The 72,089-nt window shown below is 43.3% G+C and overlaps 5 protein-coding genes and 1 pseudogene across 6 annotated transcripts; all 6 read right to left on the bottom strand.

The window, feature by feature from the left end:
• Positions 1-23,170: 23,170 nt before the first annotated feature.
• On the bottom strand, positions 23,171-24,130 carry LOC310864546 (malate dehydrogenase, mitochondrial-like; annotated as a pseudogene). Its single transcript has one exon. The product of its transcript is annotated as a malate dehydrogenase, mitochondrial-like (transcript).
• A 3,362-nt stretch (positions 24,131-27,492) lies between these two features.
• LOC310864203 (electron transfer flavoprotein subunit beta-like) lies at positions 27,493-28,257 on the bottom strand (the record flags this gene model as incomplete). The annotated part of the gene is made up of 1 exon (XM_083772792.1): positions 27,493-28,257. The coding sequence occupies one exon, from the start codon at positions 28,255-28,257 to the stop codon at positions 27,493-27,495; it is 765 nt and encodes a 254-aa protein (XP_083628918.1).
• Positions 28,258-28,566: 309 nt separating this feature from the next.
• LOC310864545 (serine/threonine-protein kinase VRK1-like) lies at positions 28,567-30,992 on the bottom strand (the record flags this gene model as incomplete). The annotated part of the gene is made up of 2 exons (XM_083773234.1): positions 28,567-28,605; positions 29,745-30,992. 2 exons carry the CDS (start codon positions 30,990-30,992, stop codon positions 28,567-28,569), a joined length of 1,287 nt encoding a protein of 428 aa, XP_083629360.1.
• Positions 30,993-34,947: 3,955 nt separating this feature from the next.
• Positions 34,948-36,120, bottom strand: LOC310864202 (pyruvate dehydrogenase E1 component subunit alpha, mitochondrial-like; the record flags this gene model as incomplete). The annotated part of the gene is made up of 1 exon (XM_083772791.1): positions 34,948-36,120. One exon carries the CDS (start codon positions 36,118-36,120, stop codon positions 34,948-34,950), a length of 1,173 nt encoding a protein of 390 aa, XP_083628917.1.
• A 3,218-nt stretch (positions 36,121-39,338) lies between these two features.
• Positions 39,339-39,758, bottom strand: LOC310864544 (profilin-2-like; the record flags this gene model as incomplete). Its single annotated transcript, XM_083773233.1, has 1 exon — positions 39,339-39,758. The coding sequence occupies one exon, from the start codon at positions 39,756-39,758 to the stop codon at positions 39,339-39,341; it is 420 nt and encodes a 139-aa protein (XP_083629359.1).
• A 5,244-nt stretch (positions 39,759-45,002) lies between these two features.
• LOC310864204 (proteasome subunit alpha type-5-like) lies at positions 45,003-45,728 on the bottom strand (the record flags this gene model as incomplete). The annotated part of the gene is made up of 1 exon (XM_083772793.1): positions 45,003-45,728. The coding sequence occupies one exon, from the start codon at positions 45,726-45,728 to the stop codon at positions 45,003-45,005; it is 726 nt and encodes a 241-aa protein (XP_083628919.1).
• Positions 45,729-72,089: the final 26,361 nt, after the last annotated feature.

Below are 72,089 nucleotides of genomic sequence, written 5' to 3'. Positions count from 1 at the left end.
TTTCCATCCTAATTGGCTAACATTGGCTTTCAAAGTTTGCAGGATTGGCCCGTTTTGAACAAAAAGCCTCAAATCATGAACGCAGCGTGCAATTTACGTGAAATCTTTCACAGACTTTTTTACTAGGCTGAGGAATATGGATTTTGCAAAACACATTTTTTGAACAAAAATCTAAATGCCTCAAATCATCCAATTGCCATCTAAGGCGTAAGAAGAAATGGCACCCTTTTCACATTGGCCTATTATAACGCCACCAGGAGACCACAACCTGACCTGCCCTGGTGGAGACCTGTGCCCCGAGAGGCACTTTATCTAGTTCCCCTTTGTTTTTACCATCATGTTTTAAAATGTGCAAATAAACTAAACTAAATGTTGCAATTCCCTCAACTTCCCTCCACGGTTCATTATGCATAGCCTATGCCTTTTGTATCAACTTTTGTCATGTATGAGAAACTATCCATCAATAAACTCTGTGAAGTTTGATTTATTTCTGTTTTAGACCTGTATTTGCACATAACGCAACACTTGTGAGATTGAAGAACCCATGACATTCAATGTAGGCTATTACTGAAACCTTTTACTCAAAGGCAAACAGTAGTAAGAAGGCAACTGTGCACATTAATTGTGTCAATGTGCGTAGCTGTCTGCATGTGTCTGTGACTGTGTGCTCCCAGTGGCTCTGTCACTGGGAGTAGTGGGTTGGAACTGTCATCAACTGCCACAGCAGCTGTGATGCCGTACTTACTAATGAACCCACAGGAGGTAGCATGTCATTATGCTACAAATAAACACATCAACAAAGGCATGTGCATGCAGTGTCATGCACGCACGCACGCACACACACACACACACGCACACGCACACGCACACGCACACGCACACGTGCGCGCGTGCAGGCATATAGAAGAAAGTGAATGTTTGGAACATACAGTAACTGTGTAAGTTGTGTGTGAGGCTTCATTTTTTGTACCATGTTTCCTACAGCCTGTATTTCTTATCATTTGCATATCTATACTGTATTTGGAATGCATAGGATCACTCAACAACACAAAGGACCTGACATTATATTTAAACAGTCACAGTGAGGCTGAAGATTAATTAAAGTGCAATGTTCCATCAGTATACCATTGGATGAATTCAAAACAACACTAAAACCCTGTAGACCCAGGGGCCTATTTCACGAAACTTGGATTAGAGATTAAGCTGGGCTTTAACACATATCCTGGTTTAATATATCCTGGATCAGTGCTTAACCGGTTTCATGAAAGCTGGTTGATCTTGCCAGATTAACTTAACCAGTTAACCTGGATATGTTGAGGCTTGATTCGGTTTCATGAAAGTGATGCTACATAAGTTACCATGGAAACTAATGCTTTGGACTTAGCCTGCTCCGGACCAGGCTAACAGCCAGGTTTAACCTAATCCTGATGTCTTTACTGTTCATTAAGCAGTCAAACTGATCACAAACCAATTATGTTTTCCAGATTTATTCAATTATTATGGGTTTATGTTGCCTTATTTGTATCGGTCTGCATTAAAGGACTAATTTAAGCACTATATAAAATCAAATAACCAAAATATATAGGCTGCACAACATCATGACAGCTTGTGAGCTTGCAGATCAGCTGCTTTGAATGTTCCCCATGAATAGGTTTGCTGTCGTGCAAGTGCACGGTTAAGAAGAATTATTATATTATATTATTTTTTATTATTTTTGTAAAAGTGAAAACCACTAAATATTACCATTACTCATTGTTTTACAACATATTACCATTGTAACGTTTCACCCACTACTAGTCCTACATACTTACACCTAGAAACCCCATTCAAACCTATTTAGGTTCATCCTACGGTGGACATGTGTGCCTGAAAAGGAATCTTTGAAATGTTTCATAACTTTAGAAATATAGTGCTTTCAAATTTGAGACATTTATAGGCAGATAGTGGCACTTCAAAAAATCACTTTCACCTAGAAACTCCATTCACACTTTGTAAAATTCAGCTTACTGTGGAGACACATGCTGGAACCTTTTACTTTGAAATGTTTTGTAGTTTCTGAGTTATTTAACTTAAACGCCCAATGCATTCTCAATGGCAATAGCACAAACTTTGGCATGCTACATGAACCCATGACCCGGCCCTGTCTGGGCAACAACCCCCTTCCTCAGAGGAGGGAGTTATGGCCAAATATCACAATGCGACAATATCATTATGCTTACAATATTAAGAATTCTGTTTTAAGTTAATAGTAGTGGTAAAATGTAAACTATATTTTTGGGGTAGTTAATGTTCTCTCTTTAATTACAGCAGCAATATTTATTTTAGAAGCTTAAGTCCTTGTATCAGTAAGTCTTGAATAGATTAGTAAAGATAATGAGATATACAGAAGGGGGCTGTAATGCAACTATTAAGGATGCAAACTGCCTTAATACCCCATGAAGAAGAAGGATCAGTAAATCTGTGATCCACATAAGGGGTCTAGAGACAAAAAGCCAGACTGTCTATTAAGCCAGGCTTGCTGATCCCGGCTCGCCAAATCCACCAATTCTGAGCCTCGCTTGGCTTTAGTGGAACGGAAAAAACCAGGCTGTAAAGATCAGGATTTAAAAAGCCTGGCTTTGGCCTAAATCCTGGATTAGTTAATCCAAGTTTCGTGAAACAGGCCCCAGGTTAGTTCACATTCACCTGGTGTCTCAGGTGTAAATTAGTCCATGATTAGACAGAATGATTGATTTTAGCGCTACTCAACCCGCGGCCCGTGGGCCCACCGGCCTGTCATGGTCATACTAATACAAAATATGTTTGTTCTGCTTTCAGTGAAGAAAGGTCATTTCTAGCGTTTGTAACCACACGATGCGATCATGCGCTACTGAGCTGTTTGTTCTTCCTGCTGACAAAAAGTGGCTGTGTTGTTGTTGTCGATTTACAAGCACTGCTGCAGCATGTATCCACGACGCGTTGTGCAGTTGTATATCGGCTCGCGTTCGGTAAACAACACCGACCGTCATGAGGAAGTGCAAACAAGTTACGGGCGCGGACAGAAAGCAGCATGTTTTGTGCTTGTGCAAAGAACATCCTCCTGGCTTGTTTCGGATCTGTGAAAGTGCAATGGGAATTATCAAGTAAAAACAGCGCAACGCTTTCATTGACGAGACCCATGCATGCATGCATGACTGTCGGAGGCGTGGGGAAAATGCAGACTTAAGTGTCACATTAAGTAAGAAATCTCTCACTCTCACTCTCTCCCTCTCCTTCTATCTCTCCCCCTTCCCATCTCTCTCTCTCTCCTTCTATCTCTCCCCCTTCCCATCTCTCTCTCTCTCTCTCCCTCTCATTCTATCTCTCCCCCTTGGCCCCTTCCTTCCCCCTCTCTCTCTCTCTCTCTCTCTCTCTCTCTCTCTCTCTCTCTCGTCACATAGTTGTGGCGTTTACTGTTTACCGTCCCCGATGTACAGTATATGTCGTCTCTCTCCTGCCTCCTCTTTAACAGATGTCGCCCAAATCAAACCTGATTTATGAAACTATTCGTTTTAATTTGTAGGCAGTAATTAGTAAAGAAAAGTGTGAATGAATGTCACTGGAAGATATTCATGATTCTCTGTTGTGTTTGTCAGCCACTGACTGAAGCCAATCAGCCAATGACTTATTGTACTTATTACATTGTTGCACTGTTACTAATTCACATTTGGTGAATGAAGCCTGATTCTTGATTTGGAATCAAGTATGTCCAGAGAGCCTTATCATTATATCCAGAGAGCCTGAACCCATTAAGTAGGAAACATATGTTTGTTTCCAAAACTGTAATTTATAGGTATGTTATTATTTGTACCAGTCCATGAGACTGTGATATGGCTTTTTCAGTAGTATTGGCCTCTTTGTTATCTCTGATATTTGATTTATATGCAACAGTAGTCTGTTCATGTTCTCATCACATTTTGTGAATAAAAGCCAAATTTTGTAACTTAATTTGATTAATAATCATTCCATGTCATGACAATATATTTTTTCAATGAGGTTTGGCCTTTCCTAGATGGAAATGTCGTCCGTTTTCTGTGTGTTTCCTCAATTTTTAGACAACTCATAATGTGTTAGAAAATCACGGACAAAAATATAGGACCGACATTATTTGGACTTGCGGCCCTTGGACTTTTGGTATTTTGAGTGGCCCCTGAGCCATCAAAGGTTGAGTAGCCCTCATTAAACCAATCCTTCCCACACCAACCTCACTCTTTCTGCATCTCTAGATTGTGAAGCTTGACCTGAGCCAAAACTTTACTTTATCTTCAAGGCAGCCTACTGAATTCATGATTATCTTCAGTTTAAGATCGCTATACCGTCTATCAGCATATCTCTGTTGCTAGGAGATAAACCGGAAGTGGTCCATCCGTCGACCGTTGACTTGAACAATAGCCAAAATCTTAAAACGCTTTTGTATTAGATTATGTTTCCCATATTGAGTTAATGAGTAGAGTGAATATAAATAAGGTCAATGCCATGGAGAAAAAATGCACAACCTACTGTACATGGTAGAACAAAAATGTGTTGATGTAAGCAATGTTTTTAGACAGAAATCAGTCTAATAGACCGGGGCTTTTCAAAGTGGGTGCCTAGGCACTTTAGGGTGTTTGACGCAAGTCCAGGGGTGCCTCAGAATACGATACGATCAATGTCACCACTTATATCCTCTCCACTTAGTAAAATTGAGCCGAGTTAAACTATAGGCCTACTTGGTGTGTTACACCAAGTCTTCTCGCCAAAAATAGAAAATCTACAAACTCACAATGCTTCACAAAAATATAGAAGACCTAGAGATCGGCTATTTTTGGTGAATGTTCCCCCAGAATAGGAATGCTGAGGTTTAAGTGGTTAAACCTCAGGTGGTACTACCTGTGAGTGGGGATTGTTGGCTGATGAATGAATATCAACATCCTAATACTTTCTAATACTGGGGGGTCAAATTATGACAGGTAAATATGACCCCCCAGTCAAAAAACACTTTGTTTGAAATAGACACTTGTGCTTTCTAAGGTGTGATTTGGGGTCCTAAGGATGAATACAAAATGAATATCAACATCTTAAAACCAAAATATTGAATTGTGGGTTTGAGCTCACATGCCCTTTTGATGTAAACCAAAAGGGGGGGTAACTACCTGTCAGTGGGGAGTGTTGGCTGGGAGGAAAGGTAGGACTAAGGCCCTGGGGGGGGGGGGGGGGGGGGGGTACTACCTGTCAGTGGGGAGTGTTGGCTGATGAATGAATATCAACATTCTAATACTGGGGGGTCAAATTATAACAGGCAATTCCTGCTGTCAAAATATGACCCCCCAGTCAAAAGACTTTGTTTGAAATAGACACTCATGGTTTCCAAGGTGTGATTTGGGGTCCTAAGGATGAATACAAAATGAATATCAAAATCTTAAAACCAAAATGTTGAATTGTGGGTTTGAGCTCACATGCCCTTTTGATGTAAATCAAAAGGGGGGGTAACTACGTACCAGTCCGGGCACCTACTGTAGGCTGGTAATCCAGCCCGAGTCCCGATCCCGACGACCTTTGCTGTGTGTTTCCCCCCCCCCATCTCTCTCCGTGTTTCCTGTCAACCTACAATAATCTATCAATAAAGGCAAAAATATGTTAAACTAGAACTGCACTGTGTCGAGTGCATACTTGCTTGTTGCACACTAGTAGGCCAGAAATGGCCAACTAGTGCGCAAGCAGAGCGCGCAAGTACTTCCGACCGCTGTAAACTGTTAAATCTCAGTATCTCTGTGAAGGAACGTTTGAAATGTATAATCATTAGGTGTAACTATTTGCTACCTACCTACTTTATGCATATAAACACCTAGTATTATTAAGTATGGTTCAAGTTTCTATCTATATAAGAAATACAGTTTTATCGATGTAGATATATTCTGGATCCCTTTTTAGTTTTTTAATGAAAAATAAATCATTGATATGTATGAAAAGAAAAAGGTATATAAACTGAATTAAAATATGTTATACAGTATAATTATTCTGTAAAAGGAATCTCAATATCTCTGTGAAGGAAAGTTTGAAATGTCTAATTATTAGGTGTAACTATTTGCTACCTATCTACTTTATGCATGTAAACACCTAGTATTATTAAGTATGGTTCAAGTTTCTATCTATATAAGAAATACAGTTTCTTCATTGAAATCTCCTATTATCCTAATTGCAGAAGTCGGAGATGATAGATACTTTACCATGTTTTTTGTTTTACCACAATTTGCTATTTTATTTTTACTGGTTATGTATATAGTATACGTATGACTAGCTCTAAATGATGACGTAAGACATAAGTATACATATACTATATAGATTATGTAGTTGTAAGTTGATTAGCGGTATACTGTGGTTACTTTGCGCCAAAAACCGTGACAGCCAACCCGCCATTTTATGCTTATGCAAGAAAAACAGCAAATCTGTGCCTGGTTTGCTGGGACCAGATTACACAAATGACCATATTTCATCATTGAGAGCTAGTCATACATATACACACCACGTACTCTGGTCCCAGCAGATCAGGCACAATTTGCTATTTTATTTTTACTGATTATGTATATAGTATACGTGGTATAAGCGGTTAGGGTCCATTTGGTTCCATTTCTACACTCTAAAGTTAAATTATCATTGATGTTACAATATGAATATTGGGGGTCCCAGAGATATAAATGCCATTAAATGGGGGTCCATACTCCATAGACTAATGCATGTCAAACTGGGGGTCCTTGAAATTAAACGGGTTGAAAGTCACTGCTATAGCTGTAAAAACCTTCTCTTATGGGGGTCCCTGGCATATCTTTTCAAATGGGGGTCCCTGGCATATCTTTTCAAATGGGGGTCCCTGGCATATCTCTTCAAATGGGGGGTCCCTGGCATATCTCTTCAAATGGGGGGTCCCTGGCATATCTCTTCAAATGGGGGTCCCTGGCATATCTCTTCAAATGGGGGGGTCCCTGGCATATCTCTTCAAATGGGGGGGTCCCTGGCATATCTCTCTTTCATTTTTATCATGTCATATTCTATATGCGGAAAACACAACAAGCTTTGTGCTTAAGATCCTTAAAGCGTAAACACCATGTTATTTATTTGCGTGTTCGGGTGTTGTGATGAACTAGGCTCGCGTAGCCAGCCAGCCTTCATGCATATCCCACGCAGTGATATTATTATGACTATGCGAGGCTAAGGATGGACAGAACCAGGGTTCCGAGGTAGAATATGAACCAAGAAAAGACCCATGTAGATAATAAAACATTGTGGGAACGTGGATATTATTACAAAAACACAGTGACTGTCTGTCTGCAATGCATAAAGTTCATGATGACATTAACATTAACATGACGAAACAAACTGTAGGTCTTGCATATTACAGTTTAATGAGGTACTGGATAAGCCCAAAATATGTATCAATTTGTTTATACAGTACTGTGCGACGGTGTAACCAGTTCACTCAAAGCAACTTAATTCACGTCTGTCGTCTGCATGATAGAGAGTAGATAGATATTATCTACTTTCTAATTTCTTCTAATTATTACAAATACGCTTCCTTCCTACAAAAGAGCAATGTCACAGACCGGGGACATTACATCCTCTCTAGCCTAAGAATACTTAAATATTATGGTTTCATTTCACGCTCTAAAGAGTTAAAGGGATTGTGACATTAAAAAAAAGGTTTTGGAATTGTTCTTGTTTTTTTTAGGTTTTCTAATCTCAATTGCACCCAAAAAACATGAACTTTTAACATTCAGTAGATTTTCTGTGATCTGGGGTTTTCTGGCTCAAACAGGTGCTCTGATTTGCCGGCAGTAAGTGACATCACTTACTGCAAATCCCATATATGTCAATGGGATTTGCCAGCAGATGTCACTGTTTCACTGTGTTGCCTGTTTTCATTGTAGCTCAAAAGGCCCAAAAAACCCCAAAGAAAACTTCAGACCACAGAAAATCCACTGAATGTTCAAAGTTCAGGTTTTTTGGGTGTAATTGAGGTCATAAAACCTAAAAGAAAAAAGAAAAAGAAAAATAAATGAAAATGAATGTCATAAAACCTTTAAAGATCCATAAGTGTCCATGTGGTTACCAATTCTCCATCATTTAATTTAAACTGGGGACAACCTGGAACCCCCTCAAGGACCTACTGGTTGAGAACATAGAGTTATAAAGGATAAAGGGCGGTCCCATTCATTTCAATTTGATCAGTGGCGTTTTGAAGCACCCGGAAAAGTCATGGAAGGGGAACATTTCTGACACAAAATTGGTCAGAAAGACCTCACAGACACTCTAATGTTAAATAACCACATTGGGGACACAGAACCAAGCCTATGAGCTTTACATGGCATGGGAATATTTGTGACTAATGTTATTGGTTTATGGTCATTTTACCATTAGTTTGATGTGTGTAATTTGGAGGGAAACTGTGACATTTGGTGGTAGCTGAGTTGGTTTAGTGTTGTGTGTGTGAGAAAGAGTATTCCTATCAACATAAGTTTAAAAAGTGCTTCATTTCCATCAGTCTTTACAACAGGGAGGGAGAGGACACTGAGACCTTTCGATTGGTTTCTCGTCTTCGATTAAGTACTTTGTGTCCGACAATAAATCGCCATGCCATAATTACAAACACGACAACCAATAAAGTAACCACATGACACCTCCGATATATCTCCCTCTCCCCCTCTCCCCCTCTCTCTCTCTCTCTCTCTCTCTCTATCTCTCTCTCTATCTCGCTTCTCTCTTAGCTTCTGAAGGAGGCGGTCACACTTTCTCCTCTCTCCCCAACCCTATCTCTCTCCCTCACCGCGTGCCCCTCTGCACTGCCTCTCGTCTGATCTCTGACCAAACATGGAACTTATTAGCTGGTCCTTGAGCGCTTTCGACAAAATTCTTTCGGACAGGCACTCCGGTGCTGGGGAGCCAACATGCCCACCGGGTTCGTACCCTGCTGGTTATGTCAGAGACAATTACCGGGAGAATTGGAACATCCTCTGTCTCACCGTGCTAACGGTGGTGGACATAGAGGACATCTGGATCATTGGACTAATGGTGGTGAAGCTGCTGCTATCTGGACCGGAAAATTGCCCAAATTTCGAAGGGAGCAGTCGACAACGTCGGTGAGACTCCGAAGCCGCTCACCGCGATAGATGACCTTGGGAAGTTGACGGGGAACATGTACATGGCATTGACTGAGCTAACTAGGAAATTGGATACCAACTTGCAAAGACTATCTGATAGACTCACAGCCATGGAGCAGAGATTGGAGGTCTGCCTTGAACGGCAGGCTGCGATACAAGGAACTCTAATGCGGGCAAATTTCGACAAAGATGACAGAGAAAATAAAAATGTCTCTCTCGACATAATCTGAAACTCGGCTCAAGATGAAGGACAACGGAAAGGAAGCATGTGCCCCCCGCGCACCCCCCCTCCACCCTTCCTCTCCCAAAATCCACTGTGGAGTTTTCGCCTGAGAACCAAGGCCGCAACGTCTGCACAGCTTTGCTGTTATTCCTTTCACTATCTGGACCCTGAGACAGCGCGACCCTAGGGCCCCAGATACGAGAGCAGCCCAGGAAACGCTTACATAAACAAGAACTCTTACAGACAATGAACTCCATACACACACCTACACACACACACACCGCCTCCACCCACATCATGATTGATTGATTGAAGTCACAACAACAAATCCCATTAAATTAATAATACCTTGCTCAGTCACAACACACATTCACACTCGCACAGATGAGCTGATAACACACACACACAAACAAGCAGACATACACACAAACAAACAAACAATTATTATGATGCATGGCATTAGAGGAGCTGAATGTCAATTGATCGAAATGTTAATATTTGTAAATTGTGCCCACAAGAGAACCAATTCAATCTCTCTCTCTCCCTCTCTAGCTCTAGCTCTCTCCCACTCTCTCTTTCTCTCCCCCCTCCTCTCTCCACTATACATCCCACACGTCTTTTCACTCAAACCATTATTTCTTATTGCTTGCATTCCTCACTCCCTCACTAGTCTATATTGATTCACAAATGTCTTGCCGTCCCACCCTACTTTTGCCTAACATCTTTCACTCCTCTCATCATTCACACCTTTACTTCACAAAACAAAGCAGATTTACAAGCTCACGACGCGTTGCACCGCAATTTGTTTGTATGGTAGTAGATAGGCTATTTCACACATCAATCAATCAATCAATCTTTATTCACATTACACAGCAGGGCTCGAAATTAACTTTTTTACTTGGTAGCGCTTGTGCTACCAATTTCAAAATGAAGGAGCACCAGAAAAAAATTAGGAGCACCCACCAAAATCTAAGGAGCACCAATATGTAATCGATTTTTTACATTCATAAAAACAATAATATAACGTGTGGTTTACAAATAACATGAAATGACCAAAGTATAAAAATGCATGCCTATAAAAATGCATGCCAGAATTTAAAATGTAGTGTCCAGATTTCTGTCCCTCATCCATCCATCTCTTCAAAGAGACAGAGGCATCAAACATCTCCAGATGAGGACCCTCTATACTGATTCCGGCCAGTCACATCACCTGTTTTGTATTAAGTAAAAGTATCAATACTGCTGCTATGTAGAAACACTTACAAGTCTGCTATTCTCTCTCCCTCCCTCTCTCTCTCATTCCCTCTCTCTCTTGCATTATGTGCGGCTGTGCGCGCACACACGCATGCACACACACACACACACACACACACACACACACACACACACGGTCCGCCTCCGGAGCTAGAGGCTCCGGTCTTTTCTGAATCTGAACGCTTGAAATAATGTACTTTTAGACACATGGTGAAGTTGCGAGCCGAGGCGCTCTGGAATGTGAGCGATGCAGCGCTCAACGTTGTCCAGTACCGTTGTGTCAAAGAGTAGTTAACTATACACACTTCACACGTTGGTTTGTTAGCATCAAGTGCTAGTGCAGCTAGCAGACAGGAGCAGTGCAGTGGATGTCAGAGAGTGGCTCATCAGAGCGCCCGTTTTTCTACAATCGATCGTTGTAGCCAGGCGCACCACAGTAATTATTTGTAGTGGCACTGGTGCTCCCAAATATATTTTTAGGTCGCAAAGATTAAAATTCAGGCGCATTTGCGACCAAAATGGTCCTGCGCAGCCCTGCACAGTTAGTGACAATACTACACAGAGTGAGTGGGTAGAATTCTTCTTTGTGCAAACTCTGAACATTGCAGGTAATGGAAGAGCTTAAAAAGGAGAGAATAGAATATAGAGGTATACTTACTTACTTAGGCCCGTCGCTCCCAGTGGAGCATAGGCCATCAACGACTCTTCTCCATCCAACACGGTTTTGGGCTTTCCTTTCCGCCTCTCCCCAGCTGATTCCCTGTCTCTTCAGCTCCGCCTCAGTGTCCCGCCTCCAGGTGTTCTTAGGCCGCCCTCTCTTCCGCTTCCCCTGGGGGTTCCAAGTCAGTGCCTGGCGTGTTGTACTAGCTGCCGGCTTCCTCAGGGTGTGGCCAATCCATCCCCACTTTCTCCTTAGGATCTGTTTCTCCACTGGTTCCTGACTCCCTTTCCGCCAGAGTTCTTCACTTCTGATTTTGTTTGGCCACCAGATCTTGAAAATGCGCTACAGACAGCTGTTAATAAATGTCTGGATCCTTTGCAAGGTCCTCTTAGTCGTCCTCCACGTCTCTGAACCGTAGAGCAGTATGGATTTGACGTTGGAATTGAAGATCCGCACTTTGGTTGCCAAGGCTATCTGTTTAGAGGACCAGATGTTCTTCAGGATGATGAAGGCTGCTCTATAGCTTTACCTATTCTAGCTGTGACATCGCTCTCTGTTCCGCCCTGCATATCTAAAATACTGCCGAGGTAGGTGAAGGAGTCGACTGCCTGAAGTGGTTTGTCGCCTACTGTAATTGCCTACTGTAATTGGGTTATTGTATAGAGGTATATGAGGTACCATATAGAGGTATAAGAACACAAAATATTAGGGGCATTCCATGAAACTGTGATTAGTGTTAATCACAGTTTCATGATAAAATCATAGTTTCCATATGCATTGTTCACGAATCACTAAGGACCACAAGAGCAGCATTCAAAAGCTGTCCTAGTAGCAAATAAACATGGTTGTATGTAGGCCTATAGCATTTTAGCTGTCCTAAGAGCAGCATTCAAAGGCACGCACACACACACACACACACACACACACACACGTGAATCTCTGTTGTAGGCTACTACACATTTTACTAGGTCAGTGAAGAGAGACAGGAAACCAAAGATGTAGAGAGAGGAGAGTTTATAACTTTATACTGTACGAGACAAAAGATAGGTGTCGTATTTGATTGGAACCCAGGTCACTAGACTCACTACGAGCTGCAACTTTTGCAGGAGAGGACAAACACTATGACACTCCAAAAGCCAATATATTAAAAACCAATATATTTACCATATTATATATGGTAAATATATATATATATAAATAAATAAAAACAAACCAATATGAAAACAATACATACAATATGAAGAGGTTTTGTCCATGATGATACCACAGGGGACAATGGTTAAACTCACCACTTAGGTGGTTGTTAAATTAAAGTGCATTAACTCTTTCAGCGCCACCTGGTGGCCACCAGTTTAGGCTCTGAGTGCCAATTCTCCCATTATAAAGAAAGAAAGAATTTGTAATTCTATTATGTAATGTAATGTGCATGTCATCACCTGTACACCAGATTAGAGGAATTTTCAAAATATGTTTTTGAATTCCCAAGGGAGAGACGTCTTAACGCCCGTGGCATCCATTACAAAGACGGCAATAAGACGGGATAACGTCCCTGGCACTTAAACTTCAACCCCATGCTCAACTATACAAATCTATTCTACAAAATTCCCACCAAAATTTGCACACAAGATGATCTACTCAGATGAGTATTGAGTATAACTGAAGTTACAAAAAAAGTAATTTGTTTTATTGGGTGCACGGTTCAGAATAGTTCGTTGAACAGATGGAACAACCACACTCGCAGAAATCCAGAAATGTGTGATTCGGCGGAGGATTCAAACATAACAAATCAAACTAAAATCTTTTGAAACATTAAACATAATTTGTTTCTCAGAAATGTAATTTTTCCCAACAGCATGGTAAGTGCCAACAAATCAAAAGCACCAGCGCGCAAAAGCAAATTGTGTACAATTATCTTAGGAGGAAATAACAAATGTGGTTAATGCACCACTTGCACTCCTCAGAAGCACTTAGAGGAAGCTTAGAGGCCCAATTGCCATCTAAACTAGATGGAAAGACAAAAAAGGAATTTCCTTCAAGTAGTGCTTAATTCCCAATGTAAATTGCAGACTTGCAAAGAAAAAATGAATCCAAGGCACTCCATCTTTGGTGAAAAAATATTCATAATAGTTTATTGATGAGCAAGGCAATTAAAAAACAGGACCTACGAGCTTCGACCAAAAGGTCTTCGTCAGGGTCTATCTACCATATTAAAAAAATAGATGCCTCATTGGCCGCTGCAGTTTGTTGGAGCGATGTGTGTTGAAGGAGGGGCGGAAGAATTTACACTGGGGGAGGAAGTACGCCGGAAGTGTGGAAGGCACATTATGTCATGCTGCCACTTAAGTGATTACTAGCCAATCACAGCACATCTTTTCCGGGACCCGAACATGCGCTTTGCCTTACTCTATGTTGCTCTGTGACGCACGCTGGTGCTTCAAAAGGAATCTCGGGAAAGTTTTGCCCTCCCTTGAGCACATACGCTCCGGAGCCGGAAAGGGCGTCTACATTTATGTGACCAACTCCAACAAAAAGGCCCTCAACTCTACTTTTCCATTTTTCAGATTTTTACAGATTATTAAAGTACAGAATGTAAGCTTTCATATGATGTATCATTCAATGAAATTGGACAATAATTGAAGGAGATATAACCATTTTAAAATGACTGGGGCCTTTCACCCAAAGTTGAGAAAAGCCCTTTTCAATATTCACAACATTTTATCACCTTAGAGCTGGACAGAAGTGGGTGTGACAATGGGAGGGACAAGGGACAATAGGACGTTTTAGCTGTCAACAGTGCAACATTAGAAACACTGACATGTTTAAGCCAGTAGAACAAACAATGCAATTTGTAAGGTGCCCCAATAAACCCTTTTGAAAGTACTAAGTATTAAATACTAAGTATAAGTATTCAAGTATTAAATACTAAGTTAAGTGTTCAATTTAACTTATACACTACCTGGTTGTAAATATCTGCAGTACAGAATTTTATGCAGGTCTACTTTAAGCAATCAAAGTCAGACAATTGACCCAGTATTTTAAATAAATAAAACCGACGCATCAGGCTATGATGCATTGTGCGCTTGTAGATTTGCTATTTAAAAAAAACAGATAGGCCTACAGCAAACAGCAAGTCATAATGCCTGGTTTCTATTTAGTGTGCAAGGCTTACATCCAGTCTAAAGCCCACCCACTGTATGCGCTGATTTCCATACACAATACATACACGATCCGTATCCTCCCCTCACCGGATGTTGAATTAACAGTGCTAACGGCCGTTTTACACAAACGCTGTCAATAAAGCGATTTCCCGACATTTCCTTTTCAACGCAGGGAAACTGGAAGTACCCTCACTAAAAACGCCGGGACAACGCTCCACACGTCCCAAACTCTTCTCCCTTCTGGCTCCAAAACTGTGGAATGCACTTCCCATTGCAGTCAGAACTGCAGCATCACTCCCAATCTTCCGCCGTAGCCTGAAAACCCACCTTTTCAGACTCCATCATGGCCCATAGCACTTACCCTAACCCCTTAGATAGCATTTCTGTTGGCTTAGATAGCATTTGACTTAGACTTATAGCATGTTATGTAGACAGCACTATAATTGTATTGTATATAGTCATAGCACGCCATAGTACATATGTATAGCATAGTAGTGAATATGTATAGTTTATTATGTATAGTGTATGTATAGTTTCATCATATAGATATTCCACTGTTACCTTCTTAGCTTACGCATGTTTCATGATAAATGCTTTTATGTGATGTATTCCCATGCTTTTGTTCTTGCCTAAATGTAAGTCGCTCTGGATTAAGAGCGTCTGCTAAATGCCTAAATTGTAAATTGTAAATTGTAATTGATACCGTTTCGTAGAGACGGCCTACACAAACTATCTATATACCAAATGAAAGCCTGCATTTCATAGTTTACATAGTATATAACCTTTTCTTAAATGAGCAAAAAATTAGCGAGTTATGATTTAAAGAAAAGACGCGTGATCTTGGCTCTTTGCTGGGTGCGCGAGGGAAAAAATAAAGCAATTTCCCGACATTTCCTTTTCAATTGATACCGTTTCGTAGAGACGGCCTACACAAACGTTCTATATACCAAATGAAAGCCTGAATTTCATAGTTTACATAGTATATAACCTTTTTTTAAATGAGCAAAAAATGAGCGAGTTATGATTTAAAGAAAAGACGCGTGATCTTGGCTCTTTGCTGGGTGCGCGAGGGAAAAAATAAAGCGATTTCCCGACATTTCCTTTTCAATTGATACCGTTTCGTAGAGACGGCCTACACAAACGTTCTATATACCAAATGAAAGCCTGCATTTCATAGTTTACATAGTATTTATCCTTTTTTTTAAATGAGCAAAGAATGAGCGAGTTATGATTTAAAGAAAAGACGCGTGATCTTGGCTCTTTGCTCTTTAACACACGACACAGACGGCTAGCTAACTAGGCTAGCTAGCTTCTAGCCTGTTGTTTGTTGGTGAAAGACTCCAAGCTGGGAAGTGTATTTCAGCGAGTAGCTATACGTGGTTTTGTTTATTTTCTGTAAAGTATAACCCAAATGCTCCTCCATACTACTATAGCCATGTAGAATACTTCTGTGTTTACAAACACAAGCACGCTAATGGGCGGTGATCAGAGCGTGAAACCTGAGGACAAAGAGATTCCAGGACCAATCGAAAACAACATGCAAATCTCGGAACTGCACTCTTCTGCCCCCAAAAACTTGTTAAAAAACAAGCCCACTTTGACGTATAAATGTATACATTTAATTTGCCCAAATGAACAATCTGTTTGAATGAAAACCTTCTTCAACATTCAAACTGTATTAATATGAAAAAAAAGAAAATCACATTAAAAAAAAACGAGTTTATTTATTGATTTAAGGCATGTTCATTCTGGCGAGATGAGGCATATTCTGCTGGCACTGGATAACAACCAGGTGGTGGGTGTGATCCAATCATGTTAGGATGTTCAATAAATCAACAAAACAAAACAAAAATTAACAGTAACCCAAATCAGAGAAAAAGCAGAACATTTTAACAGTAACCCAAATCACAGAGAAAAAGCAGAACTGTCAAATAAAATATGTGCCAACACATTCCACAGGTTTGTATTAAATTTGTGTCAACTGACTCGGCCAAAGTTTCACCTATGATGAAAATAGACTATCACTCCTAATAGACTATCATGCCTTTGTGTCCCTGGAGCCACAGATGCGCCTCGTGTCATGGTATTAATTTATAATAATCATATAAATAATCAATAAGCTGATGAAAATGATCAGATTCGTTTTTACCTCTGCAAAGGTGAGTGAGCAATTCATCAGTAGAAGGGGCTTTTATAAGTTTTATTAGCATTTGGTCGTGAAGTTGAACTGTTTAAATTAACTTCTTGCTCATTATACGTGAGAGTAACATTAATAACGTTCAGTTATTAACGTTCAGCAAGGAGTGAACGAATCGCGTGTCAAAATAAGCTAATCTACAAGTTGTTATGCAGTCCTTCCCGACCTGGTACATTGTGTTCAGACTCAGAGGAGTTAAAATAACTTTGTTTAATTGAACTAAATTAAGTTTAAGAAAAGTTTCACAATCTGCCAAACAACACTTTTGGTAAATTACTTAATCCATCCGTCAGACAACCTATACAGTAGTTCAGTGGAAATACACAGCCTCAAATAAATTGACATTGGATCCTCGCCGCGTTCTGTCCCCTTCTGCTGTCACAAACACATCAGCGGATCGATGTTTACCGTTTGGCAGGCTATAGCGGGAAAAACTTTGGACACATTCCAATCAGTTAGTGGCAACTTGTTAAAGGCACCTTGCCGGAAAGGTAAAATAAACCTTTCCTGAGCTAGGCCTACTTTTTGCGAGATGCCGTGCCATTGAATGCTTGGTCCACCGTGGAGATGTACGAGATGTAGATGATTATCTTCACTGAGAGGAGAGAAAACATCACTGAACCATACGTGTTCCAAAGGAGGAGGGTTACTGCAGAACAATCTATTTAACTGTATTTACCGTCTGTACACTTGTCTCTGCTATACGATTAAAACCTGTCCATTGGGTAATGGACAAAAACAAACAAAGAAATACATCCATTTGTCTCCCCCCTTCTCCGCTTCCTCCATTGGCTCCCGGTCGCTGCTCGCACAGAATACAAAACTCTGATGCTGGCATTCAAAGCAACCAAACGTATGGCTCCCCCATATCTTGCAAGTTTGATCGAGCCCTACAAACCCTCCCGCGCACTCAGATCAGCCAACGCAGGGAAGCTGGAAGTACCTTCGCTAAAAACGCCGGGACAGCGCTCCACACGTCCCAAACTCTTCTCCGTTCTGTCTCCAAAACTATGGAATGCACTGCCCATCACAATCAGAACTGCAGCCTCACTCCCAATCTTCCGCCGTAGTCTGAAAACCTCTTCAGACTCCATCATGCCCCTTAGCACTTGCCCTATAGCCCCGACGACCTTACAGGCATATGCAAAGGCTCAACTTATGTAACTTAGATGTAATCTACATTTTATGTAGATTCATAGCATCTTATGTAGACATAGCACTATAATAGCATTTTATGTAGACATAGCACTATAAAGTATATATGCATAGTTTCAAAGATATTCCATTGTGACGTTATTTAATAGCTTACATATGATTCATGATAACTCAAGACTTCATTATAACACGCCCAAGTCATGTAAAAGGGGTTATAAATACAATATAAATGTAAATTCCATGGAGATATGGAAGCACTTGATAAGGAAGCCCACTTCTGCCACTGAGTAAAAATAAAATAATTTCAACTTGCTTGCACTTATTGCACTATAGCTTGCACAATTGCAATGGGGACTTATAAAACAGCATTCTGAGAATCTCAAAATAAAACAGCATTCTGAGAATCTCAAAATTGTGGGAGAAAATATCTAAAACTTTTTTTTATTTTTATTAATTCAGTGGTGAAAATGAGCTTCCATAGCTTGTTGACAAAACTATTAGCTCATCTGCACTGAATCCAAGTGTGTTTGGTCATTGCACAGTCCACGTTGCTCTCTGTGGCTGCTTGGATAAGATATGTGAGACAGATCATTAATTCTGGTAGACAGTTAAAAATTGGAGTGGAGAGCCTCATGCTGTCCCGCTACCTTACCCTGATTCATATCTCCCCCCTCTCAATATCTCTCTCTCTCTCTCTCTCTCTCTCTCTCTCTCTCTCTCTCTCTCTCTCTGTTCCTTAGGGGTTCCTGGCAGGGTCTGCTGATGTTATGAGCTCATTCAGTGATGTCCATCTGGCTAGGACCTATTCCAAACACACGCACGCACGCAGCATGCGCGCGCGCACACACACACACACACAATTCATTTAATATTTGGCAATCAATCTATGAATTGACAATTGCATCATTGCATAAAGAAAATCTCATCATACAAAATATGTATTTGTATCCTGAATTGATTAGTTCTCTTGAGGCCACACATATTAACTGTTTGATCAGTTTCCATTCAGCTCTTCTAATGCCAGGCACGCACGCACGCACGCACACACGCACACACACGCGCGCCAACTTCACGATTGTATGAGTTATCTCACTCAGTGGCTCTTCTGGGAGCTACACAGCATCTCTCCACATGCGCTGTGTGGTGTATACATACTGTATATGAGAACGTGAGTGTGAGTTACTATGATTATGGGGACGGAATGCACTGTCTCTGTCGTTCTAACGTTGAGTGGGGCAGGTACACATTCCTTGCAGTAAATAGGTAGGTGAAAACTGTAGGCAGGGGCGCAATAACCTAGGGGACGAATCCCATGCCAGCGTCACATTGGTCCCCCCCAAATGAGTTAGGGGGTCCCCCCTGGCTGGGGGGTCCCCCCTGTATCCCCCCTGGCTCCAAAGTTATCTTAGGAGAAATACTTTTGAAATCCTGCGTTCATAAACGCGATATATTTTGAAGCATATATTTGATCCACCCCTGTGTAATTCCCAAAATGGTTTGGCCCGTTTGGCCTACTGTTTTCGGAAGTTTGGGAGGTGTTACACCGCCATCAGTGACCCAATGTGCTTTGCACTCTGTAATGATTCTAATAATACAGGAACAGGATTCAATAGGTCACCACTTTTGGTGTCACGCACCACTTTTGGTAAGACGTGTATTGACTATATCAGTAGATGAATGGATTTACTTTAACCTTTTCATGTCAAGGACCCCCAAATGGACACGTATTAGCCCGCGGACCCCCCCATTTGAAGAGAAGAGAAGGACCCCCATAAGAGAAGATTTATACAGCTCGGACGGACCCTATTTTAATGCCATTTCTAGCTGTGGGACTCCAATTGATAATCAATGTTACTTAAAAAAACTGAGAGCGTCCACATGACATGCCACAAACTATCATGTAGTTGTACCCCCTGGAACTCGCTCAATGACCTCTGGGGGTCCCCGGACCACACTTTGGGAATTATATTATTACACCATTTTGGGATTTATGGGAAAAGGAGGAGATCGACGCCGCTAATGAAAACACAACTGTCAACAGTGGCGCTGCAGGTTTTCTTTCCTCTCGAGTTGCATGGGTTTAACACTAACTACATGTTAAAACATCCTCTCCTGAAAACTTCCCAGGTGTTGTACATTTTATATAGGATAGGCTAACTTACAGATCAGATGGTCAGTGAGTTTTGACCTGTTCGAGGCGCTGCTGATAATGTGGTTAAACTTTTACGTTTTGAGACAAATGGGAGCCTCCTCCCATTTCACAGCCAGGTAATTCATAATAATAATAATAACTGTGCCAAAACGCAGTTTTGTATGTACATTGAGTCACTGGAACAACCTCTCTGTAGTCTGACCCCAAACCCTAACCATAACCCCACGTTTTTGTGGTTAGACCCCATCATCCCCCCCTCCCCTAGGTTGGTGGGGGGGACGGGGGGGGGGACGGAAACTTAAGAGAGTTAAATCGCAATATTCTAAAAGGCCATGGCCATAGATCCTCCCAAAATTGGATGAAAGGGACTTTAAAGTGGGTCCTGATAACATACATTGGAAAAAAGAGACAGGCAAAGCAATGCTTGAAAATTGGCTTACTAGTTTAAACTTATTGACCCCATAAACCAAGAAAGGAGGGGGAGTAAGTCAAACATAATTAATCTGTCCCATTACTTCCAACCAGATCAACACCAGACCGAACTGCTGCAAAAGGGACTTTCATTTGTTCCAACTCTGGACATCTACAAACAACAAACCAACAGGTTAAAGAAAGACCTTTCCCAGTATCACCGCAGACTGAGGTGCTATTTACACGAGGATGGTGTTCATATAAAACGTCAAAATAAAGTATCGTTTGCTGCTGTCATTTAGACGAGAACCGTGTTCTCAGGAGGTGAAAACGCAACGAAGTGAAACCACCTCCCAGAGTGGAAATCATTCAGAACACCGTTTCCTATGGTCTCCATATAAACAGGCAAAACGGTGAATCCGCAAAACTTATGACATCATGGCTCATGTTGGCTCACAGCGCATATGTTTATTACATTGATGCAGAGCCATATCATTATGATATAATGGAGTTCCTGAACAAGCCTCCCTCCTCGCCTACAAAGTGCTGCTCATCAGCGATGTTGAATGTAAAACCATGATGTAAATAAAAAGCCTTGTGATAGACGGCAGCCGCGGCAGCAGCGTTTATGTAGCCTAATGTATTATAAAATATATACCATCCCGTGGCGCGCCCAGAGCCGTGTTGCGCAGGCTTGCGTGAAGGTTTCTTGTTCTTGTACGTGGGTGACCTGTCTATTTGGCAGCCCGTTATCGCCACCTAGCGACAGTATAGCATAATAGCACATCATATCATAACGTGTGCGTTCTCATGTAAAGGGTAAGAAAAAATGAGAACGCAACGGGACTTTGACGTGTTATATGGAGATGGTCGCCGTCTAAAAGAGGCCTGAAACTAGCCACACACTTTTGAAGGGACCAGGGAAGAGAAATACAACCGTTTCGACCAGGTTCAAACTGGGAACCTGCAGAGACGATGCTCCCTACCAGCCTTAAACAACTAATCGAGAAGGACATGAATACGGTAAAACGCATACCAGGACACATTAAGGAAAAAGATAATCTCACAATAGAACAAACCAGGGCACTTAGGGAACTAATCAACAACAAACAAATCGTAATCAAGCCAGCAGACAAAGGCTCCTGCATAGTAAATATGGACAGACACCAATACCTGTTAGAAGGTGAGAGACAGCTCAACAATCAGGATCATTATAGGCAATTAGACCAACCAATTTACATAGAGACAGCTGTAAAAGCCAAAGCCATCGTAAATAAACTGAGGGAAAAAAAGCACATAAATGCCAAACAACATCAATATTTAATAGGACAGGACAGCCCACGAGCTAGGATATTTTATCTTTTACCAAAATTACACAAAAGCCCGGATTCATGGACAATACCATATGAAATTCCACCCGGGAGACCAATTGTGTCGGACTGTGGCAGTGAGACTTATCAGACAGCAGAGTTTATTGAATACTTCCTAAACCCACTGTTGATAAAACACCCCAGTTTTATAAAAGACACTTACGATTTTGTGGACAAAATTAAAGCTATTATAGTAGGAAGGGAGGCCTTTCTGTTTTCGATAGATATAGACAGCCTCTACACAAACATTGAGACAGAAGCAGGCCTACTAGCAGTTAAATAAGTCTTTAGTAAATACCCAGACACAAATCGACCAGAGGAGGAATTACTTCTACTACTTAGACTTAAATCTAACCCAGAATGATTTTTCCTTTAACAACAAGTTTTATTTACAAATCAAAGGGACGGCCATGGGAAAGCGATTTGCACCATCTTATGCAAACATTTACATGAGCATATGGGAGCAGACAGCACTAGAAAAATGCAGACTTAAACCAACACATTATTATAGGTTTCTGGATGATATATTTGGAATATGGGAACATAGCAAGGAAGAATTCCAGGAATGTATTGATGTTCTAAATAGCCATCATAGATCCATAACGATAACATTTGTGACACACACTGAAAGGATTGACTTTCTTGATGTAACAATCTGTAACAACAGAATAAAAAGGAAATTTGAGAACCGAACGGATGATCTTCTAAAAGATTATAAAATTATATCGGCCTACAGAAAAAACAAAAACCTTAAAGCCAGGGACCAGAATACTTCAAACCCAAACAATTAGTCAAAAATAGAACTACAAAACGCGTGTTAGAGATTAAACAACAAATAACAACCAGAACCAACAACTGCATTTACTTAATCACATGTGAAAAATGTGGTTTACAATATGTCGGAGAAACGGGTAAAACAATAGGTACAAGGCTGGGACAACACAGATACAATATTAACAATGGAAAAAAGACAACCAAAAGGTTTGTGCAACATTTCATGGCTCACGGCATTGAAGCTCTAAAATGCGCTGAACTTCAACACAATCCCAACTGGACAGTAAGACAAAGACGTTTTAATGAAAAACAGTGGATTAAGAACCTCAACACGGATTTTTCTGGAGGCTTAAACATGCCTAAAATCAGATCTTGAACACAACAAAAACTTAAACTCAGGATTAAACTGGAGAAATCTAAAAATGATTGGATCAGACTTCCTTCGGATACATGGCGAATGCATTTATTCCTTGCATTGTGCCTACACATGTTGCGACTTGCGGTCGCAACATGTGTAGGCACAGTGCACTGAAGTTTTTTAATTCCCTCCCCTAGGGTGGTGGGGGGGACAGGGGGGGGCGGATTTTTCGGCGGCGCCGCTCTATATCCCCCCTAGCGTTCGGTCAGTCTTGCGCCTCTGACTGTAGGTACTGTACATGGTCCATCCTACTGCATGTTGGCCACAAAATCCTCGCCCTTCTTGATAGAGCCCTTATTAAGCTCGCCAATGGCGTCGGCCAACAACTTCTCCTCAAAGGCGGACAGCTTCCTTAGCCCGAGATTATTTTCAATGCAATTCTTCCCGAGGAGGAGTGGCGTTAAGAAGTACTTACACTCCGTCTCTTCTGACCTGACGAACGCACACTCCACCACGCCCTCTTTTCCGTTAATGGCTTCCAGCACGGAGAAGGTAAAGCGGGCCCCATGCATAAGCCATGGAGAGGGTGGCAGAGGCTCCAGCTTTGGCCTTCACCACCTCGATACCAGCCTCCTGGATCCTTACAGTCAGGGCGTCCAGCTGGTCAGCAGAAAGTTCTACTTTAGGTGTGCACTGTGAGATAAGGGGAATGATGGTTTTTCCCGCATGGCCACCGATAACTGGTACATTGACGCGTGCTGGGTCGGTTATTATTATTATCTCAGATGCAATGGGGACTGTGGAGTTGACAGGGTTAGAGATAACACCGATCATGGCTTCGGGGCAGTGGCGGGCACAAACATCAGCTAGGGTGGCCACAATGGAGGCGTTGGTGCTGAACAGATCATCACGAGTCATGTCTGGCTTTCTCGGGACCCCGGCAGGGATGACCACCCCGTCACAGCCTTGAAGGGCAGTGCCGAGCTGGTCAGGCCCCATGTGGCCCGTGACCTGGGCCCTGGTCTCAATGTGGCTGAGCTGGTCAGGCCCCATGTGGCCCATGACCTGGGCCCTGGTCTCAATGTGGCTGAGGTCGGCTGCCACCCTGGGGGTGTGGGCTATATCACAGAGGGCGAGGTGACTCACCAGGGGACTGCTCTTCAGCAACAGGGACAGCGGCTGGCCGATTCCGCCTGACGCGCCTATAGCACCGCCACTTTTGCGTTGGCGTTCTGTGACAACGTGGACAGGCCCTGCGAGACGCACATTGTGGGAGGACATTCTTTCAAGATTGGTTCTTCTACTAGAATCAGGACCTGCTGCAGTGGTGTACAATCAGAACTTAACCGGCAACGTCTGCCCATGACGGGTGATTCAGAGATAGCTTTAAGTTGACTAACAGCAGAGTATTGATCTTAATTATTCCTGTGTGGTTATACTGTTGAACTCTTAAGAGGATGCAGAACACTGAACCCTTGTGGGAGGTTCCAGAAGATATTCTTGACCTGAAAATGTGCATCTTATACTGTCCGACTGCTTGCTCGAGTTCCTTCCATCCACGTATCCCTTTTGGTAAGAAGTAATTTACAAAAGTAATAGTTTGTATACATGTATGAAATCTGAAACCTATCTTAACAGGTTCACTGCCACCTGCTGGACACAAATCCAACTTCTGACTGCCACGGTCTGTGGGGGCGATTTAGAGGTTGCGCACGCAGCACAGAAACTGATGTTGTGGGCGTCCATCTTGTGCTAAATAAATAGCATCAATGCTAGCGAGCTAAAATATAGCCATCCTTGCTCTAGAAAGCACCAATGTTTCCATCTAGACCACCGGATAATCAGCAAAGACCTCCGAAAATCGCGCTAATTGACCAAACCATGGAGAGCTCCGTAGATTAGGAGTTATTCAGCTTTTAGTCTGCCTGTATAATGGGAGGTGGACGGCAGCGCGCATGCATTCATTGATCCTACGTTCTTCCCATCGTGAGGATCAATGCACTCATTGTCGTCATATTCTATAACTTATAATTGGCTGTTGATGGTGACATAATTAAGATATGTTTCAATGTTGGGTGGGTAAAAGTTATGTATACATGTAGTACGTAATCTGAAACCTATCTTAATTACATCACCATCAACAGCCAATTATAAGTTATAGAATATGACCACCATGACATCATACATACAACAATACATACCACTTTTGATCCAGCCGACCACAGTACTTGCGCGCTCTGCTTGCACAAGTAATTGTTAATTAATTATATTCAGTGCTGAAGATCGAAGTCACTTGTTTTCCTCTACTTGCGCATTTGTGTGTGCATGTGTGTAGTGTACAGCTAAATGTTGTTTGACCAGGGCTCACCGGTTGGTATTTACAAAGAGACAGGCAGACCTTTAGAACAGCCATATCAAAATGTCAGACGCTAGATAAATCACTGTGTGTTTATGCAAGTGTTTATGTATGTGTGTGTGTAGACAGGATGACAGGACTGAGAGATCGAAATTGTTAGAGGTGGCAAGGGCATCACGCATACACAATGTCTCTCTAACACTATCATTCTCTCTGCATTATTCAACCTGTTGCCCTAGAGACGGGCAGTTTTTCAATTTTCGCAGTCTTGCCTCAGCCCTGGCAAGTGTCTCCCCCCCCCCACCCTCTCTCTCTCTCTCTCTGTCACCGATGCTAACATGTCAGTGACAACTAAATAAACAGGCAAACGCAGACACCTTTTTCTCTCTAGAGGGATCTGACAGTTGTTTTAACGTCTATCGTTCTTCTGTCCATGCTCTGTCTGTCTGTCTGTCTGTCTCTCTCCATCTCTCCTTCTGTCTATCCAGGTCTTCTATCTATTTTTCATTTTGTCATTCATGCTCTTTCACAGTGACAGACCTGAAATTTTACTGCCATTGTTGCCAATCGTGCAATCGTTTCTCCATGCATCATTTAACTTGTTGCCTTTGAGATGTTTCGTGTCTCCTCCCCAATATCCTCTCTCTTTCCCTTCTCTATTGACATTTTTTAGCTTCCATCTTTTTTGTTCATCTGCCCCTTTTGTCTTTCTCTGACAGCCATGAATTCTCACAGACTATATTTACACAGACACGCGCACACACACACACGCGCACACGCACACACACACACACACACACACACACACACACACACACACACACTTCTTTTGCTGCTGGCAGTGCTCTATTTTCTGCAGCCCTTCACTGTCACCATGGAACAATGGCACCTGGGAAATGCATTCCAAGATCGGAAACGCAATGACGCGTATCCCTCTGATCTGTGTTCTGGGAGTTGAAAGAGCGACAGAATGCATGTCAGATAATGCACACACCACGCACGCACGCACGCACACAGACACACAGATTGTGTTCTCATGTGATTTGATCTTTCAAATGAATTGAATGAGAACAGGGATTTGATGCAAATAACTGACACACACCCTTTTCCTCAAAACTTCAAACTTGAGGATAAGTAGACAAGGAATTTTTGATTGATTGATTGATTGATTTATTAACAGTTTGCAGAATTACAGTACAGTTCAATTACAACTCAATACAAAAACTGTTAACTGTGAGTGGACGACACATTATGCTTGTTTACAATAGGGCCCACCATTCGGCCTGGTGGAGACAATTACAGAATAACATGGGGAAAGTAGTATCGGGAAATATGTGATAGAGTTTAGCTTATGTCCATAAATATCATATGCACGCCACCTTAACCCTCACCTTATGCCTAAACTTTTTAGGCATTTTCTTATTTGTTGAGCGGCGCTAGCCCCTCCTACAGTATGCACAGCTTTGTGCTTAGCTGCTTGGCTGAGCATAAAATGTGATGTATGATGATAAGAGCGCCCCTCATTTCACACAAGTGTGATTTTTTTACTATTTTGAAACATTGCTAAATGGTAAATGGTGCATTTATATAACGCCTTTATCCAAAGCACTTTACATAGATTGTGCACACACATTCATACACTGATGGCGGAGGAAACCATGTGCAAGGCACCAACCTGCACATCAGGAGCAATTAGGCCGGGGTTCAGTCAGCTTAACCCATTCTGACCGGGCACCCATTTTGGTGTCAGCATCATGTTATGCTTTAGCTATTTAAAAATAGCAGATCTACAAGCTCATATCGCGCCACCGAGTGGCGCGATACGAGCTTGTAGGTCTGCCATTTTTGAAAAATCGAAGAGCGACTGACATTTTTAGAATCTGATCTCAGGTCGGAATGGGTTCATCAGACCAGTGTGTGTCCGGCGGAAACCTCGTATGAATCTGATCTCAGGTCAGAATGGGTTAAGGACATTTCGACACTAACTCTGGGGGAGCCTGAGACCGAAATGGGAACCTTGCTACTGGTCACTCTACTACAACTCCTGGAAGACCCCACCCCAGTAAACTTCTTGTCTGAACTACCATAAGAAATTAGAGGGATTGGGTGGATTAGGCTTCTGCTGTGAACAACCCGAAGCCCTATTATACTGTCATACAACAGTGTTGCACGTTGAAAATAGCCGATCTACTGTACAAGCTCACGTCATGTCAGCTTAAAGATGTGCTAATATCGGTCCGCAACGGCGTCGTGAAACATAGCAGGTATGATCCCTTATATCCTCCCTGCCTCCTTGAGTTTTCTCACCAGATCCTCTACCGTCTCCACCTTCAAGCCGGCCTTCCTCTGGGGAGGCTCATCCACTTTCAACACCTCCAACCGTGAGATCATGTCAATGTTCAACTCTGCCGGCTTCACGTTAGCTATCCTCTTCTTTTTGGCTTTCATGATATTGGGCAGAGTGGCGTATCTGGGTGTATTGAGTCGAAGGTCTGCAGTCACCACTGCAGGTATATTTAACATAATGGTCTCTTGTCCACCGTCAACTTCTCTCACCACTTTCACTCTTTCTCCCTCCAACACCACTTCGGATGCAAAGGTGCCTTGAGGCCAGTCCAGCAAGGCAGCTGTCATCTGACCTGTCTGGTTACAGTCATCATCAATGGCCTGTTTGCCAAGGATTACGAGTTGAGCCTCCTCCTTCTTGGCCAGAGCCGCCAGGATCTTGGAGACCTGCAGGGGTCCGATTGTATTGTATTCTTCTGCCGATGTGTCCACGTGGATGCCACGATCAGCCCCCATGGCAAGGGCAGTACGGATGGTCTCCAGTACTTGTGGCGGCCCACAACTGACTACTACCACCTCCTTAATCAGCTTCTTCTCCTTGAGCCTGACCGCTTCCTCCACAGCGATCTCACAGAAGGGGTTCATCGAGTGCTTCACGCCATCGGTGACCACACCACTGTTGTCTGCCTTCGTGCGAATCTTGACAGCATAGTCAACGACACGTTTAACTCCTACTAGAACGCGGCCAGACATTGCAATCGTGTATTGCGAGGTTTGCTTAGCTGTGGTGCTCCGGTGTTAAGCACAGTTGTGTTTATGCTCGCATCACTATAATGTCAATATGATGTCAGTCTTGCCCAAATGAGGAGTTCGATATGACAATCAAACTGGCTCCAAGCACTCATAGAAACCATATTTTAATGGAGTCATGGTGGATCCCCGAAGCTTCCTCACCTCGGTTTAAAGTTACCCGATGACCAGCCCATCATCATTTCTGTTCATTATTCGTTTTCATTCATCGTTTCATGCAGTCTTCATTCTTCATCATTGTATCTTTGACCATCAGAACACCAGCACACCGTGCTGGTTCCGTCTGAATACCTGTGCACACATCACATAAACTAGAGTAGTACCGTCTGAATACCTGTGCACACATCACATAAACTAGAGTAGTACCGTCTGAATACCTGTGCACACATCACATAAACTAGAGTAGTACCGTCTGAATACCTGTGCACACATCACATAAACTAGCGTAGTACCGTCTGAATACCTGTGCACACACATAAACTAGAGTAGTACCATCTGAATGCCAGCGCACATCAGAGTAATACCGCTTGAATACGAGCAGGTACAGTACTCAAAGTATAGTATAGTATCATCTGAATACCATCACACACTCATCAAACAGAGTAGGGCCTTACTTTGTTTGCAAGATTAGCTTCGGGAATGAATACACAGGCACGCGCGTGCACACACACGCGCGCGCGCGCACACCACGGACAGCGATTCTAGAATGACTGTCGCGGAGCATGGAGAAAGTCCACAAAGTTTATTTACTTAAGACCTATAACATAAAATTCAACTTTTTCAATTTCTTTTGTGTTTTTGGGGCTCCCATAAAAAATTGTTATATCACCACAAATAACCAATTTCGAACAATCATGGCTTTCATATCATATGGGTGCTTTAATGGAAATTGCTCTCAGGAACAGCTCAACTGATTTTGTCCTCATGGTGATGTCATCAATGTCACCCTACTACAATTCCTCAGCTTCTTCAGTCTTCAGTTCCAAATTTGCATTTCCACTTTGTTTATAATGTCCACCATTGTTGATTTTCCAAGCTGGCATGGAATGGAAACAAGCCTGTGTTTATCTAGCATAATTATTATAATGACTCAAATATTAAATAATCTGCATATCAGCACCCCCACCACCTCAGGGCATTGTGGTACTGCAGCTAAAACTGCTTTCAAAGTCCAGAAAGAAATGACAAGGACCATTAGAAGGGACATAGACAATATGATATTACATATTAAAAGCAGTTTTTAAATGCATGTTATTTGCGCTTTAAAGATGCATGCATGAGTAAAGCAGTTATATATATTTTTTTTAAATGAGAAAACTTAGTACCTTGCCTAATAAAAACAATATTGAAATGATAAAGCATAATTGACTAAATATTTGTTTAGTTTTGGGTCTGGGGCAGACCAGTGCATCAATAGGGTTGGGTCTTACCTCCCCTTCCTCAAAATCTTCACAATAATCTTCAACCTGTACCATTGGCTTTGATCTGGCTGATCTCCTGTCAGGGGCTGTGGTTTTATCAGCCTTCTGTTTTGACGGAGGCCTGGTGATGGTTGGACTCCAATGCACACCATTTTCACCATCCATCTCCATATCAACAGCCTTGGGTTTGGAAGACAATTGTTCTCGTCCTGCCATTTTGCCCCTGACTGGAGGCTCCAGAACCTCAGAGGTGGATCTCTGTGTCGGCCCTTCGTTTGGCCTAGACAGGTCAATCCTTCCCTGGGCACCGCTGGCCAGCAAGTCCCTAAGTCTGTGGTAGTCAGGGCGTTCCTGGTACCCCAGAGATTTGACATACAGTAGGAAATTGGCAAACTCATCCGTACTGGTTCGACTCGGAGACAGCTGCTGGACTGAGCCTGGCAGGTTATCCATCAGCATGGCCTTGGCCTCCTGGACCTGTGTTGGGTTCTTAAGAACTGCACCCCAGGGAAGAGTTCCACACAGCCAGTGAAGAAGACAGAAGCCTAGAATCTGGAGGTCCCCACGCCTGGATGGAGCGACTCCATTGTGTGCGTCCAGGCTGGTGTATTCGATGGTTCCATTATGGCCCTTCTTTGGGTTCTCCTTGTACTCTTTATGCACTCCGTCAGGACAGTACCTGTAGGACAGGCCATAGTCTAATAGGTACACCTTGTCAGGGTCTCTGTGACCCAGCATCAGATTGGCAGCTTTGATGTCGGCATGGACATACTCATTGTCATGGATGTACTCCAGCACGTCCACCAGTCCTCTGCCAAGTTGTAGCACCGTCGCCTTCTTCAGCCGACCTCCAGTGTGTTGGCTGGCTTTCTGCAGGTCGCTGCCCAGGCGGTCCATTACCATGAAGCGGTACTTGGTTCCATTGTGATCGGCCAGCCCTGATCCCCAGTAGGCTGGGATCCCCAGAAAGTCTAGCTTCCTGCTTCTTGTCCATTTCTGTATGCTCTCTTGCTTGGCTGCCCTCTGGTAGAACTTGAGCTCTGAGAATAGGGGCCCATTCTCGTGGTACTCAACTTTTATGACAAAATCACTGTCAGCTGCCACAGGTGTGTCCACATCCCGTGAGGCCAGATAGATCAACCCAAAGCCTCCTTGGCCAATGACCTTTCCCAGCCTCCATCTCTTCTTTTCTGTGTCAGTGACTAGAAAGCCTTCTGGGAGTGGTTTAGGCAGAGCCCTTTTCCTTGGAGGTGCCATGAATCTTTAGAAGTGAGGCAGATGTCTATTAAAACATAGGCTATATGTGTCTCTGTATTAACTGTTCATCTGGCACTGCTGAAAGCAAAACAAAACTTGATTGGTGTTGATGCCCTCCACTGCATTGCCTAAATGTTGGCATTTATCCAAATACGGACATCTGTGTCCTCCAAATGAATATGGACACCTGCGTCATGCCAAATATGGACATTTATATCGCAATATATAGTACTGTACATCATGGCTAGAAGACTTCTGAACACAAACCCCAAGAAGCCCCAAATAGTCCAGAGGAAGACATAGTGTGGAAAAGCTGCATCCGGATTTGGTTCCTCGGTCCAGCATGTGTTCTGACCCAACATCCTGAAAAGGACATTGCGCCAGTGAATAGCAAGCTTAGCTTTGCCCTAGTTAAAAAATATGCAGTATACATTACCAGGCTCCTGAAAAAGCACAGTGGTCCACATTTTATGTTGAGACAGATTGGTAATTGTAAATAGGCTAAATACATAATATTGTATATCCTTATGATATTGTTTCATTTCATGTCTCAGCTAAGATGTGGAAAAGCACAGTGCTGGTTATTCAGGCCACAATCATGTGTGTGTTACTCTTCATACTTTTTGGTTGGTATGTAGTTTGGCAGCTTTTCCTGTCCAAGTTCAATTTTCTGCGTGAACTGCAGACCTAGACTTCATTGTAACTTCTGATAATATTGCTGGATGGAACTAGCTCAAGAATGGGCAAAGGATTGTTCAGCCATAAACATGCAAAGAACCATGAAGAAATGTTAAAAGTCATGGATCTGGTGCATGTTTATTTTGCCTCTCTATCCTGATTAGATACAATTGCCCTAAAAATGCATGGATTAATTAAAAGCTGGAGAGACATGGAGACTCCCGTTACTGAACAAACACTACAGCAGTGAGTACTATCACAATATAGATCTTTCCCCGTTTCTCTCTCTCTTTCTTGCACTCTCTCCCGCTAGCTCTCCCTCTCTCCCACTTCCTGCTTGCAACTTCACCGTCCATAAAGCCGTGCCGAAGATACGAACGACCTCCTCCATAATACTCGAGGAAAACATAGGTCCCTTTCATGTCCGCGAGGTTAGCAAGGAATATCACCTAGCTAATACTAAGCATGTGTTGTATGGAGAATATAGGTTGCTACCTTCAGGAAGTGTACCAGCATACAATAAGGTCAGACTAAAGAGGTCCTTTGTCCACCAGTCGACGTTGAGGCTTAGTCAGGAGTTGTAGTAGCCACGGGGTAATCTAAGCGGTGGATATTGCTCTTGTCTTCATGTCTTTATGTATGTAAATTGTCTTGTTCTTTGTGTTATGTCAAATGTGTGTATATATGTTCTGCATACTTGGCTGCTGGGTCGCAAGACAAATTTCAGTGTGAACTGACAATAAAGTACTATATCATATATCATATCATATCATCCATTCTGTATTTATTCACTACACAGCCTTAACGCTGTGAAACGCAGAGAAAACAAAAACGTGAATATCAGACTTCATGTGACCAGTCTGACGTATCTATGAAGTATGATTCCATATTTGGGCACACGCTTCAAGCCATTTCGGCAGTTAGCTCTGAAAGATATAGCTATTAATGGAGAGGTACTACGTACTCTACGTATTGAACGATACATTCAAATGGTATTGATTGATACTTTGATAATTTAACATTGATGATTTGAAAGGTGTCTCTATCTATTGAACAAGTAACAAAACTGCAATTCACAATGAAATACAATGAGGAAAGGTTAATTTTGCCTGATATTAGAAAGAAAACAAAGTCTCATTTTGAAGGCACTGCTGTGATGAATGTGATGAGCACCAGCTGTCCCAGATACACATCTGAAGTACATGTGAAGCCGGGGTGAAAACCTTTATCACAGATGATAGCAAGGCAGAGAGAGACGATTGCTGCACCAAGCATTCCCAGAGGCATCGATCCCTGCTGCTATGTGCCTTTCATCTTGTGTGGAGGTGGCTCTGGACCAACGATGGCATAGACATTAAAGGTACGTATAGGAAGGTTCTCATGGATATAATCTATGCCAGTGGTTCTCAAACCTTTGCATGTCAAAGACCCCCATATTATATGTATTCCACATGGTTAGTATATAGTATGTAGTATGTAAGTAGTAGTAAGTATAGTATGTAGTATGTGGTTAGTATGTAGTGTGTGATCACCTTCATTGACTTCCAAAGGCTTTCAATGTGAGTATTCTCCATGCCTACGGAGTTCCAGAAAAGATGGTTCAGATGATAGAGTCAAGCTACAGCCAGACTCGAGCCAAGGTCCAAACCTGCGATGGTGAGACCAAAGAATTTGAGATTCTAGCAGGCGTCCTACAGGGTTACACTCTGGCCTGTTCGTTGTAGCGATGGATCATGCACTGAGACTTGCAATCAATGGCAGAGAGGAGACACTGGGGTTCACTCTGGTACCGAGGAAGTCAAGGCGAGTACACCCCATCATGGTCACTGACCTCGACTATGCGGACGACATCGCCCTAATCTCGGATACGAGAAAGGAAGGGAGCTACTACTGGCAGTAGAAAAGGAGTGCAGGAAGATCAGCCTCAAGCTCAATAGAAAAAAGCCCAAACCGAGTGTTGGTTTATAAACAGCGGGGCTCTGTACAATTGTAGTTGTGATTTGTCATTCTGTGTACGTACCTGACTGTCGGGACTCGAGACTGGGAAAGCCCACTGCATTTGCGGCGTGCCACAGACACTACTGACAGGTTACACTCTAGAGGAGAGCTGTTGGGAGGGAGGCGGGGCACATGTTGCCTATGCATATGGTATGGTGTGTGGCTGTGTGTGCTATAGCAGCAGCCACCACCAGGCTCCGCCAAACTTTGTTCAACTCAACTGTCATTGCATCTCTGTATTATAATTTCATTTTACAGACGGCACGGGTGGGCGGCCGTGTGCCCCCCTTGCCTCTGGGCCCCCACGCAGTAGCGTTGTCTGCGTCACGGTTACGTCACTGCATAACAGGAAAAAGCCCTGGATGGAGTATACACAAGAATGCTATGTATGAATGGCACCTAGGTGTCACATGGACGGACCGCATCAGAAATGTGGACCTCTATGGGGACCTACCACGGCTAGCCCCTCCTATATTCAGCTATTGTGTAGATTTTCATCTTACACAAAATTCCCATTGACAATGAATGGATAATTTACGTCATATGTGGACAAGCAAATCGGCTAATTTTGTCTGACACAAAGTTTACATACCCATTGACAATGAATGGATGACGTACGATGATACGATGGGTGTGATTTTTTATATCTTTGTAGATGGGGAGAGAAGATTTGAGGTAAGAGCACCATTCCAGGACAGATTATTGTCTAGTGGGGCAGAATGGAAGGAGTAGGGTGGAGGTGCTATGTCAGTCAGTCAGTCAATCAATCTGAGATTGCACAAAAGTACATTTCTACAAAGCAGACAGTTGTTTTAAAGGTTTGAAACCTGTTGCTTGCATCAGTACATGCATACAGTATATTGTCTGGGGCCAGAGACACAGCAATCACTTTTCATTATTATGAATTATTATTTGTAAGCTTTAGCTTTGGTGAATACATAACACTATAAAACGGTATGTACCGATGAGCGGGACACACTTTAGCTCAGTGGTTTTCAACCGGTGGTGGGGGTTCCAGGTGGTCTCCAGTTAACTCTTAAAAGAGCTTAAAATAGTTTCATTTTACACTCTCAAGGTGTTAAGTTATTGTTAAACAGTCTACAACCTTTGACCTCTCCTAATGGTACCATATCAATACAGCATGGAATTGTGGACAAATTGTATCCAACGACAACATAATATCCTGTCGGTTTGAGAGGCTGAATTTCATCAAATTGTGGTCCATGGCTTAAATGCTGAATAAATAACCTTGATATGAAAAGGGTTGAAAACCACTGCTTTAGCTAACAGACTTCAGCTTGGTCCAAGGAGTTGTGCCTCTCACTTCTAAGGGCTGATCATTGCAGAAGATGTGGTTGCACAAGTCCTCCAGAGGGGGCTCTGGATCTGTAGTGGCAAACAGCGCTGCATCTTCAATTTCTTTCTTCACCTCTGCATCAATCCCCTTAAGTTCCTCCACGCTGGTCATATTATTGCTCAGCATGCGGTCCTTGAGCATGAAGATGGGGTCAGTCTTGCTGCGCACCAACTGGATCTCATCACGAGTACGGTAACTGACACCGGGATCACTCATACTGTGTCCATGGTAACGGTAGGTCTTCAGTTCCATGACGACGGGACCCTTCCCCGATCGGCAGTGATCGGCTGCAAATTTGGTGGCTTCCCTGACACTGAGCACATCCATTCCATCTACCCGGAGGCCAGGAATGAAGCCACCCCTCTTGTAGTAGTCAGTGCTGGCGGAAGCTCGCGCTGCAGAGGTACCCATGCCATACTCGTTGTTCTCACAGATGAAGATGACAGGCAACTTCCAAAGAGCCGCCATGTTGTAGGCCTCAAAGATCTGACCCTGGTTGGCTGCACCATCACCATAGAGGCTGACACAGATCTCGTTGTTTCCCTGATATTTGCAAGCAAGGGCTATACCAGCTCCCACAGGAACCTGAGCTCCCACAATACCATTCCCCCCATAAAAGTTTTTACAGTACATATGCATAGAGCCTCCCTTGCCCTTGGCAATTCCTCCTCTCCGACCAGTGAGCTCGGCCAGGATTTCTCTGACTGTTCCACCCCTGGTGAAGGCGTAGCCGTGGGCACGATATGCCGTTATCAGGTGGTCTGTTGGGTTAATGCCTGCCTCGATACCAACTGCACATGCTTCTTGGCCGTCGTACAAGTGACAAAAGCCCCTGATTATCTTTTGCTTATAGAGCTGGTCAGACTTCAGCTCCATGCGCCTAATGGTCTGCATGGTCTTGTAGTATTGCAGACCCTCCTCGCGGGTCAGGGCCGCCTGGACAGGCAGGGCCTCTTCAATGTTGTGCACATCACATTTCTTTATGTCAAAGGTGGCCTTAGGGGTAAAGGCAGCACATGTACGTGCTGACATGACCGCTGCAGTGCCATTCCCCTGAGCACCTGCTCTCATAACTTTTGAAATATTAGCCAGCATCTTAGATATGATGATTCTTACTGGATCCAGAGTTGACGTCTTCCGTCCGTCGTAATGGAGAATGTGTTTAGGGCAATGGCAGCAATGACTTCAAGATGTTGAGTCAGAGGACTTAAGCTGAAGCGCTCTCATGGACTGTGATAGCTACTCTTGGGTTAATTGTAAGGGTTCTTTTCAGAGATGTTGCTGTTTCTTTTATATACTCTTTTATACTCACATCGTCACACTCATGTCACACTCATCATCACTCAACCATAACCATAGTTCCCAATACGGCTATGCCCAAAGATGGAGTGTGTTGTTGTCCAACGTTTGTTTAGAGCACTTTCAACAAAAATTGTTTTCCAGCCAAGTCTATGGACTTTTAATGTTTGTTTAGAGCACTTATGACAACGTGAGATGTCATGTGGCCAATATTATACATCTTGTGTCTGGTTTGTTTTATACAATAACATAATGTATTCATGTCTCGTAACATATATAAGTGGTAGTGAATCTGCAATAAATGAAAGTCACAGTGGGCTCCCAGCTCACACGGAAAAATGCAGTACCAGTTTACCTTCATAAACAGATCCCATAGACTTTCGTTTTCATACAGTGTTTTGCCTGCATCGGGGGGGGGGGGGGGGGGGGGGGAGAGAAAAGAATATCTTCATGATAATTTATAAATGAGGTGTAACGGAAATGTATTCTATGAGCTTGACTTCCAGGTGTGTTGTTCTGGCATATCAAAAAAAGAGAGAGCCAGATAGATGTCATGACGAGGGCATGGCGGAAAGAGATTGTTCCTGCTCTTGATGATGTCAGCTCTTGTCATTCATTGACAAGTGATAAAACAATCTTGCAAGTTGCAAGCACAGATCCCCACAGTATAACATTGTATTGGGCGTTATAAGGGACTAGTTGGTTGGGAGTAGTGGTTGATTAATGACGAGGGACAAGTCCCCACCCCATGTGTCTGTCTGTCTTTAGACAGCAAATATCCTGCACTGTTGGCCCAAATCTACGTGAAACTGTGCACATCGATGTGATCCTGGTGGCGATATAACAGGCTAATTTGCATTTTTATCTATAATAATAACTGGACAGATCCACATGGAACTTTGCACACACATTCCCTAGAGGCCAAAGGAAAAACATATGCCCTGCATGTTTCACATCTACCTTTAATAGCGCACCAGGTGGCACTATCAATTTTTTTATTATTAGGATTAGGATATTACTCCTACGGATTTTGTCCAAACATCACTCAATTTGATACACTCTGAGGAGCACTTTTTCTACGGTGAGGGGAAAAAAAGAAAGAAAAACTATTTTCGGTCTCCAGGCAGCAGTTAACTGTACACACTATAAGTAAAGAGCAGGTTCTATTCATGTAGTAGGCTATGCATAATGCTTCTTTATATGCACCCTATATGTTACTAGCATTGTATACAATAGGGATGGAGAGCGTAGTTGATGGGTGCTGCCGGGAGAACAGGTGTGGAGTGGACCCTGTGAGCCTGTGCATTAATCCGGGCCAGCTCAGCATGCTCTACAACAGTGAAGTTTGGTATAGCAGATTTAGTTGGGACAGTTAGGTTTGACAACCTTACTTAAAATGTTATTTTGCATCGTTTCCACCAAAGAGGACAGCCATTATTCAGTACTCAAGGTCATAAGAAACCTCTTGCGTTGGCACAAGGGGAAAGTGGGGAAACTTGGGGAAAGTACATTTGCAGTGGAAATTACATTTTAGATAGCCAGTTCCGGGAATCGAACTTGCAACACTTTCCCAGGCGGTCCCTCAGCCATTCAGCTATGCCCGGCCCGCCCACAAGAACATCAGAGAAGTTGTGTAACAACCAGTCACAGCATGGAAGAATATAACTATAGAACACTGAGATTTATTTTAAGTTGTTGGTGTCATACACTTTAAAACGGCTTCGGACAACACAAGATACTAGTATAAACTATACATACTCTTTTCCATGAGACCCTGTCCTTCAGTCTTGTGGGCGGACATGGGTAGAGAGGCCACCTGCAAAAGGTGTCCATGAAGAAGACATTTAACCCTCAACTGTTCCTTCTTGAGCTCTCATCTAAGCAGCCATTATCTGAGTGAATTTGAACTGAATTACCAGTTCTCCCCCTATCTTGTACCAACGCATTCATTGTCTCAAACCATGCAGACTGCAGAGGTGATTGATGACCATGGGTGCCAAGTAATTGCTGTCATCTTTGGTGGAATGAACACCGCAGCTTTGTCACTTTTAACACCTGAATGTAAGAATACTGACTGTAGAACAAGAGTCTATAGGCTGGTAAACCTGGTTTACTTGACTACTCACTCTCTGCACTTGCAAAGTACTATTTGAACATTTTTAAATACACTTATAGAGCTACCTTTTAATTTACATGCAACCAGGGGAAAAAAAATAAAGAAAAAACAAACAGTCAAACAAACAAAAAACATGGGCTTGGACGACTTTTTGGCTAGAACTGGTGCAAAACATGCTCGCAATGAATCTGCCAGGTGCAGCAAGCTCTTGTAGCACGCATTTTCGTTCGTTTCCGACGTTCTTTTGTTGGTTCACTCACTGTTTTCTTATGGTTGTCCTCTAGCTCCAGTTAGCTCATAACATTAGCTTCTGTTAGCTTCTGTTCCCACTCGCTCCACGCTGCGGCGTTCAGAGTATGGGTTTTTATGCCATCAGACTGGGGACTGGCCTTAAGTCAGACCTCCCGTTAGTCCGACCTGTGCTGCAGATTAGAAATCACCCGTGCTGTGGGTTACAAATCACCCGTGGTGCGGCTAAACATCCGTGGCTTCCGTGGGAGGTCGGACCAATGCCACGCTACGTTTCTACTGTTCAGACTGTTATTGGATTAGGATGTAGCCAATCATGGCTAGGTCGCTAGTAAGGCCACTAGGAGGCAGTCAATTCCACTAAAGTAGTCTTTACGGTCGCCAGTAGTGGTGGGTAAAAATGTAGTCCAGGCACTTTTCAAGCATCTGGCAAAAACCCTAGTTTGACCCAATGTACTTAAAGCAGAATATTCTTTCTCCGCATAATGTTAAGGGTAGGCTACCCCAACTTTCAGCAGCTAGCTGTCACATATTCCCATAGGGACATTGCATTTCAGTCTTTGTGTGAGATGTGTTACCTTTACAAGACATTTCTTGGTAAGGAACTTATTCCCAGATTGGATTTTCGTCTGATAATATTCCCTTAGCATTAATATCCAGATCTCCTCAGGTAGTCAGCAGTGGTAAACACTTTCTGGTTGAGCAGTCCTCCATGGATACCTTCCTTCCCCATGACTATAACCAGTACCTTGTTGGCTCTTCCTGTGGCTATGTTGTATGTTGGCTCTCCTCCTTGACTCTTTGTCTTGATGTCCATTGACCAGTCCGTGTCAACTTGGAAGCTGTCTCTGATGACTGAGCATTTCATATTGCCCAAAGTGAGCCCGCTGGTGAAGAAGCCTAGTCGATCATTACCCACTATGATGTCAATTTCTTCACTTGTTATGTTGCTAAATCTACCGCCAGGATACGATGCCCACACATATTTGGCGGCCGCGTACCCAACAATGGCCGCATCCTGGCAGATGCCATCAGCCATCAGGTCGTCCACGTAGCTTTCCCAGGTCATATTGTTTTTCAAATGTGGAGAAAATGTCTTTGTCAGTTTAGTTACAGGTGAAAATGTCTTTGTCAGATTAGTTACAGGTGCAAGTGATGAAGAACTGTGGTCAAGTGGCTTTATTGTGAACGGTTCCAAAAGCACACTACCCTGTTATCTTTTGCCAAAGCTGTGAATACTTTCAATATTTAACCTTTTATAACTATTAATGGAGAGGCAAATAAGGAAATGATCATAGAGGACTTACATCATAGACTGACTGGCCAAATATGGTATCATAGAGGGCTGATGTCATATACTGCCCTTTCTCACTGCTATCTGGTAACTGATCTGGCTTTTCTGAAAGTAGTGAGCAACATTTAACAATATAAATAAATTGTTGTAGGCTTAATCATCAATAAACAACGCATCGCATCTGCATGATGCATGCATCTGCGCGTCTACAGTACAGAGGTCCGCCGGTTCTAGTCCAACAAAACATAAATAAATCCAGTCCAGATCTGAGCAACCTATACCTATAAAGCCACTGGACGCATGGGCTAAGCCTTTTTTTATTATTAAGGAAGATCAGCATGCATGTCACCGTGTTCTGTTTGTTGACTTTTCGCTGACGAGAAAACCCTCAAACATCGATAGCACATGGCTAACTTGATAGCCGTAAAAGCCGTGCCAGTGTGGGGACTCGGGAGACGGATAGGAGGAGGAGGAGGAGGAGGAACCGGCAGCGGCTGTAAACGTTCTACCTCCAGGCCAAATGGCCAATAATGGATTTAATAATGTAGGTCTCTGCATTGATACGGTCGACATGTGTTCATCTCGTCTCGCTGTCACTCGCTTACATTTCGACTACCGCAAAGCTACCGTTGTAGCCAACTAGCCATTGAAGTACAACAGAGAACTTTGGGACATTGAGGGGGCAGAAAACAGCGCCCGAGCGCTGTTCATGCAGCCTGGAGTGTGACAAGCTGGGCGGCGCAAATAGCAATTTTAGGCATGTGTGCAACATGACAACTGTTTTAAAGTATTGTACAGTGACAGCTACAGTCTCTGTAATGTTTATGTTGTACTATTACTAAAAACGATCTAAAATAAAGGGATTTAAGATCAGAACACATATTTATTATTATGCAAATTAACCGTTAAAGCTGATAAAAAATATCAGGATGTTTCTTAACGGTCGTCTAACCGGTTAGCCGGTTAACCCCTGACATCCCTAACTGTGTCAGATCATCAGCTCCACAACAGGGTGAGTTCCATATATGGAGATCTAAGGGTGGCAGCTCCGCAGCGGGGGCAGTGCCTTGAGTGTACAGGGTGTGCCGATGTAGAGTTGCCGGAGCGACGGGCGGTTTTCCAGGTTCTCATAGTAATCTGCGAAATACGGCCGCAATTATACAGTAATAATATTATAATTAAATAGTATTATATATAATTATATTTAGGTCTTGATTATCGATTATCGATTGTGTCACATTGATGCATTGCATTGCATAACCAAATTGCGATGCATTACTTATTATTTTTGACACCACTATAGGGCTATCAGATTAGATGCTTAATCAGTTATCATTTTAAACAGGAGTATTTAAACAGCAGTGAACACACATATTTGGTGAACGAAATTAACCCGGTCACTTCCGTGAACCCATCCAAGAAAGAGTGAGGGCATCATAGATGGGACACAAGGGGCTTGGTGACTGGGGGAGATTGCGGGTAGTCAGACAGTCTGACTATCAATGCAACAGTTAGCCTTAAAAAAAAAAAAAAACATCAACTCAATAACTCACTAACTAAGATATTCAATAGAAATTCTTATTTTTTCTAATGCTGTATTTAGCCATTACGAGCGCAAATATCTGATGCTAACTGTGCTAGCCTACTAGTAGAGATAGGGTGGCCAGACGTCCGGTTTAACGCCGGACAGTCCGGTTTTAGACCCACCTGTCCTCCTCCCACCTCAACCTCTGGCCGGACACATAATTGTCCGGTTTTTTGTGATATACAGTGCTTGTGTAATTTACTGTCATTTACGTCGTCTGCCTGGGTATTAAAATCTCCGCAGCGCTGCTCAGCTCCGCCTCCGCAGCGAGCCGGCCACACTGTCTTAAAAAGAGAGAGGCTAGTGGAGACGTTCAGAGTGTTGCCATGTCCGCTTAATTATAAGCGACTTTAGGCTTGTTTTATATAGGCTACTAAGCCTAGTCAGGCTTCTTTTGGGCTTGTTTTCATAGACATGGTTGCTTGGTTCTCTTCCAAAACTGGGCAACACTGCCAGTGGGATGGTCGGTTTGTTTGTTGTGCTCTCACAATCACTTTAGTATAGTTAATGCAGAGATAAACAAACCAAATATGCCGAAATGAAAAACTACATTTAATGAGCAATGGAGCAAGGAACTCGACATCATAAAGAAAGGGAGGCTGTGTGAACATAGGCTACTGGCATCATTCTATGTCCCACACCGATGACCATAAAACTGTATAAAAAAAACCACAAGAAAGAGATTAAACATAAAACATATCTAAACATGAAATAAAATAAATTTATTCTAAAATGAATGGCCTTTGTGGTACCCTATAATTTAAAAAGGTTAATTTAATTAGCAAATATATGTTCTCTGTGGACATAATGCTGGAGATGATGGTGGTGAAAATCAGGTGCAATAGTAGTAGTAATAATAATAATATATGGGGGGGGGGGGGATCTGGGAGGGGGGGGGTCGGGGGAGCGAGCCCAGCAAAAGTGTCCTCCTTTCTGAGGTCTTGCAGGTGGCCACCCTAAGTAGAGAGATTGACAATCGAAGCAACAACAATCCCATAGTCTGAAGTGACGGTGTGTCTGGCACGGCCAATAGATTACATTAGAGTATGTCACGTGGTGTTGCACTGTTGAGTATGGAATGTGCACAACCGAGGAACGACTTGACTCGAGTGAATGCTGACTGGGTCTGTGCAGGGGGAAATCCGTAGCTTACGGTAGTACAGAACGACCGAAATTAACTAAATGAACAGGTATTTTTACTTAACGACCTTGAATTAATGAAATTAGCAATAGTTCCCATCACTAGCAGGCCTAAGGGAGAGGAAATTATCACTTCTCCTGTAGGCAGGTGATCACCTCTCCCCTCTTTACAGCCCCCTCCTTTTTCCTTCCACATTGATTGCATACGGCCCAAATGGAAACAAGACCGCAAGGACTTTTTTCTGCGCTATCCCTTATAGACCGAGTCTAAGTTGCTGTTTATTTTACATTTATGTCTAATAAACTAATCAATCGATCGGTGGCCGATCACCGATCCGATCGGATCGGGCGTGCAAAATCCACCGATCCGCGAAACCGATCAACAAAGCAAAAAGCTTTGTTTTACAGTTTTACATCGAAAATAATATGTGTCACTTTCTCGGTTCTGCACCGCTACTGGAGAAGTATAGCACACACCCCAGGGATGGAGGGGGGAGCGAGAGAGAAAAGAGAGAGAGAGAGCGTCTTCACCCCAGCGAGGGAGGGAGACGGAGAGAAAGGGAGAGAAAGAGAGAGAGAGAGAACTGAGAGAGAGAGAGAGAGCGCGTCTTCACCCCAGCGAGGGAGGGAGACGGAAAGGGAGAGAAAGAAAGAGAGAGAGAGAGAGAGAGAACTGAGAGAGAGAGAGAGAGAGAGAGAGAGAGAGAGAGCGCGCGTCTTCACCCCAGCGAGGGAGGGAGACGGAGAGAAAGGGAGAGAGCGCCTCCAGTCCAGAGCCTTACCTTTTTTCTCATTGACCAGCAGAAAAGTGAGCAAACTATAATCCAAATTGTTAGACAAGTAGTGTGCCCTGATACAACTTTCTTGGAAATGTGTGTGTTGCCTGCAGTGGCAGCCAGCCAGTAAGATGAGCCTGTGCATTTCACGGTTTTTCACCCTGTATAACTTGAACGCATAGGCAAGGCAATAAAGACCATTCATGAATGACAGCTGTATGAGGATCGCGTGATGATTCTAATGTACAGCACAGGATTCTATAGGTCACCACTTTTGGTGTGACACACACAAGGCTTCCGTTTCTGTTTACAATGCGTTGTCAACACGTGTTGAGTTGACAAAGATTGACAGATTTCGGAGAAGACTGATAGTTTATCCTTTAGTAATTAGGCTGTGGAAACTACTTTTGGATTTATTGGGATTGGCAATTTGGGGAAAGGAGGAGGAGGTGATCAGCAGGCTATGGAGCCCCGCTCAGGTTAGCGGAAAATGACCGTTGCCAGGTTTTTTTTTATAAGTAATTTGTTTTTATTTATTTAAAAATTAAATATTAATATTAATATTAAAAAAAGATTGGGACCGGGATCGGAAGTGGCCGATCTTTAAAAAAAAGATCTGTGATCAGGATCGGCCCCCAAAAACGTGATCGGAGCATCCCTAAATCAATACATTGAAAAACAAGAGCCTGAAACATTTTAGATGACTTATTTCAGTTGCCTGAATAGATTAATGCAGGTGGCATTCACTGAAAGATAGTATTTATATTATTTATTGCTTGTCCTGTCAAATCTCATTGATGTCAATGCATTCTGTCTAACTTCAGGCTCCAGTTGTTTGTTTCCCAGTCCCTGAAAAAAATGCCTACTGGAATTGCAGAACCAAGTTAAGTGACATTTCTACGCTATCCTTCTTTCATAATAATCGATTGGTGAAACAGGGGCTATAGGCTTCTCTCAGTCAATCAGTGAAAGGTAAATATGACCGGCAGGTCAAACTGCAACAGGGCACTTCCAACCTCTGCACACAGACTGTCAACATCTTGGGCATGGGCAATACCTGCTTGGATGTACATAGAAAATATGTACTTTCACTTATATAATATTAATGCAATAGAATAAAACAAAAAACTTTGGCATGTTCAATCTTAAACATGTCTTTTACTATTTTTTGTCATACCACAACAGAACAATGTTTGTGAACATTTGGTTTTGGTTACAAATTGGTTACAAATTCAACACTTGACCACATGAAGCCTCTCCCTATTCCCTATGTCATTAGAGGCATTACATTTTGGCTAAAATGGCTGATCTGCAAGCTCACATGTTACAACGCAACACATGTTGAGATTTGGTTTATAAGTAAAAGGGAAGTGGACTCCGGTCAATGAAGCTCATGTGGTTAACATAGGTTGATGATGCATGCAACATGGGAGTGTTGGCAGCAGAGAACATATGGAAATGCTCAGGCCACGATTTCCTTCCAGAGGTCAGAGATGTAACTCCAGTCCTTCCTGAGCTCTATATGTCCTTGATAACGTCCTCCAGCTCTTCTCTGGAATACATGTGGAAGGTCTTCCCCGGTTGCATTGTGGCCAGCTCGATGTTGGTGGCGCTGAGCTTCTCTTCCATCACCTGCTTCAGAATGGTGAGAGACGCCTTCATGGCCTCTTTTAATGTCATGGACTTATGGTAGACCTCCTGCAGTGAGCTCTGAGCCCCCTCGGCGGCCGAGCCAATGGCTCGAGCAGCACACTGCACGAATGTGCCAGATGGATCCATGTGGTAGAGCTGGGGTCCCTTTTCATCTAGTCCCCCGAGGAGGAGTGCTACACCAAATGGCCGACTCATGGCTCCAGCTTCCGCGTCCTCTTCTCCAAACTGGAGAGCAAGTTTGGACACAGCCTGAGTAACACCCTCCACAGTCATCGTCTCATTGTAAGTGAACCAGTGGTTCTGTGTTTCCACTCTTGCTTTGTCGATGAGAGTCTTGGCGTCAGCTATCAAGCCGCTCATGGCACAACCGATGTGAGAATCAATCTCCACAATCTTTTCAATGCTGCTGGGCTCCATCAGAGGAGAGGTGATCCTCTTTTCCACGACCAAGCACACTCCCTCTGATGTCTGGATGCCTATGGCCGTGGATCCCAGCTTTATTGCTTCAATTGCATATTCAACCTGAAATAATCGTCCTTCGGGTGAGAAGGTATTGACCCCGCGGTCATATTCTGCCCTTGTGAGAAACATTTTAAGTAATATCAGTACCCTGAATAGTGATTATTGCCAGCTACAGAGTTTTTATATATATACACCCTTGATGATGTAGCCATGATGTAGTACATACATGATGTACGTCCACAGACGTCCATATTTGTATCGGAGTTCATGGATGGAGTCATAGATGACTAACTTCACAGAATTGCTACATGATGTCTGAAGTCCAGATGTCCCATGATGTAATCAATGTTCCATCTTAAAGGTAAGATCTCTGTGTCTAAACGGATGCCCAAACCAAGAGTGCTCAGTGTACATTTAAATCATTGTTGGGGGGCACTAGGCCCTCCTATGTCCAGCTTTTAGTGTGTGTGTGTGACAATTTTACGTCATAGTGTAAACACAAACATTGCGTAACACAAACACTGATATGTTGTATACTAGTCCTTACCTGGTTTGAATATATGAACAGCAATATGAGGCAAAGTGTAGGCTACAGACTGACAGACATTTTTCGGTGCTTTCATAGATAGACAGACAGACAGACAGACAGACTCTCAACTGTCAGTAAGAAGTCGGCGGTGATGATGTGCGATAATAAAGAGGCCTTTGTCCTTTGTCCCCACACAAGTTTTGCCATTGACAATGAAAGGGGAATTCAGGTCAAATGTCCGCTAGATATTGTCCCCTCAAGATTTGCCATTGTCAATGAACGAAGAAATTAAAATGTACTTCATATGTAGACGTCAGACGAGCAAATCAGCTAATCAATCACAGGCAACAGGCATTCTGATTGGCCAGTATGAGATGATGCATGATGATGTACGATGATAAGAGCACCCCTCACTTCACAATTAAGTAATCCAAGGTGCCATTCAATTTACACTGGGTGTGATCTTTTGAGCGGCGCTAACCTCCCCAACGTATGGCTTTGTGTGTATGTTTCTCCCCCCATGATGTCATGTGGGCCACTACATCATCATAATATAAGGGCACCGCTCACTTCACAATCTGGGCTCTCATTTAAAGTTAACTAATAGCATCTGTATTGAAGACAATCCTGAGAAAACGGGAGGCATTTATTTGTGTGATGTTATTTGTTTCATGTCCTCAAACGAATTAAAACATTATTTTTGTTCTTGTTTGCCTCTGATTCGGTAAGACAACTGGGTGAGTGAAAGGGTGAACACAATATCAACACATTGCTGGAAGCCCTGCCCAGATTCAACCAACGCAACCATTTGGCTTGCCTGGCATCTATTCAAACTGAAAATACGATGCAATGATTGTGTTCTGTTGGGCTTCCTGTGATAAAGACCGTTCTGCATATTTTCAGGAAATGAAGCAACCATCACATACATTCATTTCAACAGATGGCTTGAAAATGTTGGTGGTAGCAGTTCTGTGAGTATCGACAGATGTTCAGGATCAATTATACCTGCAGGGAACACCTGCACCTTGAGTTGATGTAGCATTATGACAAATGTCCTCCGAATGTATGTATGAAAATATAAACCTTGAAATGTGGTTAAAAACAAAATTAAATGTAAAAGATGGTAGGCAAAAAAATCACGAATCTTCCATAAGAAATACCAGGCACTTCTCAACATTGAAAACCAGCACACACACACACACACACACGTTATGAGTGATTTTGGCCGCCTCAGTCAGAATAATAATACACAACCTCTCTTTATTTTCTTTTTCTCTCACTGCAGAACTTCTTTTCGTTGTCTATGGTGCTGAAGTTTAAGGGACATGGACTTTTATTTGTGCTAAATGGCTGCACGTCTAAACGTCCTACCTGGACTGTTGGATAATGACATTTGTGTTATACTAGAATTTCGCGGCCGCTTTGCGGTCGCTCATCCCAGAGTTACCTTCCCGCGCACTATGGGAAGAAAGAAATTGACTCCACATGTAGTAACGGATGGGTTATTAGTTTTTATTATGTGTCCTTATTAGTAAAGTGTAGTCAACACTTTATGGCTCATACACACTGCCCGGTATTTGCTCCGATTATGCTGTCGGGCGCTGACCGACAAAACGGCTGATCTGACGTTAAGCGGTGCCCAAAAGGTAGATCAGGATCTACCAGTATAGATCACAAAAGCTTTGCAGGTAGACCACATGACATGGCCCTAAAAATATATATAATTTTAATATAAAAAAACGATTTTTGCATCTGCCGCTTGAGATGACCTGAGATGACTTGTTTGATTGACATCAAAAAGGGCCTGTCAGCTCAAACACACAATGCAATACTTGTTGTTGCGTACAATCATCAGTAGCAAAGTCAAATACCAAAAATAAAAACCAATGGGATGATAGTTTTATTTTGCTGGTCGTTTTGAAAGTAGCTCTGAAGTAAAAAAAAAGTGTGGGCAGCCCTGGTATAGATGATTATATATATATATATATATATATATATATATATATATATATATATATATATTCATTCTGTGGGTAAATCCCTGTAGGCTACCCACATATTGGTAGCATATTACCTAGATTAGCCCAATATTGGCGTTACGCATTTCAGTTGAATAATGTTGTGTGCGCACGTGCGCGTGCGGAGAAAGACAGTTATTTAATGAAACTCAAGATTATAACGTCCTGTCTCGCTGCCTCCGTGTATAGGCTGCATGGCTATTCCTGTGTGTGTGTGTGTGTGTGTGTGTGTGTGTGTGTGTGTGTGTGTGTGTGTGTGTGTGTGTGTGTGTGTGTGTGTGTGTGTGTGTGTGTGTGCAATGAAAAGTACTCGGCAGGCGAAATGGCGAATTCGAACGGTGTAATTGTAATAGTTTGTCACAAACCAAGTACTGTGGAAGAAGAATGTTGATGTAACTAAGAGATTCGCTGAGAGAGCGATATTTTATATACAGAGATTTAGAAGGAATAAGCAAAATCGTGAGGCGAAGATTCCTCTCCTTACTTGTTTTATTCTCCTGCGTGTGGACAGGACTGTCAGGGAGACTCGGAGATCAGAGCAGCACAGGGGAGTGGCTTAAAAGACGGGGTAGTAGTTGCCAGGTTGGCGAATTGTAAGCGAGTCGTAGTGTGTGTTGAATGGCATTTGAATGGCATTTGTGGGCTTGTGAATGAATTTTCTCACATGTAATTTGTGCTCACTTGCATAGACCTGGCGAATTTAGCGTGGTGAAAGGGCAACAGTGTTCCGGGGGTGTGGGTGCTTGGGGCGATAATGTTTGTAGTAAACAAATGCATTGCCGCCGTGAGTGTGGACGGGAGGCATCTTTGGTGGCACTGCAATGACCAGTGTTTGGCGGGTGGTGTCGAGTGTTCGCGTTGGGCGCGATAGGAGGAGATAGCTCCCGAACACTGCGAAGGTAAGTGTGTGACGTCACTGCCGTGTGAGTATGTGTGGGTGTAGTGTGTAAGATGGTGTTGTGGGTGTTGCAATACACCCTTGCCATGTGTTGGGTACAAGTTCTCACTTGTTAATATAGATTGGCTGCAATTGTGTTATTGGATGCAAGCATATAGCGGATTAGTATTGGATAGATCATTAGACATATTTGATTGTATCCGATTTCGTGCACATTCTTATTGAAGCAAGCATTCTTATTAACGTGATGTGATGTTATAGGGTACACTGTGGTGAAAGGGCCCCCACCCCCACCCTTGCAGGGGGGCCTCAGAATTTTCAGAAACACCACTGATGACATGGTTGACTCCACGTGCAACAGGTGTGCATTATGTCCAAATGTGACAGGTGTCTGCTGACTGCTTACTAAATACCACATTCAAGTTTATGGTTAGAATTTTCCGCTGACAGTGCAAAAGTAAGGGATGGACAGACAGACATGCCACTGAGACAGACCGTGTTGGGGCTACATGTAGGCCTACAGTAAATAAAGTTAACAGCCATCGCCATTTGGGCCAGGCCCAGCTTGCTGGGATAATTAAAGCTCTATCCTTTGCTCTTGAAATGTTGTGATGAACGTTTCATTTTTTTGAATGCATTGTCCACACATCTGATAATGGACCAAAAGCTTGAATTCATTGAGATTATAGTGCTCAATGTACTGTAGGGTGTGGTCCTTTGAGCACAATTTTACGGCTGAAAACTTTGTGCAAACACATTTCTACACGTTTTTTTTCTCTACTATTATCTACGATTATAAAATTCAGAACCACACTTGCCAGCAAGGGGAGGGATATTTACTGTATTATGCCATCATAGAATTTATGACCTCCTATGCTGCGTGAATTAGGCTAAGGCTACTACTAGTAATCAGTGCTTCTACGTTAGCCTAAAGTTTAGCAAGTTTGTATGTTCTTCTCATACTCCCTGCAATGAGTATACCCTCTCCCTGGTATATAAGTGCGAGGTTGCGTGCACGCATCCGCCTGGGTGACTGCTGGGCGAGCGATGGCGCTTTGGCATGGGGGGCCAGGTTTGATGAAGTCAGATTGACATATGGAGTGTGTCATAAGGCGTGATGGACTGACAACCATGATGTCATGTGATGTCACGAGGCGTGACCATATGGAGGCGTGGATGACTAACTAACGGACGGACGGACGGACGGACGGACGGGAGATGCAGGTTTTCATAGTGTGGGGTCTCGCGAGCGACACCCCGCGATGGTAAGTGCGTTGCCAGGGCAACCAGACAAGCTGTCAGACAGAAGACGCCTCGGATCGTAAGACACGCCCTCGGCCGCCTAATAGGGGATGTCTACGTCCCGAACCTCCTCCTCCACCAGATTGAGCTGATGGACGGACCGCGCCCAAACCAGCAAGCGGCCACACCCGGCGTATAAAAGGAAGACTTAGTAGTCGGTCTGACAGCGGCTGGTTCACACACACAAGCGCTCACGGAGGCACGCACGCACAAACCGTCGGGGGGTAAGCAGACACACACGCTCTCACCAAACACACACACTCCTGTGTATATATCTCTGCATGCCTTAACTGTCACTCTCCCCGTCACAGGCTTTCAGGATCGGGCCAGGGAATGTCCGCGGGACAGAGACCTCGGACGACACGGATGAATGAGTGAATTAGGAACGGGAGTTCCAGGAGTTCACAGTTATCGCGACGCAACAGGGGGGCAGCCCTGCCACAGCGAAGACAACTGGAACCCATACTAAAAGGTCGGAAGGAAACCTATTTAATTCCACACAGACTATTCTTCGAGGACTGCCTAGCAAGCAGGCTCTCGTTGTATTGAACGCCGGTGGGCTAAACGGCAGGTGCACGCTCAGAGCTGAACCCGCTATGGGAGAAGATACGCTACAGTAAAGGCTAAATACTGACGACGTCACGAAGCAAGGCTCCGCCGTCATATTATTATTATTCTTATCGTTTCTTATTATAACGAGCCCTCCAGTGTGGAGTCGTGCCGTAAGAAGAAGACTGTATAATCTAAGTTGAAACTAACGGATGTTTCTCACCCTACTCCAGGCGATCGAAGGAATCCTGTGAAGCCAATAATACTGTACGCTTGTGAATGCTACCCAGAGACGGATGTCGAGCGTCTCATTGTGATCTAACTGTCATAATCAACCTTCTTGCTAATAAACAGCGTTTTGAAGTGCTGCAATACCCTGTTCTGCCTGTTCATTTCCCACCAAGACTCCACAATAGTAAATGTGACGGTTGCAATAATAGTAATAATAATAATTATAACAGCAGTAGTAGTAATAGTAGTAGTAGTAGCCTAAAGCACATTTCCCATAGCAACACATGAGAAACCCACAGTTACCACTTACCAGTGTGAAACTGTCAGAAAGGCTGTTTAAACCATGCCAGTGTCAGACACAGATCACCACACCCCTAATAATGAGTCACTGCAGGGCTCATATCAAGTGAAAATACTTTGTGCATCGGGTCTCAAACTGCGTTTGTTTATTCTGCTCTGGTGACATTTACCGCTCTCAGGGCTATACTTGACAGTTATCGCTGGAGTATTTTGTCTGGTGGTTATTGGCTGTCTCCCACAGTGACCTTGGTTATTGGCTGTCTCCCACAGAGTGACCTTTAGTGGCTTAAACAACGTATGTGGTGCTATAACTAAAGAGCACGTGGCACGCCCTCTTGCATGTGCATCATGGCATGCAGACAGGCGAGGGTGCACATAAAGCCTTCACTTTTACACACACACACGTCGCACGTACATATGCATGCACGCACGCACGCACGCACGCACGCACGCACACACATACACATACACAGTACACATACAAACAAACTCCCTCTCACACTGGACCCAGCTAATTAAAAATGAATTGACTCTCTGTTCATAGGTATAGTGGCCACATATTTTATTTATACACACCTCTATCGTGTCTCACTGCATCTAAATGATATATGATGTGACTGTAAGACTTCTTTATCTTTTTTGCGTCAGATCATTTGTATTCACGGTCATGAATTGAATGAATAGGACTCATTAGCTCGTAATGAATAATTGATAATTAAATTATGAACTTAACGTACCATAATGTGATCTATAAGAAGAGTCAGTCCAACAGTCTGTCTGTCTGCCTGTCTGTCTATCAGTCTTCTTCAGATCATCTGTCTGCATGTTTCTTAGCATGTCTGTCTGTCTGTCTGTCTGCCTATCAGTCTTCTTCAGATCATCTGTCTGCATGTTTCTTAGCATGTCTGTCTGTCTGTCTGTCTATCAGTCTTCTTCAGATCACCTGTCTGCATGTTTCTTAGCATGTCTGTCTGTCTGTCTGTCTATCAGTCTTCTTCAGATCATCTGTCTGCATGTTTCTTAGCATGTCTGTCTGTCTGTCTGTCTTCTTCAGATCATCTGTCTGCATGTTTCTTAGCATGTCTGCATGTTTCTTAGTCTGTCTGCATGTTTCTTTGTCTGTCTGACAGACAGGTCATCAGTCTTCTTCAGATCATCTGTCTGCATGTTTCTTAGCCTGTCTGCATGTGTCTTAGTCTGTCTGCATGTTTCTTTGTCTGTCTGACAGACAGGTCATCAGTCTTCTTCAGATCATCTGTCTGCATGTTTCTTAGCCTGTCTGTCTGTCTGTCTGCCTATCAGTCTTCTTCAGATCATCTGTCTGCATGTTTCTTAGCATGTCTGTCTGTCTGTCTGTCTGTCTATCAGTCTTCTTCAGATCATCTGCCTGCATGTTTCTTAGCATGTCTGTCTGTCTGTCTGCCTGCCTGCCTGTCTGTCTGTCTTCTTCAGATCATCTGTCTGCATGTTTCTTAGCATGTCTGTCTGTCTGCCTGTCTGTCTGTCTTCTTCAGATCATCTGTCTGCATGTTTCTTAGCCTGTCTGCATGTTTCTTAGTCTGTCTGCATGTTTCTTTGTCTGTCTGACAGACAGGTCATCAGTCTTCTTCAGATCACCTGTCTGCATGTTTCTTAGCCTGTCTGTCTGTCTGTCTGTCTGTCTGTCTGTCTGTCTGCCTATCAGTCTTCTTCAGATCATCTTCATGTTTCTTTGTCTGTCTCAGAATCAGAATCAGAATATCTTTATTGTCCTTTTGATTTGCAAACCAGCTCAGTGCATTTAAAACAAAATACATAATACTCTATATAAAACACAAAATACAAACATTTAACGCATATTGCACAGTAAGTCCTTTTAGTTCATAAAGTGTCGAGTGTCAGAGTTCAAATGTCAGTGTTTAGAGCTATGACTGCTCTGGGGTAGAAACTGTCCTTCAGTCTGTTAGTCCTTGCCTTGATGACCCTATAGCGCCTCCCTGAGGGCATGAGCTGCAGCAGGTGATGACCTGGGTGGGATGGGTCCTTGAGGATACTGTTGGCTCTCCTGCTACAATGTCTTTTGTAGAGGTCCTCCAAAGATGGAAGGGGACATGCCATGATCCTCTGGGCAGTGTTTATGACCCCCTGAAGGGACTTTCTTTCTGCCGCCGTGCACTCTTTGAGGGCGGTCTGTCAGAAAGTTTCTAATCCAGAGGCAGATGTGCTGAGAGAGTCCCAACTCCAGTAACTTGGGGATTAGTCTGCCCGGCACGATGGTATTAAACGCAGAGCTGAAGTTTATGAAGAGTAGCCTGGCGTAGCTCCTTGGCTTTTCCAGATGTGTGAGTGTGGAATGGAGAGCTGTCGCTATGGCTTCTTCTGTAGACCTGTTGGCTCTGTATGCAAACTGGTGGGGGTCAAGTGTGGATGGTAGACTAGCTGTAATATGTCTCCGGACCAGTTTCTCAAAACACTTCATGATGATAGGTGTAAGTGCCACTGGCCGGTAGTCATATAGGCTACTGACATTTGCCTTTTTTGGGAGGGGAATTATTGTGGAGGACTTCAGACAGGGTGGAATCAAGCCCTGTTGTAGGGACTGGTTGAATATCTTGGTGAAGACACCCGCCAGTTGGTCTGCGCAGTCCTTCAAAACCCTTCCTGTCACACCATCCGGTCCTGCAGCTTTCCTTGGGTTGACCGCTTGCAGTGTGTGCTTGACCTCCTGCACCTGCACTGTGAGGATGTTGCTGCGGTGCGCTGGTAGATGTAATGAAGCCTCCGGTGTGTCAACCTCAAAACGAGCAAAGAAATGGTTTAACTCCTCCACTGATGAGGCGTCACCGCTGGCTGCAGCACGGTTGCTGGACTTATAGTTGGTGATGTGTTGGACACCTTGCCACATCTGCCTTGTGTCGTTGCTGCTGAGGTTGTCCTCAATCTTTCTCTTGTATGCTGCCTTAGCCCTCCTGATGCCTTTGTTCAGCTGGATTCTCGCTGCCTTATAAAGTGCCTCGTCTCCAGCCCTGAAGGTACTGTCCCTCTGCTTCAGCAGGACTCTGACTTCTCTGTTCATCCAGGGCTTCTGTTTAGGGTACACACGAATACGCCTGTCCACTGTGACTGTGCCCACACAGTGTTTTATATAACAGAGAACAGATGAGGTGTATACTTCCAGGTCCTGATGTTCAAAAATGTCCCAATCAGTGCTTTCAAAACAGTCCTGCAGCTGCTCTGTAGCATCATCAGGCCACGTTTGAACAGTCCTCGTTGTGAGGGGGGCTTTTTTCCTGAGAGGAGTGTATGCTGGTATGAGGAGCAGGGACATATGGTCAGAGGAGGCTAGGTGTGGCAGCTGTATAGCCTTGTAACCATGTTTAATATTGGAGTAGACTTTATCTAGAGTATTTGCACCTCTAGTGGCACATTTTATGTGCTGATGTAACTTGGGGAGCACTACTTTCAAATTAACATGGTTAAAATCACCTGCTATGATATGTACACCCTCAGGGCGGCTGTTTTGCTGAAGACTAATAGCATCATACAAGTGACTAAGGGCTACGTTAGTATTAGCATCTGGTGGTATGTACACAGCAGTTACCATGACAACAGTAAATTCCCGTGGGAGGTATGTCAGTCTGCACTTAACTGTCACATACTCTTAAGTCTGGAGAGCAGTGGCTGTCAATAGTAGTAGTATTTGTGCACCAGCTGTTGTTTACATAAATGCAAACTCCTCCTCCTTTGCCCTTACCGGAGTCGCGGTTTCTGTCCATTCGGTGTACTGTGCGATCTAGCTCAATAGCCGTATCTGGAATGGAAGGGTGAAGCCAGGTCTCGGTTATCACTGTGACACAGCAATCCTGGATGCGCCTATTTCCTGCAGTCCATAGTCTCAGGTCGTCGATTTTGTTTGCAATGGATCTGACGTTTGAGAGGAAGATGCTGGGAAGCGGTGGTTTGTGTGGCCGTCTTTTTAGCTGCGTGAGGAGCTCCCTGCGTCGCGTCCTCCTGCTTGCCGGTATGATGATCCACGGAGAGCCCGGTCTACGGGCTATGTCCAGCGGTATGTCGTGCGAGTGAATATAGTCATTGTTTACAGATTGATCACCTTGATCAGTCCGCAGTCCAATGCCTAAAAGGTCCTGTCGACTATAAACAGGATTTGCACGGTGTACAGGGTTTGATGAGGTCTGCTCATATATGCAGCATGTCTTGAGTGTACAGGGTTTGATGAGGTCTGGTCATATATGCAGCGCGTCTTGAGTGTACAGGGTTTGATGGTCTGGTCAACATTAGTTGCTGCGAGAGTGAGGTCTAGCAAACACCAACTCGGGATTCCTGGATCGCTGCCCTCCACAATGTCATTATGACAATGTCTACTCAGAGTAGAGTTGCTGCTTCTTCACTTGGAAAGGAGCCCGCTTAGGTGGTTCGGACATCTGGTTAGGATGCCTCTCTCCCTAGGGAGGTTCTCGAACATCCAACTGGGAAGCCCAACGATGAGATGGAGGAATTATATCTCCAAAATCTTCCGGGAACGCCTCGGGATCCCCCAGAATCAAGTTACTAATGTTGCTTTGGAGAGGGAGGTCTGGAGCTCTCTGGTGGAGCCATTTCACGACCCGACTACGGAGAAGCTGTTGAAGATGGATGGACGGACCTTTGTGGTGGTATGTGTCAGTCTGATGCCTCGGTAGTAGTCTGCTTTTGAGAGGTCTCCAGCTTTAGGCACCGGGATGACGTTAGGTCGAGATCAGTTCTTTAAGACCATCGGGGGAATGCCATCCAGCCCAGCACTTTTGCCCTCTCTTACTGTGGATTCCGTTCTGGCCAAACTCACTGGCTAGTAGATGTGCAGGTTCTGGAGGGATGCTGGTATATTTTCCTCATATATCAATCTTCTTTTATGAGCAGTCCAAGTAGCATGACTGTACGGTTCTTCATTAGCAATAGTGGTTAGGAGTCGAGATCTGTAGCATCATCATCTGTTGAAGTAGTATGTGATCTGTCACTTAATATATAGCTTCAACCTATAGGCTAAAGAAAGAGGACAAAACAAAATAAAAATGCTCATTATTAGCAAGTTGTTGTTCTTGCTTACTGTAAATTGTTCTGGATTAAGGGCATCTGTTAAATGCCTAAATTGCAAATTGTTGATAAAATAATAAAAATACACACACCTTGCTGTGTATATATTTAATATTATTTCATCAACAATGTACAATTTAGGCATTTAGCAGATGCCCTTAATCAATATACTATAGGTAATATAGTTACCTTGCCATGATGTGACTCCAATGAATGATGGGAAATGAAATGAAATGCGTAGATTGTCTTGAAGAAATGAAAATTCGTCAATCGTTTCATTGAATGAAACACACGCACACGTGCATACACGCACGCACGCGTGCATTAACATCCACACCACCACAACGTCCTAATAGCTATGTAGGGTAATACGGTACGGAGCTGCACTAATTAATATCTGATAATTTGGGTCACTAGAAGAGTGACACAAATTCAACGTTTGCCACCTGGAAAGTACTACAAAAGGGGGTTAATCAAACAGAAACTGTGGCCAACCTGGCGGGAAGGAAACAACAAGATAGGGAAAACATTTGGCCACCCTGGCGGGAAGGAAACACAACCTTGGTTAGGAAAGACAAGATATTCAACAGTTGGTACTTTGAAGCGATGTGACGCCGACCAGCTGAAACCGAAAACTAGAGAAGAGAGAAAACTAGGCTGAAAACCGAGGTACGGGAGGCCGGATAGCCGAGCACACTGGACGGGGGTCGCACGAGGGACCGCTGGTTACGACCCGGTTCCTTCACAACCCAGTTCCTGCACGACCCGCCTGCCCATGGCCCGACTATTGATCCCAGATTCAACCATACCCCGGGGAGCACTACACTATAGCTGACGACTGACGTAGATCCAGCGTCGTCCAGCTCGTAGATTTAACGTTGTCAACGTCGGGCCCAAATTCAACATAGATTACACGTTGGGCCAATTAAAAACAGATTCAACACACATACCACATACCCCACACACACAACAACCCCCCCCCCCCCCCCCCCCACACACACACACACACACCCCCACCCACCCACCCACACACCCTTAGGCCCATCACAATTACTACATAATAAGAATTTGTGATAATCACAATACTTTTGGGATGATAGTCATAATCGTCATACTCGTTCCCATGTTGTAAAGTAGTGGAAGTAGCAGATCTAGGAGCTCAAAACCGTTTTGATCTCGTAGATCTGATACTTTCACTATTCATGTATTTTAATTTTTATTGTAATTTAAATAATGTATTAATACTTGTGACGGGCCTAATGTACCTCAATGTACCAGGCTTGAGCAGGTACATTTGGGGATTCCAGACAACATAGCGCGCCCACTATCGTTGACCGGCCGGGAAGACCCTTGAGTCTCGACCCTACCCCCGGTGTTCTGAGTACACTGTCCTGGCGGGGAGACCCTGGACCCTACCCCCGACGTCCCAAGGAGCATTCCAGACATCAAGGGCAGAAGGCATCATTTTCCTTTAAAAATAAATAAACAAAAAAAAGGTGTTAAAAACAAGTGTTAGAAATGACTACACCTGTACATGCCCATGGGCCACCGGCCTACTTGAGAACGATGCAACTAGGGAACCTAATAATACCCGTTGTCAACTTGTCATAGCACCCGTTTTAACGGGTCCCTTTTGTGCCCATAATGTATATGGAGGTCTCTGTATCTGTCTGTCTGTGCCTGAAGAGTGCAAACTGACTGACAAGTGGACTGGTTAAGTAATCAATTAGAAGGTGTGGGGTTGCCTTGGCAATCAATTGGCTGAGGCAGAGACTGGAAATTGCACAGGTGAGGGATTTGGGCTCATTAGGTCCACTGGCAGAGCCTGACCAGAGCCTTTTGTGGTGTTTCTGGACAACAGTGTATGCCACCGACTCAAGGTCGGGCACTGCACTCCCTGTGGGGGTGTGGAACAAGTGTGTCAAGTTTGAAGTGGGTGGGGCAAACTGCGGTTGTTCTTGAGTTACATGCATTACAACCGTGCACACACACACACGCGGCACATTTATAGTAGGATTTGGGACCACAATCGGGCATAGCTCCGCCCTAATGAAATAGCTCCGCCCCCTAATTGCTACTCCACTACATCTCAAAGGCAAATATTATGCTTTTACTCCACTACATTTATTATTTTTTTAAATCTCTGAAATGACAAATAAAAATAAACGAATAAGACCATTGCTGCGTCTAAAGCAACCAACATTAGCCAAATCAGAAAGGCAAAGATTTTGAAAATAGCCGATCTACAAGCTCACAACAGCTCGCAGTGCAAGGTATTGCCACTGCAATGCTGTTGCTACAAAAAATACAATATTTCTAACAGCAATGATGAATACTATTAAAAAGTATAAGCAGTGTTGGAATTCTCATTTCTGAGGACAACTTTAGTTTTTTTCAACCAAGGTTCATGTTTTAGTTTGTTATTAGAGAAAGCAAAAGAGTGTTTATTGGTTTATTTTCATTTGCTGCTTTCTTTTCGTTTTAACGATGTTAGCTATTTTTGACAGGGGGGCGGGGGCATTCGAACATGGGGCTAAATAAAATTTCTTTACAAAATGTTATGGCAATTTCTTTAATATTATTTACTATAGTCCTACTAGACCCCAGGAAATTACATCTGGCCACAGAAGATCCCGGGATCAACTGAATGTGAAGGAGGATACCGTTCACATTCAACAGTCTTGTTTGTGTGTGTGTGTGTGTGTGTGTGTGTGTGTGTGTGTGTGTGTGTGTGTGTGTGTGTGTGTGTGTGTGTGTGTGTGTGTGTGTGTGTGTGTGTGTGTGTGTGTGTGTGTGTGCGAGATGTTTGATGTGTACAGCCTTTATAGAGTTTTTAAACTATGTATTATTTTTCTTCTGTTCCTTGTTCCTCTAAGTATACTTCTTAGACAGTAGTAAAAATGAAAGGGAGACACATGGGAGAGTTACAGAAGGGTTCAGGCACAATTCGATCTCATGCCAAACAGGGTGTTTTAATCAGTGCACAATTTAAAACCTTCATATCCAGAATATATCACATTATATAATCACTTCCTGATTAGAATGTGCTGCTGACTCATTGCTATATCAAGGATACATACGGAGTAGACTCACTTCCTCTACCTCCTCCACACTTTCCCGTGTAATTTGAGCACAAGCACATTATTTCCAAGAGGATTAAAGATCTGCGCATGTGAGAGGAAATATGAACTTCTCCCAGAGAAAGCACTTATGATATCACTTAAGGTACTTAATATTAATCCTTACAGTGAGGAGAATTTGCCGATTATATATACTATTCAGTCTAGTGAGTCACCAAGCAGACACGGCAAGGCGAGGAAGATATTTCATTATAGTCCTACTGGAATAATACACAAAATGCATTGTTATATTAGAATATAATGAAATATTTATATTGTGATATAATAGCCACAAACACATGTAGAAATGGCAAGAATTGAAACCAGCAGTACTCTCGGCCACAAGATAATCACTATTCTAGTACTTAAAGATGGGGTGTGATAGTTTTGTACTTTTTCTGTTTTGTATGTGTCTATGGAGTTAACATTACTCTAATAGATCCCCAGGCGTGGTTATGATATACAAATGTCCAACATCTGTAAACCCGCTGGACAACATCTTGGAGCACTGCATAAGCTGGCCAACAAGCTTGATGCAAAAGGCTGCGAAAACATCTACTGTACAAAAACCAGGTCAGGAGCATTATAGAGTACTCCTGCCTAGCCTGGATGAATGCTTCTCAGACCACAACATCCAAATAAGGCTTTAAAAATCATTGGGGCGGGTGAGGACCTTGCCCCAGCAGTACTATGCCATCAGCAAGCTGAGTCATCGTGTGTGCAGCAACAATTGTTTTCTACATACAAGATGCACACTCCCAGCTTTCAAGTGGGTCTCAAAGCACTGATACCCCAAGCTCACACCCCATTTTGAATCTCCCGGAGGGTACTACCAAGCCACGCCCTTGAAACCTCCAAGTCAAACATGAAATGCGCTGGATCTTTCTCCATGCACTCTGCTATAACTGCTTCCATCTGGTGAATGCATTTCTCCCACAGCATGAACAAAGGTCTCGATCTATGCTTGCTAATCTAAGCACCATCTGTCGCCAGGACCATGGAGTGGCACAACCAGTGGAACAGCTTGGGTAGCCAGACAACCCAATGGACAGAGAGAGGCATCACCCCAGATGAATGTCTTGCGACTGGCCATGATCAATCTTGGGCCGTCTGGAAAACCCTGAACCGTCTGCGGGTCGGCGAAGGACGCTGCAATGCATCCATTAAAAAATGGAAACTAACTTTTTCTGATGCATGCGTGTGTGGCGAACCACAAACAATGGACCACATCATGAGATGTATCTATGCTCCACAATGTACTGGAGATGACCTGGCCGAGCCAAATGCCGCTGCACTCGCCTGCGCCAACCACTGGAAAGACGTGATATAGAGGATGGCCAGACACGACAAAGAAATCTAAGCTAAGTTGCTCAGGAGATGTGCACAATCGCTTCAAACTCAGATTGCTGCTGTAAATTGTAGTGTTTAACAATTTAAACCCATAGCTTGGCTTCACTCAACACGTGAGGGGCCCAACACACAGATGGGGCGATACACTATAGCTATAGTTGTCATTACATGAAGGCTCACTGCATGCCCTTTTGGGGTTATTGTTGCTATGCTATTGTATCGGCCTCAGTCCTAAAGCGATACAATTACCTATACCAGGGGTTTTCAACCGGTGGTCCGCGGCCCCCTGGTGGTCCGCGGAGGTACTGCTGGTGGTCCGCAGCCAGGCATTCAGAAAAGTTATATTTTTGCCTTTTTTTTTTTTACCTTTCTAATATATAATATAAAACTTATTTGCACTCTTTTTACTTGTTTGTAAATAATAATAACTTAAGTCGAATCTAATATTTCAAAAAGTCAAGTGCTCAAGGTGTAAAATTAAACAAAAAAAAAAGCTGACGGAGTCATCAGCGGCCAGCGGAACAACCATCCTGCTCTTCCACCCAACGCATGCATGCTTACCGTGCTTGCTGCCCAAGGCAAGCACGGTAAGACGTTGCCATAAATTATTCATTCAATTCATAATAATACGTTTGAGAAAGTCAAATCTCCCTGCCATAGAGTTATAATATCTGCCGCGGATCGATTGAATAGACTCACATAATAGGTGACGTATTCACTATTCAATGTGCAACTTCTCAGTTTATCGTTGCCGAAAAGGCAGAGCTACAAGCTCACAACGCGATGCAACCAGGTGCGGGCTCCACCGGGCCCGTCAGCGTCGCGTCTCCGTCAGGGAATGTTCCCGTTTTAATCAATGAAGGGTGGCTCCACTGCCCACGTTGTGTTGCGTTGCGTGACTGCATTAAAATTGCCCCGGTTGGCCGGTTCGTTTTTTGACGCACACGACGGAGGCGCAACGCGCCTGGTGGAGCCCCGGTGCGAGCTTGTAGATTGGCTATTTTTGGTGCGTGACACCGTCGTACGATGATGTATACATTACGCTTTTAAAGTGACGGTACACAATGAACAGTTCCCTCTGTATGTTAGAAAGGTACTGTATAAGGCCCTAGTAAAATGTAGTGCAGGTTGTAGGTTGGTTAAAATAAAGAGAAGATTATTACAATAGAATAAGATAAAAATATATATTCTGTGTGTGTGTGTGTGTGTGTGTGGGGGGGGGGGGGGGGTTGTCAGAAACAAACCTACTGTGACTGTCAAATGCACCTATTTTGAGTCCTGCTTAGTACAAGTAAAAAACACTTTAGTAAAACTTTTGATAATAAAATACTTTGAAACATAGTTTTTTTTTGTCCAGCTCATGAATGTAGCCTGTGATAGTGTGATTAGTGAGTAACAAGTAAGAAGAAAACAAAAACAATCTTAACCCATGGTGCATGAATGCCCCACCACTATTGTGTCGGGTGGGTCCATCGTAGATCTACGATGAACCATAGACTGTAAAAAATATGGACAAAGCGTTCCCCGGGTCTAACATGAACGTAAAATGAAGCCTGTAATAATATGCTAATTCCTGATGTAAGTCGCCATCTTTGGTACCAGCTGGCCATTGGCTGGCTCCGTTTTGTATACCAGCTGGTCATTGGCTGCCCAGACAACGAGGCGGGACTTCCCCCCTTCTTCTCCGTTGGTTTTTATTTTGACTCGAGTGGGAGGGGAATCCCGATCATAGACTGTAACGGTAGCCACGCCCCTCAGAACATACGCGATGTTTTTTTTTCTTTATGGTCATTTTTTTAATTAATGGGACCATAATTTTCCAAAAAGAATATTATGACATTAGAAATGAGACTTTAAACTAGTGACTGGAAGAAGAAAGTATTCATGACCATGTTTATTAAGGTAATACAGTCTAGGTGAAGTTGGGCCAAAATACATGGGCCTCTATGGAGCTATGGGGCTTTTTGGGTCCGGTCCAGCGCCACAACAGGCCATTATATGAACTACCGATTTCAAATGAGGCTTCACGAAATATCTGGCTGACTGCCCCCCTGCGATGAACCCACCCGACACAACATGGTGGTCCCCAGGCTGCTACTAGTCAGAATGGTGGTCCCTGGATCAAAACCAGTTGAAAACCCCTGACCTATACCACCATTTAATACCTCACCTAATCAACATGAGTTAGTCTTTAATATACCGGTGGTGTCACTGTCAAATGCCCATCTCTCACACACACACACACACACACACACACAGCACACACACACAGTCAGTCTCTCTCTCTCTCTCTCTCTCTCTTTCTCTCTCTCTCTCTCTCTGTGCAAGGTGCATCCTGCTGTGCTGTGTATTAGAGTGACAACTGCCTCAATATATTAAGTAGCAGGTGACCAATATAAAACTAACACACAAAGTGTTGTGTCGTTGTGACCTTGACTGATGTGTGTGTGTGTGTGTGTGTGTGTGTGTGTGTGTGTGTGTGTGTGTGTGTGTGTGTGTGCGTGCGTGCGTGCGTGTCTGTGTGTTTATCTAATGTAGCATGACATAGGGTTCTCCTGGAAGGTGTGCCTGGGTGAACATGTATGTTCACGCTCCAGTTAGCACATATGTGATAGAAACACACACACACACACACACACACACACACACACACACACACAAGTACAGGACAATGGACATACCTCAGGCACATCTAGACACACGCATGTGCACGCGTCGCACACACACACCGTTGCACACACGGACGCACGCACACACGCCCGCACGTGACACACACACGCATGCACACAAATTGCTAGCATTTTCATATACCCCACACTGTACGTTGTGTATACGCATGCACTCGCATACAGCAGGCCTCTGGGACCACAACATGAGCTGTGATCCCATGGGAGTCATGATCATTAGGGCTGGGGAATATGATCAGCCAGAGAACAGTCCAGACCAATCATGTGAGAGGTAATTTTAAATATTGAGAGCACAAGGCTGCAGGTTAAATGTCTCTGTCCAATTGTCTGTCCATCACTATCAAAGTGTTGAGCAAGACAGTGAACCTCCACAATGGTGAACTGTACATCAAATGTAACCGCTGGCTCAATAGAGTTGAGTTCAGGTAATTTGCTAGCCCCTTTCGGGACCCTACGTAAAACTTTTCTGATTTTTTGTTGAGTTTTACGTTGGGTCCCTGCTCACTACTGTATTTTCGTATGGAAATTCCTATTTGCGGAAGTGGAGATTCTCTCTAAAATAGGACCCGCGGCATGTGACGCCATTATTTTCCTTGAGTTATTCTGAATTCGGTAACTTTAAGTAGCTATACATCCAGCTGCGAATATCTCCTGTGGCGCGGAAGCCGTTAAGTATTTTTAATCTTTGTTTGACCGATTTGGTCGCTTTATTTCTTCTTGTTTGTTTACCGTTTATTGTACCGCCTCCCGGTGTGCGGTTGGCTTGTGAGGCTACGTCCCTGCCTCTGATCTGCTGTGTCATAGCTATAGCGCCACTAGCTAGCCAGATAGGCGGTACAATGAGGTGTCAATAAACAAGGAAGGAAAAGAAGAATCCAAGCTTCCAAATCGGGCAAACATATATTAAAAATACTTAACGGCTTCCGCGCCACAGGAGATATTCGCAGCGGCATGTATGGGTACTTATACTTTACATATTCAGAAAGCCTCATACTGAAGAATATCGTCAAAGAGCGCGGGGAGGCGGTAAACATGTAAACATGAGCCAGTAAATGTTTTAATCAGGTGGCATGGACGACGTGGAACAGGACCCAATGTACTGGGTCGAACAAATGTCAGAAACTTCAGTAGCATTTGGGTTCTGCTTGGAGGGCTAGTAATTTGCTTATGCGATGCCCTGCCCCTGATTAAGCACAGATTTGTGATGAGTTATGAGAGTACAACTTAACCAAAGTGTAATGTCCCCTGTGTTGTGTTGCCTAATGGTGTTAACTTCTCATAAATCGCAAGTGAGCATTGCATTTTCTTTTCCCTTCCAAAAATGATTAGGACACTCTAAACAAGTAATGCCTTTATTTATCTGATTCTCTATACTTTCATGCAAACGTGGACACCGCATAAGTGGATTAATACAAAATACTGTGATCAAAACTAGGCTAGAATAGAATACTACTACTACTAGTAGGCTACTACTATACGTGATCTCATCAATTATGTTGCCATGGAGACAGGAATATACACAAGTAGGCGTACAGTCTATACTCACACAGTGAGGCACGGCGGCCAAACATTAACATGAACAGATTGTTGTGGTGTATACTCACCAGTTACAGAAGAACGATCCGCCTGTTGCTGTGGTTGGCTGCAAAGCGGTCAATCACTTTTTCAACATCCAGTTATTTTGTTCTGCTGGAACTGATGGCCAGTACTCGCATCTCATGGTTCGGGCATCTCCACTTTTGTTCCTCAAGACCTTAATTGAGAACGCCTCGGCCCCTCCGCTGGATCCTGGCTTAAATCCATAGGGCCAGGTGGTGTCTTCTTGCCAGTTGCAGGCTGGTTAGCTGGTTGCACCATGCCCATGACAGAAGCTGCTCCCCTGGCTTGAGTGGCTTCATTTTCAGGCTGTTCATGACCCTGAATATGCTGCAGAAGACGGCAGGGCTAAGTTTACCTCCTCTTCTTCATCACCCGACGAGTCTGTGTCCTCAAACACCACATTATTATTCACATCATGAATGCGACTGTCGTCCTCATCCTCCGTGTTTACGTTCTCCTCTCGATTCTCTTCTTACTCCTCGCCAATGTTAATGCTGCTCTGTGTAGCCCTGGTCCAAGGCTTACAGCGAGCCTCGCTGTAAGCCTTGGACCAGGGCTATGCTCTGTGGTGGTGGAACCGGGCGGTTCTTTGGTTTTTTACCAATTACAATAAAACGGTCCATTATTAAATTCACACTTGGCTTAAACCAAACGTGGCACTATAGAAGCTATAATGTTTTGGTTAGGTAGGTAGCCGGCTCTACAAAGTTCCCTCCGAAAATTCAGTCAACACAGCAGGTTAATGTGAACTATGAAGTATGAACTATAAGGCGGAAGCTCTGTTGATTGGAGATTTGCAATGCGTACGTGACGCATACTCTATGACGTGACGGAGAACGAATGAAAGGCTACGGTAAACTGAAGGCTCGCCCCATAGCAAATAAAGGTTATGGATTATTTCAGCATTATCCATCATTCCAAAAATAAAAAGTATGGTTTTATAGTAATGATTTATATAAAAGTAAGTCAATTCTGTCTTTCATAATTTTATTTATTCCATGAATATTTTTCATCACAGTTAGGTTTGTGGGCAGGGGGTGCTTAGGGGGGGCTAAGCCTCCAGCAGGTGATTGATTGATTGATTGATTGAAATATTTATTAACAGTTTGTAGAATTTACAGTACATTTTAAGCACAAACTCAATACAAAGACTGTTAACTGTGAGTGGACGACCCAATTAAGCATTACACTTGTTTACAACAGGGTCCACATTGTTCAATTCATCAAAAGGTAGCCCCCCCTAGCGCCGTCGCTGGATGGGAAGGGGGGAAAAAGTTCGGGAAAGTCGTGCAGAGGTGAATTTTCTCCCAAATTTCCCAAGAGGTGAAGAAGATACTGCAAGCCATGAACGAATGAGAACCTCCCTAATTGGAAAGTGAATGCAGCCAGCTTTTGCCCTGCAGAGCAAAGGGGTCATCAGTGATGACCACAATTAACACATTGATTGCTAACTTTTGAAATTCTACTCAGGATTGCTTCTGCTAAGCGATTAACATTGGACTTTTTAACTTTTTAGGGGCCCACAGCGAGGGGCCTCTTATAGCACATCGCACATTGCATAAATCAAAAGGAAGCCAAACTAGTCCACTTCAATTTAAAAAAAAATATATGATTCTACCATCTTCCATTCTGGAGATATTGACCTTTTTCTAAAACCTGCTTTTCACTGCACGCTGCTCTTTTGAAAAAACAGCAGAGATATGGAAGGTTGAAGTTGACAGACATTGACAGACAGATATAAAAATGAACACAAATAATATCATATACATACTACACACTGAATGAAAGCCCTGAATGTCTACTTTTAGGAGGAAAACAAATACACATGGTCCCATGTATAGTTTGTCAGTAATTGGCTGTTGAATGCAGCTTGCGCCCACCAGAGAGGATTTCAGAAAATGCATGGACCTGAAGAACCATTATTCACAAAATAATAATAATGTAATAATAATAAAAATCACACCCCTGTGAAGTGAGCAGTGCAATGTTGCACAACATTGCACTGCTCACTTCACATGGGTGTGATTTTTATTATTATTACAGTAGAAGTATTTTTCTTATGAAAGCAGAGAGTCTTCTGTTTCATACGGTATATAGTATGTACATGTCGCTATAGGCCTTATTTTGTGAATAATGGTTCTTCAGGTCCATGCATTTTCTGAAATCCTCAGAGTATTTTAGACAAGACAAGGAACTGACAACTAAATATTCACAAAATAAGGCCTATACATACTATATACCGTATGAAACAGAAGACTCTCTGCTTTCATAAGAAAAATACTTCTACTGTAATAATAATGAAAATCACACCCCTGTGAAGTGAGCAGTGCAATGTTGCACTACTCACTTCACAACATTGCACTGCTCACTTCACATGGGTGTGATTTTTATTATTATTACAGTATTAGTTTTTTTCTTATGAAAGCAGAGAGTCTTCTGTTTCATACGGTATATAGTATGTACATGTCGCTATATGCCTTATTTTGTGAATAATAGTTCTATAGGTCCATGCTTTCTCTAATCAGACCAGTGTGTGTCCAGTGGAAACCTCGTATGAATCTGATCTCAGGTCAGAATGGGCTAAAGTTCTCTCTGAAAAAGAGAATTTTATAAATGAAATGGATTCAATAGTCTAGTATTGACAAACAGTATATGGGATATGTGTATTTTATTTGTTTTCCTCCTAAAATTAGACATTTAGGGCTTTCATTCAGTGTGTAGTATGTATATGATAATTTATTTATGTTTATATCTGCCTGTCATGATAACGTCATGATGATGATGATTCTATGCACATATGTGATCATTGTCTCAGTAAACAAAATCAACAGATCGTTTGATAGCATAACAGTGACTTGAGAGGTTGACATGTCTGGACATGAACCACAGGAGCGACTCAACTCGCAGTGGGGGGGGGGGTTCCACGACATGTCTGGACATGAACCACAGGAGCGATAAGCGTAGCCCGGCTGGCTGTGATTTCGACAAAATGACAGACAACACGATGGCTTCCGCAGCTTAGGATTGTATTAGTTATCCATTACAAACGGGTCGATTACGTCCCAGACGCCTTATCACTGCAATTGGCTGGCGAAGGCGCTATGGCGATTATGGTGATCAACTGCCGAGAATCTTTTTTCCGAGAATGAGAGTAGCATTGCAAACTGCAAAACGATCGATCGCAACTCGCAGTGTGGGGGGGGTTCCACGGTGTGATATCTGCTAGCCTAGTATACTGCTTCTTTGTCCAAACATGGCTGACGCGACGGCGAAAAAAAGACAGTTGGTCAGATGTATACTGCTTCTCCTATGGCGGTCCTTCGAGAATACGTCATTCGTTTCGCGTATACCTGTCCGTGTGCGTGAAATGGCGATCGACCGTTGGAGATTATTCTTGGTTTATATACGGGTTTATATTTCCGAGAATGAGGCGGCAGACCGGTGAGTTGTCGTTGGAAAGAATTAGAGAGGGCTGTGTCGAGTGGATCTGTGTGAATGAGTGGGGGGGGGGGAAGAAACTGTAATGCGATGGAGAGATGCCTCGGGAGAAACCATGTAGAAACAGGAGGGGAAGGGTAATCGAGTGTATTCACAAATTTCACACACACTAGAAAATGGGTAGCTCCATTTTAGATCCCCTGATCTGCGTTGGTCTATGCCGTGTGCAGGACGGCGATGCCGCCTCCCCAGTACGTCGTAATGGATACGGCATGCCTGGAATGTGGTTAGACCAGGCCTCTTTTCAGGAGGTGGGGGGCTTTAAACTCCCGGATCTCACAGCGGATCTTTCTGGAGATGATCAGTGTTACATTATGTGTTGTCCGGGCGTCAGAGAAGTTGATGTACAGTATACAGTAAAAACACCAATAAAACGCTTTAGAGCGTGATGCGCAGACGGCGCTCGAGATTAATAAAACGCTTTAGAGCGTTTTGCGCAATCGATGAGTTAAGGAGAGATACATATGAGACAGGGCTACATGGCTGCAGCCTCAAAGGTTTTCTCAAAATACACACAGTATAATGTTTTAATGAATAAACAATTGAATATATTGGACAACGGGACAAGAGCATTCGATTTTTACCCCCCAAGGATTAAACTTGTCCAGGCTGTCCCACATTTTCTTTTTTTTTACCGTCTGCAACTATAGGCAAAGGTTAATTAGCCTGGCCCTACAGCATGCTCCTGCAAAAATCTCATTGGGACCACAATAAAAACAATAATACATTATAAGAGTGGTGGGGCAGAATTTGACCATTTCACCAACAAAGACCAGCTAGGCAAACTGCTGATTAGTATTAAAAATATAGACGCCCACGGACCGACGGTAAAAAGTAATTAATTCTCCTCCTCCACAAGTCAGTTAGACTGTCTGTAAATGTCATGTAGGCCTATTGGGCCCAAAAACACACCCTGCACACCCCACAGTGGAATGGAGGTAGTTTAGGCGGTTTTGTGGAGGAATATAATTTCCTTTCTAATGCTGTTTTTTCTCACAATGTGTTAGGATGGTTCAAAAACTACTTAGTTGGCCGCACACAGTGTGTTAAATTTGGCGATACCGTTTTGGCGATACCGTTTCTGATTCTATCACCCTTGAGAAAGGAGTCCCCCAAGGCTCCATTCTTGGTCCACTGCTTTTTCTATTATATGTCAATCATATTTGTGGCCAATCTAAGCATTGCAAGTATCACAATGCTCGATACAATTCTGTATTCTTGTGCACCTTCACTTGACATGGCAGTGTCAAACCTGGCCTCAGATTTTTTCTCTCTGCAGCATGAACTGGTAGATAGCAAGCTGCCAAAAAACCAAGGCCATGCTTTTTGCTCCAAATAGTATTGTCATTAGTCCCCCAAACATCATCACTTTGGATGGAGTAACCATCGAATGGATTTGGTTGGACAACAAGCTAAACTTCAATCATCACATTGATGCATTGGCTAAGAAGCTAAAATTCACTTTGAGCTTCTTTTACAGAATGAAGTCCTGTTTTTCTTTCGGAAAAGGCTGGTCACTGGCCTTTTCATGTCGCAACTTGATTATGGCGATGTTGTGTACCGATTCGCCTGTTCCTCTGCATTGGGTAGACTTGATCCCCTTTGTCATGCTGCTTTGAGATTCATTACCAGCTCCACCTACAGGACACACCATTATTATATTCTCTACTACTCCTTAGTAGGGTGGTCCTCCTTTTAGCATCTCGCAGGCTGCTACACTGGTACACTTTTATATAAAGTCATCCTTGGTAATTCCCCTTCTTACATTAGTTATAAATTTGAACTAGTCCAAAACTCGCTTAACCTCAGATCAAATGCCTGGATGTGCTATATCGTACCCAACACCAAATCTGTTAATTTAACCAATGATCCAATCAGGACTGTATGAGCACACAGTTAATTGCAACAGACCGGTGTCATGCACACAAATCACTGAGAGTACAAACGGAGCCAGCGTTTTTTGGGCCCTGGGCGTGGAACGATCTACAGACCAGATTAAAATTGGCTTCCTTGATCCCCCTAGTGCAGGGGTCCTCAACTAGAAATGATGAAGGTCCACAAATTTTTTTTTGAATAAGACTGAGGTCCGGTCCCATGCGCGGCGTCCATCGGAGAGCGGGGCTCTATGCCCGTTTAGTATGGTCAAGCCAAGCTTATACAAATCAGATCGCCTTCCACCCAACCAATAATGGGGTGCAGAGTGCAGGCCCGGAGTGGAACTCCAAATCAGGCCGGGAGTTATACGCCCTGGCAGGCCACACTGCGTGCGCGCACAGCGCGCGCCAGAATTTTGGGGGCCCTTGGGGGACATTTTGGGGGCCTTTGCAGCAATTTCACATGAGAAATGTACCATCTGATGTTATTTATATTATTAACTTAAAAAAAAAAAAAAACCCTTTTTTTTTTTTTTTTTTTGGTGGTCCGCAAAGAGGCCGGACCGCGGTCCGCCAGTTGGGTACCCCTGCCCTAGTGACTTTTAAGAGGTTTGCCTCTGGCACACTCTCCAGCCATTGCTCCTGCTTTGACGAGTAGCAATTGCTGTGTTCTTAGTTTTATATTAGCTTAAAGGAATATTCAGTGATTTCACTTAATTCAAATATCACTAATTTTTTTGTTTTGTTGTGATAATCCTCCCTACTATAGAGTGTGCTGGCCATATAAGGAGTTCCTCCCTGTCCCCAGTTAACCCCTGGGGGTCAAAAAACCTTAGGTTTCGTTTTTGACTCTCTATCCTGATTGGACGAAAGGCTGGGTCCCACAGCCAAAAACGAAACCTAAGGTTTTTTGAGCGAAATCACTGAATATACCTTTAATAGATTCATGATGTATTGTTCTTTTTAGTCATTTTTGAGTGGTGCAACCACTCCTACAACCAGCTTGCAATGTCCTCGTACTTGTCTGTGTGTGTGTCTGTCTCGTACTTGTTTGTGTGTCTGTGTGAGCATGAGTATGTGACTTAATAATAGCAGTAGGGGGCGCCAGAAACAGTGAGAGGGGTAGTGACTCTAATGAGAGAGAGTGAGAGAGGTAGTGACTCTAATGAGAGAGAGAGATAGAGAGAGAGAGAGAGAGAGAGAGAGAGGTAGTGACTCTAATGAGAGAGAGAGATAGAGAGAGAGAGAGAGAGGGGGGGGGGGGAATTGCACCACTCAGTTCACACGTGTGTGATTTTTTTAGTATGTACTTGGTTAGCTATTTAGACTCTCTCTGAGCCTCCCTGGTAGTAGGTGTTGTAATATACAACATGCTGTGTACTCATACAAGGTACTTGTACGTGAATTTAACCAGACGAGGGTCCAATACTTAAAACAGTTTCATAACAAATACAGAATCATATATA

The sequence above is a fragment of the Protomyctophum parallelum genome (assembly GCF_964188405.1).
Source record: "Protomyctophum parallelum genome assembly, chromosome: 9".
NCBI lineage: Eukaryota > Metazoa > Chordata > Actinopteri > Myctophiformes > Myctophidae > Protomyctophum > Protomyctophum parallelum.
Note: the sequence above shows the minus strand (reverse complement) of the source record. Positions and strands in the feature narration are given on the sequence as shown.